This window comes from Ambystoma mexicanum, chromosome 3q (assembly GCF_040938575.1).
Source record: "Ambystoma mexicanum isolate Mex_15411 chromosome 3q, UKY_AmexF1_1, whole genome shotgun sequence".
NCBI lineage: Eukaryota > Metazoa > Chordata > Amphibia > Caudata > Ambystomatidae > Ambystoma > Ambystoma mexicanum.
Genome location: NC_090926.1, coordinates 1,238,513,344 through 1,238,585,432, shown reverse-complemented (window position 1 = coordinate 1,238,585,432; position 72,089 = coordinate 1,238,513,344).

The following is a 72,089-nucleotide window of genomic DNA, read 5'->3' as shown; positions in this document are numbered from 1 at the left end:
GAAGCATGCACCCTGCCTGGGAAGCATACACACCTGGCTGGTAAGCATGCACCCTGCCTGGGAAGCAGGCACACCTGCCTGGGAAGCATACACACCTGGCTGGGAAGCAAACACCCTACCTAGGAAGCATGCACACCTGCCTGGGAAGCATACACACCTGGATGGGAAGCATGCTTACCTGCCTGGGAAGCATACACACCTGCCTGGGAAGCATGCACACCTGCCTGGGAAGCATGCATACCTGGCTGGGAAGCATGACTACCTGTCTGGGAAGCATGCATACCTGGCTGGGAAGCATGCGTGTCTGGCTGGGAAGCATATATACCTGTCTGGGAAGTATGCCTACCTAGCTGGGAAGCATGCATACCTAGCTGGGAAGCATGCATACCTGGCTGGGAAGCATGCCTACCTGCCTGGGAAGCATGCACACCAGGCTGGGAAGCATGCATACCTGGCTGGGAAACATACATACATACCTGGTTGGGAAGCATACATACATAACTGACTGGGAAGCATGCACACCTGCCTGGGAAGCATGCATACCTAGCTCGGAAGCATGCATACCTGGCTGGGAAGCATGCATACCTAGCTCGGAAGCATTCATACCTGGCTGGGAAGCATGCATACCAGGCTGGGAAGCATAAAGACCTGGCTGGGAAGCATGCATACCAGGCTGGGAAGCATACATACCTGGCTGGGAAGCATGCATACCAGGCTGGGAAGCATGCATACCTGGCTGGGAAGCATGCATACCTGGCTGGGCATACCAGGGTGGGAAGCATGCATACCTGGCTGGGAAGCATGCAGACCAGGCTGGGAAGTATGCATACCAGGCTGGGAAGCATAGATACCTGGCTGGGAAGCATGCATACCTGGCTCGGAAGTATGCATACCTGGCTGGGAAGCATAGATACCTGGCTGGGAAGCATGCACACCAGGCTGGGAAGCATGCATACCTGGCTGGGAAGCATAGATATCAGGCTGGGAAGCATGCATACCTGGCTGGGAAGCATGCATACCAGGCTGGGAAGCATGCATACCTGGCTGGAAAGCATGCATACGTGGCTGGGAAGCATACATACCAGGCTGGGAAGCATGCACACCTGGCTGGGAAGCATGCATACCTGGCTGGGAAGCATACATACCTGGCTGGGAAGCATGCCTGGCTGGGAAGCATGCATACCTGGCTGGGAAGCATAGATACCAGGCTGGGAAGCATGCTCGCCTGGCTGGAGAGCATGCATACCTGGCTGGGGAGCATGCATACCTGGCTGGGAAGCATACATACCTGGCTATGTAGCATGCATACCTGGCTGGGAAGCATGCATACCTGGCTGGGAAGCATACATACCTGGCTGGGAAACATGCATACCTGGCTGGGAAGCATACATACCAGGCTGGGAAGCATGCATACCTGGCTGGGAAGCATGCATACCTGGCTGGGAAGCATGCATACCTGGTTGGGAAGCATACATGCCAGGCTGGGAAGCATGCATACCTGGCTGGGAAGCATACATACCTGGCTGAGAAGCATGCATACCTGGCTGGGAAGCATACATACCTGGCTGGGAAGCATGCATACCTGGCTGGGAAGCATGCATACCAGGCTGGGAAGCATTCATACCTGGCTGGGAAGCATGCACACCAGGCTGGGAAGCATACATACCTGGCTGGGAAGCATACATACCTGACTGGGAAGCATGCATACCAGGCTGGGAAGCATGCACACCTGGCTGGGAAGCATGCACACCTGGCTGGGAAGCATGCATACCAGGCTGGGAAACATGCATACCTGGCTGGGAAGCATGCATACCTGGCTGGGAAGCATACACACCTGGCTGGGAAGCATGCACCCTGCCTGGGAAGCAGGCACACCTGCCTGGGAAGCATACACACCTGGCTGGGAAGCAAACACCCTACCTGGGAAGCATGCACACCTGCCTGGAAAGCATACACACCTGGATGGGAAGCATGCTCACCTGCCTGGGAAGCATACACACCTGCCTGGGAAGCATGCACACCTGCCCGGGAAGCATGTATACCTGGCTGGGAAGCATGACTACCTGTCTGGGAAGCATGCATACCTGGCTGGGAAGCATGCATGTCTGGCTGGGAAGCGTACATACCTGTCTGGGAAGCATGCCTACCTGGCTGGGAAGCATGCATACCTGGCTGGGAAGCATGGCTACCTGCCTGGGAAGCATGCACATCAGGCTGGGAAGCATGCATACCTGGCTGGGAAACATACATACATACCTGGTTGGGAAGCATACATACATAACTGACTGGGAAGCATGCACACCTGCCTGGGAAGCATGCATACCTAGCTCGGAAGCATACATACCTGGCTGGGAAGCATGCATACCTGGCTGGGAAGCATACATACCTGGCTGGGACGCATGCATACCAGGCTGGGAAGCATACATACCTGACTGGGAAGCATGCATACCTGGCTGGGAAGCATGCATACCTGGCTGGGAAGCATGCATACCTGGCTGGGAAGTATGCATACCAGGCTGGGAAGCATACATACCTGGCTGGGAAGCATGCATACCTGGCTGGAAAGCATACATACCTGGCTGGGAAGCATGCATACCTGGCTGGGAAGCATACATACCTGGCTGGGAAGCATGCATACCTGGCGGGAAGCATGCATACCAGGCTGGGAAGCATACATACCTGGCTGGGAAGCATGCACACCAGGCTCGGAAGCATACATACCTGGCTGGGAAGCATACATACCTGGCTGGGAAGCATGCATACCAGGCTGGGAAGCATGCATACCTGGCTGGGAAGCATGCATACCAGGCTGGGAAACATGCATACCTGGCTGGGAAGCATGCATACCTGGCTGGGAAGCATACACACCTGGCTGGGATGCATGCACCCTGCCTGGGAAGCAGGTATACCTGCCTGGGAAGCATACACACCTGGCTTTGAAGCAAACACCCTACCTGGGAAGCATGCACACCTGCCTGGGAAGCATGCACACCTGCCTGGGAAGCATGCTCGCCTGCCTGGGAAGCATACACACCTGCCTGGGAAACATGCACACCTGCCTGGGAAGCATGCATACCTGGCTGGGAAGCATGCATGTCTGGCTGGGAAGCATACATACCTGTCTGGGAAGCATGCACACCTGCCTGGGAAGCATACACACCTGGATGGGAAGCATGCTCGCCTGCCTGGGAAGCATACACACCTGCCTGGGAAGCATGACTACCTGTGTGGGAAGCATGCATACCTGGCTGGGAAGCATGCATGTCTGGCTGGGAAGCATACATACCTATCTGGGAAGCATGCCTACCTGGCTGGGAACCATGCATACCTGGCTCGGAAGCATGCCTACCTGCCTGGGAAGCATGCACACCAGGCTGGGAAGCATGCATACCTGGCTGGGAAACATACATACATACCTGGTTGGGAAGCATACATACATAACTGACTGGGAAGCATGCACACCTGCCTGGGAAGCATGCATACCTAGCTCGGAAGCATGCATACCTGGCTGGGAAGCATGCATACCTAGCTCGGAAGCATTCATACCTGGCTGGGAAGCATGCATACCAGGCTGGGAAGCATAAAGACCTGGCTGGGAAGCATGCATACCAGGCTGGGAAGCATAGATACCTGGCTGGGAAGCATGCATACCTGGCTCGGAAGTATGCATACCTGGCTGGGAAGCATAGATACCTGGCTGGGAAGCATGCATACCAGGCTGGGAAGCATGCATACCTGGCTGGGAAGCATAGATATCAGGCTGGGAAGCATGCATACCTGGCTGGGAAGCATGCATACCAGGCTGGGAAGCATGCATACCTGGCTGGAAAGCATGCATACGTGGCTGGGAAGCATACATACCAGGCTGGGAAGCATGCACACCTGGCTGGGAAGCATGCATACCTGGCTGGGAAGCATACATACCTGGCTGGGAAGCATGCCTGGCTGGGAAGCATGCATACCTGGCTGGGAAGCATAGATACCAGGCTGGGAAGCATGCTCGCCTGGCTGGAGAGCATGCATACCTGGCTGGGGAGCATGCATACCTGGCTGGGAAGCATACATACCTGGCTATGAAGCATGCATACCTGGCTGGGAAGCATGCATACCTGGCTGGGAAGCATACATACCTGGCTGGGAAACATGCATACCTGGCTGGGAAGCATACATACCAGGCTGGGAAGCATGCATACCTGGCTGGGAAGCATGCATACCTGGCTGGGAAGCATGCATACCTGGTTGGGAAGCATACATGCCAGGCTGGGAAGCATGCATACCTGGCTGGGAAGCATACATACCTGGCTGAGAAGCATGCATACCTGGCTGGGAAGCATACATACCTGGCTGGGAAGCATGCATACCTGGCTGGGAAGCATGCATACCAGGCTGGGAAGCATACATACCTGGCTGGGAAGCATGCACACCAGGCTGGGAAGCATACATACCTGGATGGGAAGCATACATACCTGACTGGGAAGCATGCATACCAGGCTGGGAAGCATGCACACCTGGCTGGGAAGCATGCACACCTGGCTGGGAAGCATGCATACCAGGCTGGGAAACATGCATACCTGGCTGGGAAGCATGCATACCTGGCTGGGAAGCATACACACCTGGCTGGGAAGCATGCACCCTGCCTGGGAAGCAGGCACACCTGCCTGGGAAGCATACACACCTGGCTGGGAAGCAAACACCCTACCTGGGAAGCATGCACACCTGCCTGGGAAGCATACACACCTGGATGGGAAGCATGCTCACCTGCCTGGGAAGCATACACACCTGCCTGGGAAGCATGCACACCTGCCCGGGAAGCATGTATACCTGGCTGGGAAGCATGACTACCTGTCTGGGAAGCATGCATACCTGGCTGGGAAGCATGCATGTCTGGCTGGGAAGCATACATACCTGTCTGGGAAGCATGCCTACCTGGCTGGGAAGCATGCATACCTGGCTGGGAAGCATGCCTACCTGCCTGGGAAGCATGCACATCAGGCTGGGAAGCATGCATACCTGGCTGGGAAACATACATACATACCTGGTTGGGAAGCATACATACATAACTGACTGGGAAGCATGCACACCTGCCTGGGAAGCATGCATACCTAGCTCGGAAGCATACATACCTGGCTGGGAAGCATGCATACCTGGCTGGGAAGCATACATACCTGGCTGGGACGCATGCATACCAGGCTGGGAAGCATACATACCTGACTGGGAAGCATGCATACCTGTCTGGGAAGCATGCATACCTGGCTGGGAAGCATGCATACCTGGCTGGGAAGTATGCATACCAGGCTGGGAAGCATACATACCTGGCTGGGAAGCATGCATACCTGGCTGGAAAGCATACATACCTGGCTGGGAAGCATGCATACCTGGCTGGGAAGCATACATACCTGGCTGGGAAGCATGCATACCTGGCGGGAAGCATGCATACCAGGCTGGGAAGCATACATACCTGGCTGGGAAGCATGCACACCAGGCTCGGAAGCATACATACCTGGCTGGGAAGCATACATACCTGGCTGGGAAGCATGCATACCAGGCTGGGAAGCATGCATACCTGGCTGGGAAGCATGCATACCAGGCTGGGAAACATGCATACCTGGCTGGGAAGCATGCATACCTGGCTGGGAAGCATACACACCTGGCTGGGATGCATGCACCCTGCCTGGGAAGCAGGTATACCTGCCCGGGAAGCATACACACCTGGCTTTGAAGCAAACACCCTACCTGGGAAGCATGCACACCTGCCTGGGAAGCATGCACACCTGCCTGGGAAGCATGCTCGCCTGCCTGGGAAGCATACACACCTGCCTGGGAAACATGCACACCTGCCTGGGAAGCATGCATACCTGGCTGGGAAGCATGCATGTCTGGCTGGGAAGCATACATACCTGTCTGGGAAGCATGCACACCTGCCTGGGAAGCATACACACCTGGATGGGAAGCATGCTCGCCTGCCTGGGAAGCATACACACCTGCCTGGGAAGCATGACTACCTGTGTGGGAAGCATGCATACCTGGCTGGGAAGCATGCATGTCTGGCTGGGAAGCATACATACCTATCTGGGAAGCATGCCTACCTGGCTGGGAAGCATGCATACCTGGCTCGGAAGCATGCCTACCTGCCTGGGAAGCATGCACACCAGGCTGGGAAGCATGCATACCTGGCTGGGAAACATACATACATACCTGGTTGGGAAGCATACATACATAACTGACTGGGAAGCATGCACACCTGCCTGGGAAGCATGCATACCTAGCTCGGAAGCATGCATACCTGGCTGGGAAGCATGCATACCAGGCTGGGATGCATGCATACCAGGCTGGGAAGCATACATACCTGGCTGGGAAGCATGCATACCTGGCTGGGAAGCATACATACCTGGCTGGGAAGCATGCATACCTGGCTGGGAAGCATGCATACCAGGCTGGGAAGCATACATACCTGGCTGGGAAGCATGCATACCAGGCTGGGAAGTATGCATACCTGGCTGGGAAGCATGCATACCAGGCTGGGAAGCATGCATACCTGGCTGGGAAGCATGCATACCTGGCTGGGAAGCATGCATACCAGGCTGGGAAGCATGCATACCTGGCTGGGAAGCATGCATATCAGGCTGGGAAGCATGCATACCTGGCTGGGAAGCATGCATACCAGGCTGGGAAGCATGCATACCTGGCTGGGAAGCATGCATACCAGACTGGGGCGCATGCACACCTGGCTGGGAAGCATGCACACCAGGATGGGACGCATGCACACCTGGCTGGGAAGCATGCATACCTGGCTGGGAAGCATACATACCAGGCTGGGAAGCATGCATGTCTGGCTGGGAAGCATACATACCTGGCTTGGAAGCATGCATACCTGGCTGGGAAGCATACATACCAGGCTGGGAAGCATGCATACCTGGCTGGGAAGCATGCATACCAGGCTGGGAAGCATACATAACTGACTGGGAAGCATGCGCACCTGCCTGGGAAGCATGCATACCTAGCTCGGAAGCATACACACCTGGCTGGGAAGCATGCATCCTGCCTGGGAAGCAGGCACACCTGCCTGGGAAGCATACACACATGGCTGGGAAGCAAACACCCTACCTGGGAAGCATGCACACCTGCCTGGGAAGCATACACACCTGGATGGGAAGCATGCTCACCTGCCTGGGAAGCATACACACCTGCCTGGGAAGCATGCACACCTGCCTGGGAAGCATGTATACCTGGCTGGGAAGCATGACTACCTGTCTGGGAAGCATGCATACCTGGCTGGGAAGCATGCATGTCTGGCTGGGAAGCATACATACCTGTCTGGGAAGCATGCCTACCTGGCTGGGAAGCATGCATACCTGGCTGGGAAGCATGCCTACCAGCCTGGGAAGCATGCACACCAGGCTGGGAAGCATGCACACCTGGCTGGGAAACATACATACATACCTGGTTGGGAAGCATACATACATAACTGACTGGGAAGCATGCGCACCTGCCTGGGAAGCATGCATACATAGCTCGGAAGCATGCATACCTGGGTGGGAAGCATGCATACCAGGCTGGGAAGGAGGCATACCTGGCTGGGAAGCATGCATACCTGGCTGGGAAGCATGCATACCAGGCTGGGAAGCATGCATACCTTGCTGGGAAGCATGCATACCAGGCTGGGAAGCAGGCTGGGAAGCATACATATCTGGCTGGGAAGCATGCATACCTGGCTGGGAAGCATACATACCAGACTGGGAAGCATGCATACCTGGCTGGGAAGCATACATACCTGGCTGGGAAGCATACATACCTGGCTGGGAAGCATGAATACCTGGCTGGGAAGCATACATACCAGGCTGGGAAGCATGAATACCTGGCTGGGAAGCATACATACCAGGCTGGGAAGCATGCATACCTGGCTGGGAAGCATACATACCAGGCTGGGAAGCATACATACCTGGCTGGGAAGCATGCATACCTGGCTGGGAAGCATGCATACCAAGCTGGGAAGCATACATACCTGGCTGGGACGCATGCACACCAGGCTGGGAAGCATGCACACCTGGCTGGGAAGCATACATATCAGGCTGGGAAGAATGCATACCTGGCTGGAAAGCATGCATACGTGGCTGGGAAGCATACATACCGGGCTGGGAAGCATGCATACCTGGCTGGGAAGCATGCATACCGGGCTGGGAAGCATGCATACCTGGCTCGGAAGCATGCATACCTGGCTGGGAAGCATGCATACCTGGCTGGGAAGCATACATACCTGGCTGGGAAGCATGCATACCTGGCTGGGAAGCATACATACCTGGCTGGGAAGCATGCATACCTGGCTGGGAAGCATACACACCTGGCTGGGAAGCATGCACCCTGCCTGGGAAGCATGCACACCTGCCTGGGAAGCATGCACACCTGGCCGGGAAGCATGCACACCTGGCCGGGAAGCATGCACACCTGTCCAGGAAGCATACACACCTGGCTGGGAAGCATGCACACCTGCCTGGGAAGCATGCACCCCTGCCTGGGAAGCATGCATACCTGGCTGGGAAGCATGCCTACCTGGCTGGGAAGCATGCATACCTGGCTGGGGAGCATACATTCCTGGCTCGGAAGCATGCATACCTGGCTGGGGAGCATACATACCTGGCTGGGAAGCATGCACCCTGCCTGGGAAGCATACACACCTGGCTGGTAAGCATGCACCCTGCCTGGGAAGCAGGCACACCTGCCTGGGAAGCATACACACCTGGCTGGGAAGCAAACACCCTACCTAGGAAGCATGCACACCTGCCTGGGAAGCATACACACCTGGATGGGAAGCATGCTCACCTGCCTGGGAAGCATACACACCTGCCTGGGAAGCATGCACACCTGCCTGGGAAGCATGCATACCTGGCTGGGAAGCATGACTACCTGTCTGGGAAGCATGCATACCTGGCTGGGAAGCATGCGTGTCTGGCTGGGAAGCATACATACCTGTCTGGGAAGCATGCCTACCTAGCTGGGAAGCATGCATACCTAGCTGGGAAGCATGCATACCTGGCTGGGAAGCATGCCTACCTGCCTGGGAAGCATGCACACCAGGCTGGGAAGCATGCATACCTGGCTGGGAAACATACATACATACCTGGTTGGGAAGCATACATACATAACTGACTGGGAAGCATGCACACCTGCCTGGGAAGCATGCATACCTAGCTCGGAAGCATGCATACCTGGCTGGGAAGCATGCATACCTAGCTCGGAAGCATTCATACCTGGCTGGGAAGCATGCATACCAGGCTGGGAAGCATAAAGACCTGGCTGGGAAGCATGCATACCAGGCTGGGAAGCATACATACCTGGCTGGGAAGCATGCATACCAGGCTGGGAAGCATGCATACCTGGCTGGGAAGCATGCATACCTGGCTGGGCATACCAGGGTGGGAAGCATGCATACCTGGCTGGGAAGCATGCAGACCAGGCTGGGAAGTATGCATACCAGGCTGGGAAGCATAGATACCTGGCTGGGAAGCATGCATACCTGGCTCGGAAGTATGCATACCTGGCTGGGAAGCATGCACACCAGGCTGGGAAGCATGCATACCTGGCTGGGAAGCATAGATATCAGGCTGGGAAGCATGCATACCTGGCTGGGAAGCATGCATACCAGGCTGGGAAGCATGCATACCTGGCTGGAAAGCATGCATACGTGGCTGGGAAGCATACATACCAGGCTGGGAAGCATGCACACCTGCCTGGGAAGCATGCATACCTGGCTGGGAAGCATACATACCTGGCTGGGAAGCATGCCTGGCTGGGAAGCATGCATACCTGGCTGGGAAGCATAGATACCAGGCTGGGAAGCATGCTCGCCTGGCTGGAGAGCATGCATACCTGGCTGGGGAGCATGCATACCTGGCTGGGAGGCATACATACCTGGCTATGAAGCATGCATACCTGGCTGGGAAGCATGCATACCTGGCTGGGAAGCATGCATACCTGGCTGGGAAGCATGCATACCTGGCTGGGCATACCAGGGTGGGAAGCATGCATACCTGGCTGGGAAGCATGCAGACCAGGCTGGGAAGTATGCATACCAGGCTGGGAAGCATAGATACCTGGCTGGGAAGCATGCATACCTGGCTCGGAAGTATGCATACCTGGCTGGGAAGCATAGATACCTGGCTGGGAAGCATGCACACCAGGCTGGGAAGCATGCATACCTGGCTGGGAAGCATAGATATCAGGCTGGGAAGCATGCATACCTGGCTGGGAAGCATGCATACCAGGCTGGGAAGCATGCATACCTGGCTGGAAAGCATGCATACGTGGCTGGGAAGCATACATACCAGGCTGGGAAGCATGCACACCTGGCTGGGAAGCATGCATACCTGGCTGGGAAGCATACATACCTGGCTGGGAAGCATGCCTGGCTGGGAAGCATGCATACCTGGCTGGGAAGCATAGATACCAGGCTGGGAAGCATGCTCGCCTGGCTGGAGAGCATGCATACCTGGCTGGGAAACATGCATACCTGGCTGGGAAGCATACATACCAGGCTGGGAAGCATGCATACCTGGCTGGGAAGCATGCATACCTGGCTGGGAAGCATGCATACCTGGTTGGGAAGCATACATGCCAGGCTGGGAAGCATGCATACCTGGCTGGGAAGCATACATACCTGGCTGAGAAGCATGCATACCTGGCTGGGAAGCATACATACCTGGCTGGGAAGCATGCATACCTGGCTGGGAAGCATGCATACCAGGCTGGGAAGCATACATACCTGGCTGGGAAGCATGCACACCAGGCTGGGAAGCATACATACCTGGCTGGGAAGCATACATACCTGACTGGGAAGCATGCATACCAGGCTGGGAAGCATGCACACCTGGCTGGGAAGCATGCACACCTGGCTGGGAAGCATGCATACCAGGCTGGGAAACATACATACCTGGCTGGGAAGCATGCATACCTGGCTGGGAAGCATACACACCTGGCTGGGAAGCATGCACCCTGCCTGGGAAGCAGGCACACCTGCCTGGGAAGCATACACACCTGGCTGGGAAGCAAACACCCTACCTGGGAAGCATGCACACCTGCCTGGAAAGCATACACACCTGGATGGGAAGCATGCTCACCTGCCTGGGAAGCATACACACCTGCCTGGGAAGCATGCACACCTGCCCGGGAAGCATGTATACCTGGCTGGGAAGCATGACTACCTGTCTGGGAAGCATGCATACCTGGCTGGGAAGCATGCATGTCTGGCTGGGAAGCATACATACCTGTCTGGGAAGCATGCCTACCTGGCTGGGAAGCATGCATACCTGGCTGGGAAGCATGCCTACCTGCCTGGGAAGCATGCACATCAGGCTGGGAAGCATGCATACCTGGCTGGGAAACATACATACATACCTGGTTGGGAAGCATACATACATAACTGACTGGGAAGCATGCACACCTGCCTGGGAAGCATGCATACCTAGCTCGGAAGCATACATACCTGGCTGGGAAGCATGCATACCTGGCTGGGAAGCATACATACCTGGCTGGGACGCATGCATACCAGGCTGGGAAGCATACATACCTGACTGGGAAGCATGCATACCTGGCTGGGAAGCATGCATACCTGGCTGGGAAGCATGCATACCTGGCTGGGAAGTATGCATACCAGGCTGGGAAGCATACATACCTGGCTGGGAAGCATGCATACCTGGCTGGAAAGCATACATACCTGGCTGGGAAGCATGCATACCTGGCTGGGAAGCATGCATACCTGGCTGGGAAGCATGCATACCTGGCGGGAAGCATGCATACCAGGCTGGGAAGCATACATACCTGGCTGGGAAGCATGCACACCAGGCTCGGAAGCATACATACCTGGCTGGGAAGCATACATACCTGGCTGGGAAGCATGCATACCAGGCTGGGAAGCATGCATACCTGGCTGGGAAGCATGCATACCAGGCTGGGAAACATGCATACCTGGCTGGGAAGCATGCATACCTGGCTGGGAAGCATACACACCTGGCTGGGATGCATGCACCCTGCCTGGGAAGCAGGTATACCTGCCTGGGAAGCATACACACCTGGCTTTGAAGCAAACACCCTACCTGGGAAGCATGCACACCTGCCTGGGAAGCATGCACACCTGCCTGGGAAGCATGCTCGCCTGCCTGGGAAGCATACACACCTGCCTGGGAAACATGCACACCTGCCTGGGAAGCATGCATACCTGGCTGGGAAGCATGCATGTCTGGCTGGGAAGCATACATACCTGTCTGGGAAGCATGCACACCTGCCTGGGAAGCATACACACCTGGATGGGAAGCATGCTCGCCTGCCTGGGAAGCATACACACCTGCCTGGGAAGCATGACTACCTGTGTGGGAAGCATGCATACCTGGCTGGGAAGCATGCATGTCTGGCTGGGAAGCATACATACCTATCTGGGAAGCATACATACCAGGCTGGGAAGCATGCATGTCTGGCTGGGAAGCATACATACCTGGCTTGGAAGCATGCATACCTGGCTGGGAAGCATACATACCAGGCTGGGAAGCATGCATACCTGGCTGGGAAGCATACATACCAGGCTGGGAAGCATGCATACCTGGCTGGGAAGCATGCATACCAGGCTGGGATGCATGCATACCAGGCTGGGAAGCATACATACCTGGCTGGGAAGCATGCATACCTGGCTGGGAGGCATACATACCTGGCTGGGAAGCATGCATACCTGGCTGGGAAGCATGCATACCAGGCTGGGAAGCATACATACCTGGCTGGGAAGCATGCATACCAGGCTGGGAAGTATGCATACCTGGCTGGGAAGCATGCATACCAGGCTGGGAAGCATGCATACCTGGCTGGGAAGCATGCATACCAGGCTGGGAAGCATGCATACCTGGCTGGGAAGCATGCATACCTGGCTGGGAAGCATGCATACCAGGCTGGGAAGCATGCATACTTGGCTGGGAAGCATGCATATCAGGCTGGGAAGCATGCATACCTGGCTGGGAAGCATGCATACCAGGCTGGGAAGCATGCATACCTGGCTGGGAAGCATGCATACCAGACTGGGGCGCATGCACACCTGGCTGGGAAGCATGCACACCAGGATGGGACGCATGCACACCTGGCTGGGAAGCATGCATACCTGGCTGGGAAGCATGCATACCAAGCTGGGAAGCATACATACCTGGCTGGGAAGCATGCATACCTGGCTGGGAAGCATACATGCCTGGCTGGGAAGCATGCATGCCTGGCTGGGAAGTATGCATACCAGGCTGGGAAGCATAGATACCTGGCTGGGAAGCATGCATACCTGGCTGGGAAGTATGCATACCAGGCTGGGAAGCATAGATACCTAGCTGGGAAGCATGCACACCAGGCTGGGAAGCATGCATACCTGGCTGGGAAGCATACATATCAGGCTGGGAAGCATGCATATCTGGCTGGGAAGCATGAATACCAGGCTGGGAAGCATGCATACCAGGCTGGGAAGCATACATACCTGGCTGGAAAGCATGCATACGTGGCTGGGAAGCATACATACCAGGCTGGTAAGCATGCATACCTGCTGGGAAGCATGCATACCTGGCTGGGAAGCATACATACCTGGCTGGGAAGCATGCATACCTGGCTGGGAAGCATGCATACCTGGCTGGGAAGCATAGATACCAGGCTGGGAAGCATACATGCCTGGCTGGGAAGCATGCATGCCTGGCTGGGAAGTATGCATACCAGGCTGGGAAGCATAGATACCTGGCTGGGAAGCATGCATACCTGGCTGGGAAGTATGCATACCAGGCTGGGAAGCATAGATACCTAGCTGGGAAGCATGCACACCAGGCTGGGAAGCATGCATACCTGGCTGGGAAGCATACATATCAGGCTGGGAAGCATGTATACCTGGCTGGGAAGCATGAATACCAGGCTGGGAAGCATGCATACCAGGCTGGGAAGCATACATACCTGGCTAGAAAGCATGCATACGTGGCTGGGAAGCATACATACCAGGCTGGGAAGCATGCATACCTGCTGGGAAGCATGCATACCTGGCTGGGAAGCATACATACCTGGCTGGGAAGCATGCATACCTGGCTGGGAAGCATGCATACCTGGCAGGGAAGCATGCATACCAGGCTGGGAAGCATGCATACCTGGCTGGGAAGCATGCATATCAGGCTGGGAAGCATGCATACCTGGCTGGGAAGCATGCATACCTGGCTGGGAAGCATGCATACCAGGCTGGGAAGCATGCATACCTGGCTGGGAAGCATGCATACCAGGCTGGGAAGCATACATACCTGGCTGGGAAGCATGCACACCAGACTGGGAAGCATGCATACCTGGCTGGGAAGCATGCACACCAGGATGGGACGCATGCACACCTGGCTGGGAAGCATGCATACCTGGCTGGGAAGCATACATACCAGGCTGGGAAGCATGCATACCTGGCTGGGAAGCATGCATATCAGGCTGGGAAGCATGCATACCTGGCTGGGAAGCATGCATACCAGGCTGGGAAGCATGCATACCTGGCTGGGAAGCATGCATACCAGACTGGGGCGCATGCACACCTGGCTGGGAAGCATGCACACCAGGATGGGACGCATGCACACCTGGCTGGGAAGCATGCATACCTGGCTGGGAAGCATACATACCAGGCTGGGAAGCATGCATACCAGGCTGGGAAGCATACATACCTGGCTGGAAAGCATGCATACGTGGCTGGGAAGCATACATACCAGGCTGGTAAGCATGCATACCTGCTGGGAAGCATGCATACCTGGCTGGGAAGCATACATACCTGGCTGGGAAGCATGCATACCTGGCTGGGAAGCATGCATACCTGGCTGGGAAGCATAGATACCAGGCTGGGAAGCATACATGCCTGGCTGGGAAGCATGCATGCCTGGCTGGGAAGTATGCATACCAGGCTGGGAAGCATAGATACCTGGCTGGGAAGCATGCATACCTGGCTGGGAAGTATGCATACCAGGCTGGGAAGCATAGATACCTAGCTGGGAAGCATGCACACCAGGCTGGGAAGCATGCATACCTGGCTGGGAAGCATACATATCAGGCTGGGAAGCATGTATACCTGGCTGGGAAGCATGAATACCAGGCTGGGAAGCATGCATACCAGGCTGGGAAGCATACATACCTGGCTAGAAAGCATGCATACGTGGCTGGGAAGCATACATACCAGGCTGGGAAGCATGCATACCTGCTGGGAAGCATGCATACCTGGCTGGGAAGCATACATACCTGGCTGGGAAGCATGCATACCTGGCTGGGAAGCATGCATACCTGGCAGGGAAGCATGCATACCAGGCTGGGAAGCATGCATACCTGGCTGGGAAGCATGCATATCAGGCTGGGAAGCATGCATACCTGGCTGGGAAGCATGCATACCTGGCTGGGAAGCATGCATACCAGGCTGGGAAGCATGCATACCTGGCTGGGAAGCATGCATACCAGGCTGGGAAGCATACATACCTGGCTGGGAAGCATGCACACCAGACTGGGAAGCATGCATACCTGGCTGGGAAGCATGCACACCAGGATGGGACGCATGCACACCTGGCTGGGAAGCATGCATACCTGGCTGGGAAGCATACATACCAGGCTGGGAAGCATGCATACCTGGCTGGGAAGCATGCATATCAGGCTGGGAAGCATGCATACCTGGCTGGGAAGCATGCATACCAGGCTGGGAAGCATGCATACCTGGCTGGGAAGCATGCATACCAGACTGGGGCGCATGCACACCTGGCTGGGAAGCATGCACACCAGGATGGGACGCATGCACACCTGGCTGGGAAGCATGCATACCTGGCTGGGAAGCATACATACCAGGCTGGGAAGCATGCATGTCTGGCTGGGAAGCATACATACCTGGCTTGGAAGCATGCATACCTGGCTGGGAAGCATACATACCAGGCTGGGAAGCATGCATACCTGGCTGGGAAGCATGCATACCAGGCTGGGAAGCATACATAACTGACTGGGAAGCATGCGCACCTGCCTGGGAAGCATGCATACCTAGCTCGGAAGCATACACACCTGGCTGGGAAGCATGCATCCTGCCTGGGAAGCAGGCACACCTGCCTGGGAAGCATACACACATGGCTGGGAAGCAAACACCCTACCTGGGAAGCATGCACACCTGCCTGGGAAGCATACACACCTGGATGGGAAGCATGCTCACCTGCCTGGGAAGCATACACACCTGCCTGGGAAGCATGCACACCTGCCTGGGAAGCATGTATACCTGGCTGGGAAGCATGACTACCTGTCTGGGAAGCATGCATACCTGGCTGGGAAGCATGCATGTCTGGCTGGGAAGCATACATACCTGTCTGGGAAGCATGCCTACCTGGCTGGGAAGCATGCATACCTGGCTGGGAAGCATGCCTACCAGCCTGGGAAGCATGCACACCAGGCTGGGAAGCATGCACACCTGGCTGGGAAACATACATACATACCTGGTTGGGAAGCATACATACATAACTGACTGGGAAGCATGCGCACCTGCCTGGGAAGCATGCATACATAGCTCGGAAGCATGCATACCTGGGTGGGAAGCATGCATACCAGGCTGGGAAGGAGGCATACCTGGCTGGGAAGCATGCATACCTGGCTGGGAAGCATGCATACCAGGCTGGGAAGCATGCATACCTGGCTGGGAAGCATGCATACCAGGCTGGGAAGCAGGCTGGGAAGCATACATATCTGGCTGGGAAGCATGCATACCTGGCTGGGAAGCATACATACCAGACTGGGAAGCATGCATACCTGGCTGGGAAGCATACATACCTGGCTGGGAAGCATACATACCTGGCTGGGAAGCATGAATACCTGGCTGGGAAGCATACATACCAGGCTGGGAAGCATGAATACCTGGCTGGGAAGCATACATACCAGGCTGGGAAGCATGCATACCTGGCTGGGAAGCATACATACCAGGCTGGGAAGCATACATACCTGGCTGGGAAGCATGCATACCTGGCTGGGAAGCATGCATACCAAGCTGGGAAGCATACATACCTGGCTGGGACGCATGCACACCAGGCTGGGAAGCATGCACACCTGGCTGGGAAGCATACATATCAGGCTGGGAAGAATGCATACCTGGCTGGAAAGCATGCATACGTGGCTGGGAAGCATACATACCGGGCTGGGAAGCATGCATACCTGGCTGGGAAGCATGCATACCGGGCTGGGAAGCATGCATACCTGGCTCGGAAGCATGCATACCTGGCTGGGAAGCATGCATACCTGGCTGGGAAGCATACATACCTGGCAGGGAAGCATGCATACCTGGCTGGGAAGCATACATACCTGGCTGGGAAGCATGCATACCTGGCTGGGAAGCATACACACCTGGCTGGGAAGCATGCACCCTGCCTGGGAAGCATGCACACCTGCCTGGGAAGCATGCACACCTGGCCGGGAAGCATGCACACCTGGCCGGGAAGCATGCACACCTGTCCAGGAAGCATACACACCTGGCTGGGAAGCATGCACACCTGCCTGGGAAGCATGCACACCTGCCTGGGAAGCATGCATACCTGGCTGGGAAGCATGCCTACCTGGCTGGGAAGCATGCATACCTGGCTGGGGAGCATACATTCCTGGCTCGGAAGCATGCATACCTGGCTGGGGAGCATACATACCTGACTGGGAAGCATGCACCCTGCCTGGGAAGCATACACACCTGGCTGGTAAGCATGCACCCTGCCTGGGAAGCAGGCACACCTGCCTGGGAAGCATACACACCTGGCTGGGAAGCAAACACCCTACCTAGGAAGCATGCACACCTGCCTGGGAAGCATACACACCTGGATGGGAAGCATGCTCACCTGCCTGGGAAGCATACACACCTGCCTGGGAAGCATGCACACCTGCCTGGGAAGCATGCATACCTGGCTGGGAAGCATGACTACCTGTCTGGGAAGCATGCATACCTGGCTGGGAAGCATGCGTGTCTGGCTGGGAAGCATACATACCTGTCTGGGAAGCATGCCTACCTAGCTGGGAAGCATGCATACCTAGCTGGGAAGCATGCATACCTGGCTGGGAAGCATGCCTACCTGCCTGGGAAGCATGCACACCAGGCTGGGAAGCATGCATACCTGGCTGGGAAACATACATACATACCTGGTTGGGAAGCATACATACATAACTGACTGGGAAGCATGCACACCTGCCTGGGAAGCATGCATACCTAGCTCGGAAGCATGCATACCTGGCTGGGAAGCATGCATACCTAGCTCGGAAGCATTCATACCTGGCTGGGAAGCATGCATACCAGGCTGGGAAGCATAAAGACCTGGCTGGGAAGCATGCATACCAGGCTGGGAAGCATACATACCTGGCTGGGAAGCATGCATACCAGGCTGGGAAGCATACATACCTGGCTGGGAAGCATGCACACCAGACTGGGAAGCATGCATACCTGGCTGGGAAGCATGCACACCAGGATGGGACGCATGCACACCTGGCTGGGAAGCATGCATACCTGGCTGGGAAGCATACATACCAGGCTGGGAAGCATGCATACCTGGCTGGGAAGCATGCATATCAGGCTGGGAAGCATGCATACCTGGCTGGGAAGCATGCATACCAGGCTGGGAAGCATGCATACCTGGCTGGGAAGCATGCATACCAGACTGGGGCGCATGCACACCTGGCTGGGAAGCATGCACACCAGGATGGGACGCATGCACACCTGGCTGGGAAGCATGCATACCTGGCTGGGAAGCATACATACCAGGCTGGGAAGCATGCATACCAGGCTGGGAAGCATACATACCTGGCTGGAAAGCATGCATACGTGGCTGGGAAGCATACATACCAGGCTGGTAAGCATGCATACCTGCTGGGAAGCATGCATACCTGGCTGGGAAGCATACATACCTGGCTGGGAAGCATGCATACCTGGCTGGGAAGCATGCATACCTGGCTGGGAAGCATAGATACCAGGCTGGGAAGCATACATGCCTGGCTGGGAAGCATGCATGCCTGGCTGGGAAGTATGCATACCAGGCTGGGAAGCATAGATACCTGGCTGGGAAGCATGCATACCTGGCTGGGAAGTATGCATACCAGGCTGGGAAGCATAGATACCTAGCTGGGAAGCATGCACACCAGGCTGGGAAGCATGCATACCTGGCTGGGAAGCATACATATCAGGCTGGGAAGCATGTATACCTGGCTGGGAAGCATGAATACCAGGCTGGGAAGCATGCATACCAGGCTGGGAAGCATACATACCTGGCTAGAAAGCATGCATACGTGGCTGGGAAGCATACATACCAGGCTGGGAAGCATGCATACCTGCTGGGAAGCATGCATACCTGGCTGGGAAGCATACATACCTGGCTGGGAAGCATGCATACCTGGCTGGGAAGCATGCATACCTGGCAGGGAAGCATGCATACCAGGCTGGGAAGCATGCATACCTGGCTGGGAAGCATGCATATCAGGCTGGGAAGCATGCATACCTGGCTGGGAAGCATGCATACCTGGCTGGGAAGCATGCATACCAGGCTGGGAAGCATGCATACCTGGCTGGGAAGCATGCATACCAGGCTGGGAAGCATACATACCTGGCTGGGAAGCATGCACACCAGACTGGGAAGCATGCATACCTGGCTGGGAAGCATGCACACCAGGATGGGACGCATGCACACCTGGCTGGGAAGCATGCATACCTGGCTGGGAAGCATACATACCAGGCTGGGAAGCATGCATACCTGGCTGGGAAGCATGCATATCAGGCTGGGAAGCATGCATACCTGGCTGGGAAGCATGCATACCAGGCTGGGAAGCATGCATACCTGGCTGGGAAGCATGCATACCAGACTGGGGCGCATGCACACCTGGCTGGGAAGCATGCACACCAGGATGGGACGCATGCACACCTGGCTGGGAAGCATGCATACCTGGCTGGGAAGCATACATACCAGGCTGGGAAGCATGCATGTCTGGCTGGGAAGCATACATACCTGGCTTGGAAGCATGCATACCTGGCTGGGAAGCATACATACCAGGCTGGGAAGCATGCATACCTGGCTGGGAAGCATGCATACCAGGCTGGGAAGCATACATAACTGACTGGGAAGCATGCGCACCTGCCTGGGAAGCATGCATACCTAGCTCGGAAGCATACACACCTGGCTGGGAAGCATGCATCCTGCCTGGGAAGCAGGCACACCTGCCTGGGAAGCATACACACATGGCTGGGAAGCAAACACCCTACCTGGGAAGCATGCACACCTGCCTGGGAAGCATACACACCTGGATGGGAAGCATGCTCACCTGCCTGGGAAGCATACACACCTGCCTGGGAAGCATGCACACCTGCCTGGGAAGCATGTATACCTGGCTGGGAAGCATGACTACCTGTCTGGGAAGCATGCATACCTGGCTGGGAAGCATGCATGTCTGGCTGGGAAGCATACATACCTGTCTGGGAAGCATGCCTACCTGGCTGGGAAGCATGCATACCTGGCTGGGAAGCATGCCTACCAGCCTGGGAAGCATGCACACCAGGCTGGGAAGCATGCACACCTGGCTGGGAAACATACATACATACCTGGTTGGGAAGCATACATACATAACTGACTGGGAAGCATGCGCACCTGCCTGGGAAGCATGCATACATAGCTCGGAAGCATGCATACCTGGGTGGGAAGCATGCATACCAGGCTGGGAAGGAGGCATACCTGGCTGGGAAGCATGCATACCTGGCTGGGAAGCATGCATACCAGGCTGGGAAGCATGCATACCTGGCTGGGAAGCATGCATACCAGGCTGGGAAGCAGGCTGGGAAGCATACATATCTGGCTGGGAAGCATGCATACCTGGCTGGGAAGCATACATACCAGACTGGGAAGCATGCATACCTGGCTGGGAAGCATACATACCTGGCTGGGAAGCATACATACCTGGCTGGGAAGCATGAATACCTGGCTGGGAAGCATACATACCAGGCTGGGAAGCATGAATACCTGGCTGGGAAGCATACATACCAGGCTGGGAAGCATGCATACCTGGCTGGGAAGCATACATACCAGGCTGGGAAGCATACATACCTGGCTGGGAAGCATGCATACCTGGCTGGGAAGCATGCATACCAAGCTGGGAAGCATACATACCTGGCTGGGACGCATGCACACCAGGCTGGGAAGCATGCACACCTGGCTGGGAAGCATACATATCAGGCTGGGAAGAATGCATACCTGGCTGGAAAGCATGCATACGTGGCTGGGAAGCATACATACCGGGCTGGGAAGCATGCATACCTGGCTGGGAAGCATGCATACCGGGCTGGGAAGCATGCATACCTGGCTCGGAAGCATGCATACCTGGCTGGGAAGCATGCATACCTGGCTGGGAAGCATACATACCTGGCAGGGAAGCATGCATACCTGGCTGGGAAGCATACATACCTGGCTGGGAAGCATGCATACCTGGCTGGGAAGCATACACACCTGGCTGGGAAGCATGCACCCTGCCTGGGAAGCATGCACACCTGCCTGGGAAGCATGCACACCTGGCCGGGAAGCATGCACACCTGGCCGGGAAGCATGCACACCTGTCCAGGAAGCATACACACCTGGCTGGGAAGCATGCACACCTGCCTGGGAAGCATGCACACCTGCCTGGGAAGCATGCATACCTGGCTGGGAAGCATGCCTACCTGGCTGGGAAGCATGCATACCTGGCTGGGGAGCATACATTCCTGGCTCGGAAGCATGCATACCTGGCTGGGGAGCATACATACCTGACTGGGAAGCATGCACCCTGCCTGGGAAGCATACACACCTGGCTGGTAAGCATGCACCCTGCCTGGGAAGCAGGCACACCTGCCTGGGAAGCATACACACCTGGCTGGGAAGCAAACACCCTACCTAGGAAGCATGCACACCTGCCTGGGAAGCATACACACCTGGATGGGAAGCATGCTCACCTGCCTGGGAAGCATACACACCTGCCTGGGAAGCATGCACACCTGCCTGGGAAGCATGCATACCTGGCTGGGAAGCATGACTACCTGTCTGGGAAGCATGCATACCTGGCTGGGAAGCATGCGTGTCTGGCTGGGAAGCATACATACCTGTCTGGGAAGCATGCCTACCTAGCTGGGAAGCATGCATACCTAGCTGGGAAGCATGCATACCTGGCTGGGAAGCATGCCTACCTGCCTGGGAAGCATGCACACCAGGCTGGGAAGCATGCATACCTGGCTGGGAAACATACATACATACCTGGTTGGGAAGCATACATACATAACTGACTGGGAAGCATGCACACCTGCCTGGGAAGCATGCATACCTAGCTCGGAAGCATGCATACCTGGCTGGGAAGCATGCATACCTAGCTCGGAAGCATTCATACCTGGCTGGGAAGCATGCATACCAGGCTGGGAAGCATAAAGACCTGGCTGGGAAGCATGCATACCAGGCTGGGAAGCATACATACCTGGCTGGGAAGCATGCATACCAGGCTGGGAAGCATGCATACCTGGCTGGGAAGCATGCATACCTGGCTGGGCATACCAGGGTGGGAAGCATGCATACCTGGCTGGGAAGCATGCAGACCAGGCTGGGAAGTATGCATACCAGGCTGGGAAGCATAGATACCTGGCTGGGAAGCATACATACCTGGCTCGGAAGTATGCATACCTGGCTGGGAAGCATAGATACCTGGCTGGGAAGCATGCACACCAGGCTGGGAAGCATGCATACCTGGCTGGGAAGCATAGATATCAGGCTGGGAAGCATGCATACCTGGCTGGGAAGCATGCATACCAGGCTGGGAAGCATGCATACCTGGCTGGAAAGCATGCATACGTGGCTGGGAAGCATACATACCAGGCTGGGAAGCATGCACACCTGGCTGGGAAGCATGCATACCTGGCTGGGAAGCATACATACCTGGCTGGGAAGCATGCCTGGCTGGGAAGCATGCATACCTGGCTGGGAAGCATAGATACCAGGCTGGGAAGCATGCTCGCCTGGCTGGAGAGCATGCATACCTGGCTGGGGAGCATGCATACCTGGCTGGGAAGCATACATACCTGGCTATGAAGCATGCATACCTGGCTGGGAAGCATGCATACCTGGCTGGGAAGCATACATACCTGGCTGGGAAACATGCATACCTGGCTGGGAAGCATACATACCAGGCTGGGAAGCATGCATACCTGGCTGGGAAGCATGCATACCTGGCTGGGAAGCATGCATACCTGGTTGGGAAGCATACATGCCAGGCTGGGAAGCATGCATACCTGGCTGGGAAGCATACATACCTGGCTGAGAAGCATGCATACCTGGCTGGGAAGCATACATACCTGGCTGGGAAGCATGCATACCTGGCTGGGAAGCATGCATACCAGGCTGGGAAGCATACATACCTGGCTGGGAAGCATGCACACCAGGTTGGGAAGCATACATACCTGGCTGGGAAGCATACATACCTGACTGGGAAGCATGCATACCAGGCTGGGAAGCATGCACACCTGGCTGGGAAGCATGCACACCTGGCTGGGAAGCATGCATACCAGGCTGGGAAACATGCATACCAGGCTGGGAAGCATAAATACCTGGCTGGGAAGCATGCATACCAGGCTGGGAAGCATACATACCTGGCTGGGAAGCATGCATACCAGGCTGGGAAGCATGCATACCTGGCTGGGAAGCATGCATACCTGGCTGGGCATACCAGGGTGGGAAGCATGCATACCTGGCTGGGAAGCATGCAGACCAGGCTGGGAAGTATGCATACCAGGCTGGGAAGCATAGATACCTGGCTGGGAAGCATGCATACCTGGCTCGGAAGTATGCATACCTGGCTGGGAAGCATAGATACCTGGCTGGGAAGCATGCACACCAGGCTGGGAAGCATGCATACCTGGCTGGGAAGCATAGATATCAGGCTGGGAAGCATGCATACCTGGCTGGGAAGCATGCATGCCAGGCTGGGAAGCATGCATACCTGGCTGGAAAGCATGCATACGTGGCTGGGAAGCATACATACCAGGCTGGGAAGCATGCACACCTGGCTGGGAAGCATGCATACCTGGCTGGGAAGCATACATACCTGGCTGGGAAGCATGCCTGGCTGGGAAGCATGCATACCTGGCTGGGAAGCATAGATACCAGGCTGGGAAGCATGCTCGCCTGGCTGGAGAGCATGCATACCTGGCTGGGGAGCATGCATACCTGGCTGGGAAGCATACATACCTGGCTATGAAGCATGCATACCTGGCTGGGAAGCATGCATACCTGGCTGGGAAGCATACATACCTGGCTGGGAAACATGCATACCTGGCTGGGAAGCATACATACCAGGCTGGGAAGCATGCATACCTGGCTGGGAAGCATGCATACCTGGCTGGGAAGCATGCATACCTGGTTGGGAAGCATACATGCCAGGCTGGGAAGCATGCATACCTGGCTGGGAAGCATACATACCTGGCTGAGAAGCATGCATACCTGGCTGGGAAGCATACATACCTGGCTGGGAAGCATGCATACCTGGCTGGGAAGCATGCATACCAGGCTGGGAAGCATACATACCTGGCTGGGAAGCATGCACACCAGGCTGGGAAGCATACATACCTGGCTGGGAAGCATACATACCTGACTGGGAAGCATGCATACCAGGCTGGGAAGCATGCACACCTGGCTGGGAAGCATGCACACCTGGCTGGGAAGCATGCATACCAGGCTGGGAAACATGCATACCTGGCTGGGAAGCATGCATACCTGGCTGGGAAGCATACACACCTGGCTGGGAAGCATGCACCCTGCCTGGGAAGCAGGCACACCTGCCTGGGAAGCATACACACCTGGCTGGGAAGCAAACACCCTACCTGGGAAGCATGCACACCTGCCTGGAAAGCATACACACCTGGATGGGAAGCATGCTCACCTGCCTGGGAAGCATACACACCTGCCTGGGAAGCATGCACACCTGCCCGGGAAGCATGTATACCTGGCTGGGAAGCATGACTACCTGTCTGGGAAGCATGCATACCTGGCTGGGAAGCATGCATGTCTGGCTGGGAAGCATACATACCTGTCTGGGAAGCATGCCTACCTGGCTGGGAAGCATGCATACCTGGCTGGGAAGCATGCCTACCTGCCTGGGAAGCATGCACATCAGGCTGGGAAGCATGCATACCTGGCTGGGAAACATACATACATACCTGGTTGGGAAGCATACATACATAACTGACTGGGAAGCATGCACTCCTGCCTGGGAAGCATGCATACCTAGCTCGGAAGCATACATACCTGGCTGGGAAGCATGCACACCAGGCTGGGAAGCATGCATACCTGGCTGGGAAGCATAGATATCAGGCTGGGAAGCATGCATACCTGGCTGGGAAGCATGCATACCAGGCTGGGAAGCATGCATACCTGGCTGGAAAGCATGCATACGTGGCTGGGAAGCATACATACCAGGCTGGGAAGCATGCACACCTGGCTGGGAAGCATGCATACCTGGCTGGGAAGCATACATACCTGGCTGGGAAGCATGCCTGGCTGGGAAGCATGCATACCTGGCTGGGAAGCATAGATACCAGGCTGGGAAGCATGCTCGCCTGGCTGGAGAGCATGCATACCTGGCTGGGGAGCATGCATACCTGGCTGGGAAGCATACATACCTGGCTATGAAGCATGCATACCTGGCTGGGAAGCATGCATACCTGGCTGGGAAGCATACATACCTGGCTGGGAAACATGCATACCTGGCTGGGAAGCATACATACCAGGCTGGGAAGCATGCATACCTGGCTGGGAAGCATGCATACCTGGCTGGGAAGCATGCATACCTGGTTGGGAAGCATACATGCCAGGCTGGGAAGCATGCATACCTGGCTGGGAAGCATACATACCTGGCTGAGAAGCATGCATACCTGGCTGGGAAGCATACATACCTGGCTGGGAAGCATGCATACCTGGCTGGGAAGCATGCATACCAGGCTGGGAAGCATACATACCTGGCTGGGAAGCATGCACACCAGGTTGGGAAGCATACATACCTGGCTGGGAAGCATACATACCTGACTGGGAAGCATGCATACCAGGCTGGGAAGCATGCACACCTGGCTGGGAAGCATGCACACCTGGCTGGGAAGCATGCATACCAGGCTGGGAAACATGCATACCAGGCTGGGAAGCATAAATACCTGGCTGGGAAGCATGCATACCAGGCTGGGAAGCATACATACCTGGCTGGGAAGCATGCATACCAGGCTGGGAAGCATGCATACCTGGCTGGGAAGCATGCATACCTGGCTGGGCATACCAGGGTGGGAAGCATGCATACCTGGCTGGGAAGCATGCAGACCAGGCTGGGAAGTATGCATACCAGGCTGGGAAGCATAGATACCTGGCTGGGAAGCATGCATACCTGGCTCGGAAGTATGCATACCTGGCTGGGAAGCATAGATACCTGGCTGGGAAGCATGCACACCAGGCTGGGAAGCATGCATACCTGGCTGGGAAGCATAGATATCAGGCTGGGAAGCATGCATACCTGGCTGGGAAGCATGCATGCCAGGCTGGGAAGCATGCATACCTGGCTGGAAAGCATGCATACATGGCTGGGAAGCATACATACCAGGCTGGGAAGCATGCACACCTGGCTGGGAAGCATGCATACCTGGCTGGGAAGCATACATACCTGGCTGGGAAGCATGCCTGGCTGGGAAGCATGCATACCTGGCTGGGAAGCATAGATACCAGGCTGGGAAGCATGCTCGCCTGGCTGGAGAGCATGCATACCTGGCTGGGGAGCATGCATACCTGGCTGGGAAGCATACATACCTGGCTATGAAGCATGCATACCTGGCTGGGAAGCATGCATACCTGGCTGGGAAGCATACATACCTGGCTGGGAAACATGCATACCTGGCTGGGAAGCATACATACCAGGCTGGGAAGCATGCATACCTGGCTGGGAAGCATGCATACCTGGCTGGGAAGCATGCATACCTGGTTGGGAAGCATACATGCCAGGCTGGGAAGCATGCATACCTGGCTGGGAAGCATACATACCTGGCTGAGAAGCATGCATACCTGGCTGGGAAGCATACATACCTGGCTGGGAAGCATGCATACCTGGCTGGGAAGCATGCATACCAGGCTGGGAAGCATACATACCTGGCTGGGAAGCATGCACACCAGGCTGGGAAGCATACATACCTGGCTGGGAAGCATACATACCTGACTGGGAAGCATGCATACCAGGCTGGGAAGCATGCACACCTGGCTGGGAAGCATGCACACCTGGCTGGGAAGCATGCATACCAGGCTGGGAAACATGCATACCTGGCTGGGAAGCATGCATACCTGGCTGGGAAGCATACACACCTGGCTGGGAAGCATGCACCCTGCCTGGGAAGCAGGCACACCTGCCTGGGAAGCATACACACCTGGCTGGGAAGCAAACACCCTACCTGGGAAGCATGCACACCTGCCTGGAAAGCATACACACCTGGATGGGAAGCATGCTCACCTGCCTGGGAAGCATACACACCTGCCTGGGAAGCATGCACACCTGCCCGGGAAGCATGTATACCTGGCTGGGAAGCATGACTACCTGTCTGGGAAGCATGCATACCTGGCTGGGAAGCATGCATGTCTGGCTGGGAAGCATACATACCTGTCTGGGAAGCATGCCTACCTGGCTGGGAAGCATGCATACCTGGCTGGGAAGCATGCCTACCTGCCTGGGAAGCATGCACATCAGGCTGGGAAGCATGCATACCTGGCTGGGAAACATACATACATACCTGGTTGGGAAGCATACATACATAACTGACTGGGAAGCATGCACTCCTGCCTGGGAAGCATGCATACCTAGCTCGGAAGCATACATACCTGGCTGGGAAGCATGCATACCTGGCTGGGAAGCATACATACCTGGCTGGGACGCATGCATACCAGGCTGGGAAGCATACATACCTGACTGGGAAGCATGCATACCTGGCTGGGAAGCATGCATACCTGGCTGGGAAGTATGCATACCAGGCTGGGAAGCATACATACCTGGCTGGGAAGCATGCATACCTGGCTGGAAAGCATACATACCTGGCTGGGAAGCATGCATACCTGGCTGGGAAGCATGCATACCTGGCTGGGAAGCATGCATACCTGGCGGGAAGCATGCATACCAGGCTGGGAAGCATACATACCTGGCTGGGAAGCATGCACACCAGGCTCGGAAGCATACATACCTGGCTGGGAAGCATACATACCTGGCTGGGAAGCATGCATACCAGGCTGGGAAGCATGCATACCTGGCTGGGAAGCATGCATACCAGGCTGGGAAACATGCATACCTGGCTGGGAAACATGCATACCTGGCTGGGAAGCATACACACCTGGCTGGGATGCATGCACCCTGCCTGGGAAGCAGGTATACCTGCCTGGGAAGCATACACACCTGGCTTTGAAGCAAACACCCTACCTGGGAAGCATGCACACCTGCCTGGGAAGCATGCACACCTGCCTGGGAAGCATGCTCGCCTGCCTGGGAAGCATACACACCTGCCTGGGAAACATGCACACCTGCCTGGGAAGCATGCATACCTGGCTGGGAAGCATGCATGTCTGGCTGGGAAGCATACATACCTGTCTGGGAAGCATGCACACCTGCCTGGGAAGCATACACACCTGGATGGGAAGCATGCTCGCCTGCCTGGGAAGCATACACACCTGCCTGGGAAGCATGACTACCTGTGTGGGAAGCATGCATACCTGGCTGGGAAGCATGCATGTCTGGCTGGGAAGCATACATACCTGGCTGGGAAGCATACATACCAGGCTGGGAAGCATGCATACCTGGCTGGGAAGCATGCATACCTGGCTGGGAAGCATACATACCAGGCTGGGAAGCATGCATACCTGGCTGGGAAGCATGCATACCAGGCTGGGATGCATGCATACCAGGCTGGGAAGCATACATACCTGGCTGGGAAGCATGCATACCTGGCTGGGAAGCATACATACCTGGCTGGGAAGCATGCATACCTGGCTGGGAAGCATGTATACCAGGCTGGGAAGCATGCATACCTGGCTGGGAAGCATGCATACCAGGCTGGGAAGCATGCATACCTGGCTGGGAGGCATGCATACCAGGCTGGGAAGCATGCATACCTGGCTGGGAAGCATGCATACCTGGCTGGGAAGCATGCATACCAGGCTGGGAAGCATGCATACCTGGCTGGGAAGCATGCATATCAGGCTGGGAAGCATGCATACCTGGCTGGGAAGCATGCATACCTGGCTGGGAAGCATGCATACCTGGCTGGGAAGCATGCATACCAGACTGGGGCGCATGCACACCTGGCTGGGAAGCATGCACACCAGGATGGGACGCATGCACACCTGGCTGGGAAGCATGCATACCTGGCTGGGAAGCATACATACCAGGCTGGGAAGCATGCATGTCTGGCTGGGAAGCATACATACCTGGCTTGGAAGCATGCATACCTGGCTGGGATGTATACATACCAGGCTGGGAAGCATGCATACCTGGCTGGGAAGCATACATACCAGGCTGGGAAGCATGCATACCTGGCTGGGAAGCATACATAGAGGCTGGGAAGCATGCATACCTGGCTGGGAAGCATACATACCAGGCTGGGAAGCATACATACCTGGCTGGGAAGCATGCATACCTGGCTGGGAAGTATGCATACCAGGCTGGGAAGCATACATACCTGGCTGGGAAGCATGCACACCAGGCGGGGAAGCATGCCTACCTGGCTGGGAAGCATACATATTAGGCTGGGAAGCATGCACACCTGGCTGGGAAGCATGCATACCGGGCTGGGAAGCATGCATACCAGGCTGGGAAGCATACATACCTGGCTGGAAAGCATGCATACGTGGCTGGGAAGCATACATACCTGGCTGGAAAGCATGCATACGTGGCTGGGAAGCATACATACCGGGCTGGGAAGCATGCATACCTGGCTGGGAAGCATGCATACCGGGCTGGGAAGCATGCATACCTGGCTCGGAAGCATGCATACCTGGCTGGGAAGCATGCATACCTGGCTGGGAAGCATACATACCAGGCTGGGAAGCATGCATACCAAGCTGGGAAGCATACATACCTGGCTGGGAAGCATGCATACCTGGCTGGGAAGCATACATGCCTGGCTGGGAAGCATGCATGCCTGGCTGGGAAGTATGCATACCAGGCTGGGAAGCATAGATACCTGGCTGGGAAGCATGCATACCTGGCTGGGAAGTATGCATACCAGGCTGGGAAGCATAGATACCTAGCTGGGAAGCATGCTCACCAGGCTGGGAAGCATGCATACCTGGCTGGGAAGCATACATATCAGGCTGGGAAGCATGCATATCTGGCTGGGAAGCATGAATACCAGGCTGGGAAGCATGCATACCAGGCTGGGAAGCATACATACCTGGCTGGAAAGCATGCATACGTGGCTGGGAAGCATACATACCAGGCTGGTAAGCATGCATACCTGCTGGGAAGCATGCATACCTGGCTGGGAAGCATACATACCTGGCTGGGAAGCATGCATACCTGGCTGGGAAGCATGCATACCTGGCTGGGAAGCATAGATACCAGGCTGGGAAGCATACATGCCTGGCTGGGAAGCATGCATGCCTGGCTGGGAAGTATGCATACCAGGCTTGGGAAGCATAGATACCTGGCTGGGAAGCATGCATACCTGGCTGGGAAGTATGCATACCAGGCTGGGAAGCATAGATACCTAGCTGGGAAGCATGCACACCAGGCTGGGAAGCATGCATACCTGGCTGGGAAGCATACATATCAGGCTGGGAAGCATGTATACCTGGCTGGGAAGCATGAATACCAGGCTGGGAAGCATGCATACCAGGCTGGGAAGCATACATACCTGGCTAGAAAGCATGCATACGTGGCTGGGAAGCATACATACCAGGCTGGGAAGCATGCATACCTGCTGGGAAGCATGCATATGAAGGTACGCATACATATGTAATGTTGTGCTCACACTTGGAGTTTGTACTAATCATCATATGCGTTAAAAGAATGTACTTTTTGCTAAAAGAAGAGGCCTTCTCTTTTATACGGTGGCGTTTAATGGCCATATATGAATAGCAATTGCAAACTAGAAAGAGACCTGCTGACCTGGCAAGAACTTGTTTTTAACAGAAGAATTGTGTTTGGTCACTGTATGTCGAAGCATGTTGAGCCTGCTAAAACTATCTGCAGATTACGGGTGGGGAAGGAATGAGTAAGCACAGCCTCGTGCACAGAGATACACAGAGGGGCACGAGAGAGAGCGAATAACAGATAACAGGAAACCACAATAGCAGATGTTGAACTGTTGACCTTGATGCAAAGTCATGACTGGGAGGAACCGCCTTGTGGTGGACATAATCTATGTGCAGCAATGTATGACAATGTAAAACAGATGGGTATAAAAGGACCACGATGTGACACCGGGTCCTTTGATGTGGACCACATATCCAAAGTAGAAATAGAATTAGTAAAAGACGGGTCAGACCCGCACAGTTTGAGGCTATACGACTATGGAGGGTAGAAGCAATGCGCAGGCGCAATGCTCAGAATAAACAAAAAGCAAAGGAGCAGAAGAGAACGGTAAATCAAAAATTACATGATCTAGAGATAAAAGAGAAGGGTGAGAGGCTAGATCAGTTGGATAGACATATGATGATTAAGAACAGTGGGGGTATGTATCCTGCCGTGCCGGTGCCTCGATATGAAGATGTGATAGGGCTAGAAGCAGAACAAACAACGACTGAATTATTGTTTCCAGGAGCTACAGCTCCACCGGCAGACAGTGAGGGTGAAAGGGTGGAATTCCCAATGAAGTATGGAGACCCAGATAGGTTGATAGACCATAGGAGAACGACTACTGTAGAAAAGGATAGAGATGGAGACTTGCAAATCCTTATGACCGGGCTGTATGGCACACCCCTCAATGACAGCCTACGGGACCAATTGGGGCGTTTGACACCTTTGGAATTTAGGACAGTGGCCACTAAACTATATACCTTTTATGAGGGTAACTGTAAATTGAGAGGACAGAGTACTGCGGATCTGCCCTCAGCATATCAGGACGCTGTCGCGTTACTACCAGTGACTGCGTCCAGTGTTCAGTTATGGGGATGTATGTCCGACATAATAGCGGAAGTCATAAGGGGCGGTGTTGAATGGGAGAAGGAAAAGAGGGCATGGGAAAGAGAGGTGAGGGAAAGAGAGGCTAAACTCAAAGATGCAGACCAGGCGGGCCAAAACGTAGCTAATCGTATGATAGCATCCATACACTCGCAGTCCATGTCCACCCTGGTGAGTCTGATGGAGGGCCTTGGCTGGCCTATACAAGTAAACGTAATTAAATATCTTCTTATTAGGGTGGATGATATAGAAGAGGAAAAGGAGCCTAGATATGTGTCCCAGTGGAATAGGATTAGGACGGAATTGGATAAGAAACTGCTATCTAATATAAGAGTGGATGATTCAGGGGCGGAAGAATGGAGGATGGCTAAGGTGGAGAAACTATTAAAAGATTATAGAAAAATAAAAAAGAGAAAGCTCTTAGTCATCAATCCTCTGTTTCGCCACCAGCGCAGGCCCCTGTGAGTGAACAAACAAATACGGAAAAGTTACTATTAATGCCAATGAGAGAGTGCCAACCCACCATAGAGGCAGCCACTGGTAACATGATGCGCACCTATGTGTATGTCCCTTTATCCCGAATTGAATTAATGCATATCACCAAGTCCATCCCCGACCCCCGTATAGACCCGGCAGGATTCTACAAAGAAGTAGGAAAGTTATTCAGACCAGGGTTATTTACCGTAGAGGATGTAGATAACATATTGTTAGCCATTGTCCCAGAAGAAATATGGACCCCCTTTCGTGCCAAAGACAATGAAACAATAAAATGGAAAGATGTAATGGATGCGAGCAAAAATAGAAAACTGCATGAGGAATATCCTGAACCCCTAAGGGGGCATGGCATGGCAGTCCTGAGGGCTCTAGAAAAGGTGTTACCCCCATTTGATGTGAATGTGGAGAAACTGTCCGCTGTGATACAGGGTGCAAGTGAGGAGGTAGCACAGTACTTTCTGCGTTATGAAGCAGCATTCAAAGCGCACAGTGGGCTAGAGATAGGGTCTGAAACGGGCCAACGGTACTTTGCCACAAACTTTGTAGAGGGGCTCCACGGGCCAATTCAGGAGAACATTAGGAGGGCAGAAAGTACATGGATGACTAGAAACCCCCGGGATCTCCTCGAAATGGCCAGGTATTATGAAAGAGGGGAAAGAGTAAAGGGACAACAAAAGGCACGACAAGAGAAGGATTTAAAAACCAAAGTGTTGATGCAACAGTTGCATCAAGGGCCCCAAGGCAGGTATAACTACAATAATAACGGCCCGTCACAGGGCTATAGCAGCAACATGATAGGGGGCCAAGGGACAGGAAGAGGTACAGTGCAAGGAGGTGCGCTATATGGGAGGAGTGATGGGCTACCCCAAGATGTATGTGCCTTCTGCAAGAGACCCGGACACTGGAAATCCCAGTGTCCCCAGAGTGGTGGGAGAGGAAGGGGCGTACGGCCCCCTTCACAGACAACATTTGCCCCAGGAAATAGGACTGGTGGGTACGGCAACCAAGACAATAGAATGTTTAAACCCCCTCAACCCAATGCCTTTGACGGACAAGCAAGAGGGGATGTTCCCTGGCCGGCCCCGCCTCCCCCCAATCTACTGTATCAGCCACAACAAACGACACAAGTACAAGGTGTATGCCAGGGTGAAGAATGTGGAGAAGGGGTATACTATAACGTTGATTTTCAGGATAACACAAGCGATATGTCCTGAGGATGCCGGAATGAGATAGCGGGAGTGGTGCAGGTTCCTATAGACCAAAGGGGGCCTTATGCCTCTATTAGGATCGGCCCCCACCGAAACTTGAGATGTCTGGTAGACACGGGAGCTGGAAACAGGCACACCTGATTATACTAAGAGATTTTGCCTTTTTGTTGATGAACAGGAAGGTTGCGCTGTGTCAGTCTTGACACAGGAACAAGGGGGTAAACAGAGACCATGTGCATATTTTTCTAGCACTCTGGACTCAGTAGCTCGAGGCCTACCCCCATGCATGAGAGCAGTAGCTGCAGCAGCGACAGCCCTAAAACAAAGTGCAGGTATCATCCTAGGGAGTGAAGTAACAGTAAAGGTTCCACATACGGTAGATGTTCTTCTGAATAGAGTGCATACACAGCATTTGACTACAGCTAGACTCACACAGTATGAGATGATCCTGTTTGCCAGTAATGTAAAAATTGAACGGTGTAACACTTTGAATCCAGCGACACTGCTTCCTTTGCCCACCTCACCTGATGACATTAGGCATGATTGTGTGATCCAAATGGAAGAACACACTAAGGGTAGAGCAGACCTGCAAGACACCCCGCTGGTTGATAATGAGGGTATATTATTCTGTGATGGTTCCTGTTTCAAACTGCCAAATGGGGAGACAACAGCAGGGTATGCAGTAACTACAGGGGAACAGTTGATTGAGAGTGGGAAAGTGTGTGAGAAATCGGCGCAGGCGGCAGAATTGATTGCGCTAACTAGAGCATTAGTGTTAAGCAGCGGCATGAAAGTGACAATTTATACTGATTCAGCCTACGCGCACGGGGTGGTTTCCAGTTTTGGTAAACTCTGGGGAGAGCGTGGCTTCTTAACCTCTCAAGGTGATACTATTAAACATGCCCGATTGATTGCTGAATTATTGCAAGCCCTTACGCTGCCCAAAATGGTGGCCGTAGTGAAGTGCTCAGCGCATAAAAAAACACTGGATTATGTCACGCAGGGAAATTCTTTGGCTGACCAGATGGCTAAACTAGCTGCCACAAGGGACACTCGGTGGGAAGCCCGACAGCTCATAGTGGGGAGGGATGTGACTATGGAAGGGACGAAGGAGCGCGTAAAGGAAATCCAAGCAGATGCAACCATTGAAGAAAGACTATCTTGGCACAAGGATGATCAATATGAGGAGACGGTAGATGGGCTATGGGCACATACCAAAACGAACACCTGGGTACTACCTGACGCATACTTACCTGTGATAGTGAGCGTGGCTCATGGTCCAACCCACGTTAACGCAAGAACTATGGAAGAAGTTTTAAGTACTGTGTGGTACAACAAAAGATTGGGAATGTATTGTCGCCAATGGGCAAAACAATGTGAAATATGTGTTTTATATAATGTGGGGAAAGGTGTACCGGCCCCGGCGGGCCACAGTAAGTTACCCACCTGCCCTTTTGAGGTGGTGTATATGGACTTTATACAGCTGGAGCCTGTAAATAAACATTCCTACTGTTTGGTGATGACATGTGGGTTCTCAGGATGGGTGGAAGCATATCCCCTGCGGGACAATAGTGCCACCTCCACAGCACAATGCAGATTGAAACACTGGATGCCCTTGACTGAAATGGCCGGATGCATTGTCTATTGCATTATTGAGTATGCGTACTATGCCTAAGCGTACACATGGTTTATCTCCTTTCGAAATTGTTATGGGGCGTCCACCAAGTATTGGGACCCCCATATCACCTAAGAGATTGTCTGAGCAAGCATGGCCTGCATTACAACAGTACTGTATTGGGTTAACTAATAGACTGATTTCTATTAATGCACAGGTGAACGCAGTAGCTCCATCTCCTCTGATAGGAGAAGGTCACGACGTGCAGCCCGGTGACTGGGTTGTTATAAAAGCCTTCGATCACACCAGCGGACTGCAACCCAGATGGAGGGGCCCGTTTCAGGTTCTCCTCGCAACACAAACTGCGGTAAAAGTTGATGGCAAATCGCACTGGTACCACGTGGATCCAGAAAAGGGAACCAACCAACCCCAGGTTGCAACAGTACTGCCAGATGCCACTAGTAGGTGTGCCCATCGCCTCCGATCCCGTGACGTGTATGTGCCAAGCAACGTGTAAGGACACTGTTTTGAACTTTGATCATTAGGGAGATGAACATTTGGACTCTCTTGTTGGTTTTAGCAGAATTGTGCCTTACTGAAGACGACGGGCTTGTAGCCTGAAGGGCCTTCGGCGTTCCCCTCCTGGGACAGGCACTGCGAGACGTGGGACAGATCGGATGAAGGTTTTCAGTGAGACCTACCACTATTAGAGTAATAAGGACACTGGTGCTTTAAATAGGGGATATTGCTATATCGCTAGGTTGCAACTGATATACGCTGTATACTGAGCCATATACTGAACTATGTCTACACCCGTGTATGCTGGTTTAGTCCCTGAACGGATAAGTGTATGCTCCTCAAACACAGAAGGTAAGAGGAAAATACCAGTTTGTACCACAAGAGGCAAAATTTTGTTTTCTGTATGCACGATAGTAGTACTAATAGCATTTGCCATAATATTCTGGTATCTGGAACATCCATCTAGATATGAATTAAAGAACCTGTTGCCCGAGTCAAATGAAACAGGGAGAACAGATTGGGTCAAGAGCAGGAATCGAGATGCCTATGACCAACACGACCCGGAAGACTATGCTAAAAATGAATACGTGAAGATAATAAACACAACATATGGGGTAGTGAATAAAACTGATTGCTGGATCTGCACCCACATGCCCCGACATAGCAGTGAAGGCATCCCAGTGTACGCATCGCCAGTTACTGAGGATGCCGGGTGTACATTAATTTACATGAGAATAGTGTCAGCACAGCAATATATGATACCGAATACCGCTTGTTATGTTAGAGGAGAGAACAAAACCCTTCTAAAGGAAAAGATACGCTATAAAATCAAAACTGAGGGAATCGGGCTTGCACCTGCTATGGTACAGATAGTAAGAGAACCTCCTCCCCCTATCACCATCACACAAGAGTTTAGGCCAAAGAATATATGTTTTAAGAGGAGCGCAAGAGGTAATCAAAGAATGATCTCGGGGTGCAGTCAAATGGTGAATCTAAATAACTACACAAAGGGATTGTTACAGATTGAAGGACATGCCTACGTCTGTAACAAGAGGGCTTATTTGTGGTTAGCCAAAGATTTTGTTGGGGTATGTTACATAGCCAGAATAATGCCGGCTGTGATGGTATATGCCCCGTCTACTCTGCATAAAGAAATACACAGCAGAAATAAACGAGCAGTAAACCCAAAAATTCCTACGTATCAACCTACAGGATGGGAAACGTTTATAGATCTGATGGGGGTCCTGGTTCCTCCAGCGGGCATCTTTATGAACAGTCAAGAAATCCAAAAGCTAAACAGGGCCCTTGAGTTCGTAATCGAAGAATCTGCAGACCTAATGGAAAACATCACTTATGAAATGAAAGCAATTCGGCTAGTGGCTCTCCAAAATAGGTATGTCTTAGACATACTCACTGCAGAAAGGGGCGGAGTCTGTTTTTTGGTGGGATCCCAATGCTGTGTTTACATACCAGAAGGGAGTACAGGAATCCTGGATGGAGTAAACAAACTGCATAAAGTGGCGGATAGCATCCACCAGGAGGAAGGGTCAGGAGATAGCTGGTGGATGAAGCTCCTGAAAGAAATTGGATGGCAACTTCTTACGCCTATACTGGTTCTAGCGGCAATAGTTGTAGGTATTTGTCTCTGCATCCAATGTTTCCCGGTATGTGTGTCGTGCTGTGTTTCCATGTGTTCTTCCAGCATAACGCGCCTAAATCCAATGGATAAAAGCCATGTACAACAGGAATTTTTTGACATGGGAGGCCTGGAGAAGATTATGGTACATACAGTATGTGATGATGTTGCTTTCCTGCCATCTGCTTATGCTAGGAAGGTTTAGATTGATGCTCAAGTGTGAGCAAAGGGTGGATTGAAGGTACGCATACATATGTAATGTTGTGCTCACACTTGGAGTTTGTACTAATCATCATATGCGTTAAAAGAATGTACTTTTTGCTAAAAGAAGAGGCCTTCTCTTTTATACGGTGGCGTTTAATGGCCATATATGAATAGCAATTGCAAACTAGAAAGAGACCTGCTGACCTGGCAAGAACTTGTTTTTAACAGAAGAATTGTGTTTGGTCACTGTATGTCGAAGCATGTTGAGCCTGCTAAAACTATCTGCAGATTACGGGTGGGGAAGGAATGAGTAAGCACAGCCTCGTGCACAGAGATACACAGAGGGGCACGAGAGAGAGCGAATAACAGATAACAGGAAACCACAATAGCAGATGTTGAACTGTTGACCTTGATGCAAAGTCATGACTGGGAGGAACCGCCTTGTGGTGGACATAATCTATGTGCAGCAATGTATGACAATGTAAAACAGATGGGTATAAAAGGACCACGATGTGCAGGGCAAAGCGCGGCACTTTGACGACTTGCTTTGCGAGACGTTTGAACTTGCTGCCCATTCGCGAATGCTTGTGCATTAATAAAGTAATGTTAACTTGGCTCTTTTCTGTCTGAGTTATTGCAGGGTCCCTTTTGTACTGGTTTTGGCGACGGCGAGAAATCGCACCCACACATACCTGGCTGGGAAGCATACATACCTGGCTGGGAAGCATGCATACCTGGCTGGGAAGCATGCATACCTGGCAGGGAAGCATGCATACCAGGCTGGGAAGCATGCATACCTGGCTGGGAAGCATGCATATCAGGCTGGGAAGCATGCATACCTGGCTGGGAAGCATGCATACCTGGCTGGGAAGCATGCATACCAGGCTGGGAAGCATGCATACCTGGCTGGGAACATACCTGGCTGGGAAGCATGCATACCAGGCTGGGAAGCATGCATACCTGGCTGGGAAGCATGCATACCAGGCTGGGAAGCATACATACCTGGCTGGGAAGCATGCACACCAGACTGGGAAGCATGCATACCTGGCTGGGAAGCATGCACACCAGGATGGGACGCATGCACACCTGGCTGGGAAGCATGCATACCTGGCTGGGAAGCATACATACCAGGCTGGGAAGCATGCATGTCTGGCTGGGAAGCATACATACTGTGGGTGCGATTTCTCGCCGTCGCCAAAACCAGTACAAAAGGGACCCTATGAAAACTCAAACAGAAAAGAGTTGAGTAAACATTGCTTTATTAACACACAAGCATTCGCGAATGGGCAGCAAGTTCAACCGTCTCGCAAAGCAAGTCGTCAAAGTGCCGCCCTTTGCCCTGCACATCGTGGTCCTTTTATACCCATCTGTTTTACATTGTCATACATTGCTGCACATAGATTATGTCCACCACAAGGCGGTTCCTCCCAGTCATGACTTTGCATCAAGGTCAACAGTTCAACATCTGCTATTGTGGTTTCCTGTTATCTGTTATTCGCTCTCTCTCGTGCCCCTCTGTGTATCTCTGTGCACGAGGCTGTGCTTACTCATTCCTTCCCCACCCGTAATCTGCAGATAGTTTTAGCAGGCTCAACATGCTTCGACATACAGTGACCAAACACAATTCTTCTGTTAAAAACAAGTTCTTGCCAGGTCAGCAGGTCTTAAACGCCGCTGTATAAAGAGAATGCCTCTTCTTTTAACAAAGGGTACATTCTTTTAACGCATATGATGATTAGTACAAACTCCAAGTGTGAGCACAACATTACATATGTATGCGTACCTTCAATCCACCCTTTGCTCACACTTGAGCATCAATCTAAACAGTCCTAGCATAAGCAGATGGCAGGAAAGCAACATCATCACATACTGTATGTACCATAATCTTCTCCAGGCCTCCCATGTCAAAAAATTCCTGTTGTACATGGCTTTTATCCATTGGATTTAGGCGCGTTATGCTGGAAGAACACATGGAAACACAGCACGACACACATACCGGGAAACATTGGATGCAGAGACAAATACCTACAACTATTGCCGCTAGAACCAGTATAGGCGTAAGAAGTTGCCATCCAATTTCTTTCAGGAGCTTCATCCACCAGCTATCTCCTGACCCTTCCTCCTGGTGGATGCTATCCGCCACTTTATGCAGTTTGTTTACTCCATCCAGGATTCCTGTACTCCCTTCTGGTATGTAAACACAGCATTGGGATCCCACCAAAAAACAGACTCCGCCCCTTTCTGCAGTGAGTATGTCTAAGACATACCTATTTTGGAGAGCCACTAGCCGAATTGCTTTCATTTCATAAGTGATGTTTTCCATTAGGTCTGCAGATTCTTCGATTACGAACTCAAGGGCCCTGCTTAGCTTTTGGATTTCTTGACTGTTCATAAAGATGCCCGCTGGAGGAACCAGGACCCCCATCAGATCTATAAACGTTTCCCATCCTGTAGGTTGGAATTTGGGTTTACTGCTCGTTTATTTCTGCTGTGTATTTCTTTATGCAGAGTAGACGGGGCATATACCATCACAGCCGGCATTATTCTGGCTATGTAACATACCCCAACAAAATCTTTGGCTAACCACAAATAAGCCCTCTTGTTACAGACGTAGGCATGTCCTTCAATCTGTAACAATCCCTTTGTGTAGTTATTTAGATTCACCATTTGACTGCACCCCGAGATCATTCTTTGATTACCTCTTGCGCTCCTCTTAAAACATATATTCTTTGGCCTAAACTCTTGTGTGATGGTGATAGGGGGAGGAGGTTCTCTTACTATCTGTACCATAGCAGGTGCAAGCCCGATTCCCTCAGTTTTGATTTTATAGCGTATCTTTTCCTTTAGAAGGGTTTTGTTCTCTCCTCTAACATAACAAGCGGTATTTGGTATCATGTATTGCTGTGCTGACACTATTCTCATGTAAATTAATGTACACCCGGCATCCTCAGTAACTGGCGATGCGTACACTGGGATGCCTTCACTGCTATGTCGGGGCATGTGGGTGCAGATCCAGCAATCAGTTTTATTCACTACCCCATATGTTGTGTTTATTATCTTCACGTATTCATTTTTAGCATAGTCTTCCGGGTCGTGTTGGTCATAGGCATCTCGATTCCTGCTCTTGACCCAATCTGTTCTCCCTGTTTCATTTGACTCGGGCAACAGGTTCTTTAATTCATATCTAGATGGATGTTCCAGATACCAGAATATTATGGCAAATGCTATTAGTACTACTATCGTGCATACAGAAAACAAAATTTTGCCTCTTGTGGTACAAACTGGTATTTTCCTCTTACCTTCTGTGTTTGAGGAGCATACACTTATCCGTTCAGGGACTAAACCAGCATACACGGGTGTAGACATAGTTCAGTATATGGCTCAGTATACAGCGTATATCAGTTGCAACCTAGCGATATAGCAATATCCCCTTATTTAAAGCACCAGTGTCCTTATTACTCTAGTAGTGGTAGGTCTCACTGAAAACCTTCATCCGATCTGTCCCACGTCTCGTAGTGCCTGTCCCAGGAGGGGAACGCCGAAGGCCCTTCAGGCTACAAGCCCGTCGTCTTCAGTAAGGCACAATTCTGCTAAAACCAACAAGAGAGTCCAAATGTTCATCTCCCTAATGATCAAAGTTCAAAACAGTGTCCTTACACGTTGCTTGGCACATACACGTCACGGGATCGGAGGCGATGGGCACACCTACTAGTGGCATCTGGCAGTACTGTTGCAACCTGGGGTTGGTTGGTTCCCTTTTCTGGATCCACGTGGTACCAGTGCGATTTGCCATCAACTTTTACCGCAGTTTGTGTTGCGAGGAGAACCTGAAACGGGCCCCTCCATCTGGGTTGCAGTCCGCTGGTGCGATCGAAGGCTTTTATAACAACCCAGTCACCGGGCTGCACGTCGTGACCTTCTCCTATCAGAGGAGATGGAGCTACTGCGTTCACCTGTGCATTAATAGAAATCAGTCTATTAGTTAACCCAATACAGTACTGTTGTAATGCAGGCCATGCTTGCTCAGACAATCTCTTAGGTGATTTGGGGGTCCCAATACTTGGTGGACGCCCCATAACAATTTCGAAAGGAGATAAACCATGTGTACGCTTAGGCATAGTACGCATACTCAATAATGCAATAGACAATGCATCCGGCCATTTCAGTCAAGGGCATCCAGTGTTTCAATATGCATTGTGCTGTGGAGGTGGCACTATTGTCCCGCAGGGGATATGCTTCCACCCATCCTGAGAACCCACATTTCATCACCAAACAGTAGGAATGTTTATTTACAGGCTCCAGCTGTATAAAGTCCATATACACCACCTCAAAAGGGCAGGTGGGTAACTTACTGTGGCCTGCCGGGGCTGGTACACCTTTCCCCACATTATATAAAACACATATTTCACATTGTTTTGCCCATTGGCGACAATACATTCCCAATCTTTTGTTGTACCACACAGTACTTAAAACTTCTTCCATAGTTCTTGCGTTAACGTGGGTTGGACCATGAGCCACGCTCACTATCACAGGTAAGTATGCATCAGGTAGTACCCAGGTGTTCGTTTTGGTATGTGCCCATAGCCCATCTACCGTCTCCTCATATTGATCATCCTTGTGCCAAGATAGTCTTTCTTCAATGGTTGCATCTGCTTGGATTTCCTTTACGCGCTCCTTCGTCCCTTCCATAGTCACATCCCTCCCCACTATGAGCTGTCGGGCTTCCCACCGAGTGTCCCTTGTGGCAGCTAGTTTAGCCATCTGGTCAGCCAAAGAATTTCCCTGCGTGACATAATCCAGTGTTTTTTTATGCGCTGAGCACTTCACTACGGCCACCATTTTGGGCAGCGTAAGGGCTTGCAATAATTCAGCAATCAATCGGGCATGTTTAATAGTATCACCTTGGGAGGTTAAAAACCCACGCTCTCCCCAGAGTTTACCAAAACTGGAAACCACCCCATGAGCGTAGGCTGAATCAGTATAAATTGTCACTTTCATACCGCTGCTTAACACTAATGCTCTCGTTAGCGCAATTAATTCTGCTGCCTGGGCCGATTTTTCACACACTTTCCCACTCTCAATCAACTGTTCCCCTGTAGTTACTGCATACCCTGCTGTTGTCTCCCCATTTGGCAGTTTGAAACAGGAACCATCACAGAATAATATACCCTCATTATCAACCAGCGGGGTGTCTTGCAGGTCTGCTCTACCCTTAGTGTGTTCTTCCATTTGAATCACACAATCATGCCTAATGTCATCAGGTGAGGTGGGCAAAGGAAGCAGTGTCGCTGGATTCAAAGTGTTACACCGTTCAATTTTTACATTACTGGCAAACAGGATCATCTCATACTGTGTGAGTCTAGCTGTAGTCAAATGCTGTGTATGCACTCTATTCAGAAGAACATCTACCGTATGTGGAACTTTTACTGTTACTTCACTCCCTAGGATGATACCTGCACTTTGTTTTAGGGCTGTCGCTGCTGCAGCTACTGCTCTCATGCATGGGGGTAGGCCTCGAGCTACTGAGTCCAGAGTGCTAGAAAAATATGCACATGGTCTCTGTTTACCCCCTTGTTCCTGTGTCAAGACTGACACAGCGCAACCTTCCTGTTCATCAACAAAAAGGCAAAATCTCTTAGTATAATCAGGTGTGCCTGTTTCCAGCTCCCGTGTCTACCAGACATCTCAAGTTTCGGTGGGGGCCGATCCTAATAGAGGCATAAGGCCCCCTTTGGTCTATAGGAACCTGCACCACTCCCGCTATCTCATTCCGGCATCCTCAGGACATATCGCTTGTGTTATCCTGAAAATCATTGTTATAGTATACCCCTTCTCCACATTCTTCACCCTGGCATACACCTTGTACTTGTGTCGTTTGTTGTGGCTGATACAGTAGATTGGGGGGAGGCGGGGCCGGCCAGGGAACATCCCCTCTTGCTTGTCCGTCAAAGGCATTGGGTTGAGGGGGTTTAAACATTCTATTGTCTTGGTTGCCGTACCCACCAGTCCTATTTCCTGGGGCAAATGTTGTCTGTGAAGGGGGCCGTACGCCCCTTCCTCTCCCACCACTCTGGGGACACTGGGATTTCCAGTGTCCGGGTCTCTTGCAGAAGGCACATACATCTTGGGGTAGCCCATCACTCCTCCCATATAGCGCACCTCCTTGCACTGTACCTCTTCCTGTCCCTTGGCCCCCTATCATGTTGCTGCTATAGCCCTGTGACGGGCCGTTATTATTGTAGTTATACCTGCCTTGGGGCCCTTGATGCAACTGTTGCATCAACACTTTGGTTTTTAAATCCTTCTCTTGTCGTGCCTTTTGTTGTCCCTTCACTCTTTCCCCTCTTTCGTAATACCTAGCCATTTCGAGGAGATCCCGGGGGTTCCTAGTCATCCATGTACTTTCTGCCCTCCTAATGTTCTCCTGAATTGGCCCGTGGAGCCCCTCTACAAAGTTTGTGGCAAAGTACCGTTGGCCCGTTTCAGACCCTATCTCTAGCCCACTGTGCGCTTTGAATGCTGCTTCATAACGCAGAAAGTACTGTGCTACCTCCTCACTTGCACCCTGTATCACAGCGGACAGTTTCTCCACATTCACATCAAATGGGGGTAACACCTTTTCTAGAGCCCTCAGGACTGCCATGCCATGCCCCCTTAGGGGTTCAGGATATTCCTCATGCAGTTTTCTATTTTTGCTCGCATCCATTACATCTTTCCATTTTATTGTTTCATTGTCTTTGGCACGAAAGGGGGTCCATATTTCTTCTGGGACAATGGCTAACAATATGTTATCTACATCCTCTACGGTAAATAACCCTGGTCTGAATAACTTTCCTACTTCTTTGTAGAATCCTGCCGGGTCTATACGGGGGTCGGGGATGGACTTGGTGATATGCATTAATTCAATTCGGGATAAAGGGACATACACATAGGTGCGCATCATGTTACCAGTGGCTGCCTCTATGGTGGGTTGGCACTCTCTCATTGGCATTAATAGTGACTTTTCTGTATTTGTTTGTTCACTCACAAGGGCCTGCACTGGTGATGAAGCAGAGGACTGGTGACTAAGAGTTTTCTCTTTTATTTTTTTATAATCTTTTAATAGTTTCTCCACCTTAGCCATCCTCCATTCTTCCGCCCCTGAATCATCCACTCTTATATTAGATAGCAGTTTCTTATCCAATTCCGTCCTAATCCTATTCCACTGGGACACATATCTAGGCTCCTTTTCCTCTTCTATATCATCCACCCTAATAAGAAGATATTTAATTACGTTTACTTGTATAGGCCAGCCAAGGCCCTCCATCAGACTCACCAGGGTGGACATGGACTGCGAGTGTATGGATGCTATCATACGATTAGCTACGTTTTGGCCCGCCTGGTCTGCATCTTTGAGTTTAGCCTCTCTTTCCCTCACCTCTCTTTCCCATGCCCTCTTTTCCTTCTCCCATTCAACACTGCCCCTTATGACTTCCTCTATTATGTCTGACATACATCCCCATAACTGAACACTGGACGCAGTCACTGGTAGTAACGCGACAGCGTCCTGATATGCTGAGGGCAGATCCGCAGTACTCTGTCCTCTCAATTTACAGTTACCCTCATGAAAGGTATATAGTTTAGTGGCCACTGTCCTAAATTCCAAAGGTGTCAAACGCCCCAATTGGTCCCGTAGGCTGTCATTGAGGGGTGTGCCATACAGCCCGGTCATAAGGATTTGCAAGTCTCCATCTCTATCCTTTTCTACAGTAGTCGTTCTCCTATGGTCTATCAACCTATCTGGGTCCCCATACTTCATTGGGAATTCCACCCTTTCACCCTCACTGTCTGCCGGTGGAGCTGTAGCTCCTGGAAACAATAATTCAGTCGTTGTTTGTTCTGCTTCTAGCCCTATCACATCTTCATATCGAGGCACCGGCACGGCAGGATACATACCCCCACTGTTCTTAATCATCATATGTCTATCCAACTGATCTAGCCTCTCACCCTTCTCTTTTATCTCTAGATCATGTAATTTTTGATTTACCGTTCTCTTCTGCTCCTTTGCTTTTTGTTTATTCTGAGCATTGCGCCTGCGCATTGCTTCTACCCTCCATAGTCGTATAGCCTCAAACTGTGCGGGTCTAACCCGTCTTTTTACTAACTCTATTTCTACTTTGGATATGCGGTCCACATCAAAGGACCCGGTGTCTGGCCATTTATGCTCAATCAAATCTTTTGTGTATTCGGACCATTCTTTTAAGAACAATGTTGAATTCAATCCATGTTTAATCAACATATCAAATGCAGGGGTTCCTTCAAGAGGGGCATAGTGTCTCTTGCCTATACCACTCTTGCTGGAAGCCGCTTGACCCATTTTGTTGGTATACCGCAATTGCCTAAAACACTCACCTTTCCCAAATATGCACCTATTGGCTAACAATAATAATACATCCTCCTGGCGTATCTAACATATCATATCATCATTTCAATATTACTTCTTCATAGACGGACTTACTACCGTCCTCTTCACAAACCCTGAATCATTATTTCCTTATTCCATCATGCATCCGTCCATACCACTTATCTTAAGGGTCCCGCCAGAGTGTTCCGGACCCGAAGGGCGACAGCCTGCTGTTCCACCGCCGACGGAGCCGGAAAAACAAGGATGACGCGTTGGTTGCAATCAAAGGTGCGGATTCAGTTGTTGGGGCCCCGTGATCAATTCCTTCTCCGGTTCCGCCGCGGCGTTCCTCACCCAGTGACGGACTGTCGCTCCTTCGCGTCCCACTTCTGACACCAAAATTGTGGGTGCGATTTCTCGCCGTCGCCAAAACCAGTACAAAAGGGACCCTATGAAAACTCAAACAGAAAAGAGTTGAGTAAACATTGCTTTATTAACACACAAGCATTCGCGAATGGGCAGCAAGTTCAACCGTCTCGCAAAGCAAGTCGTCAAAGTGCCGCCCTTTGCCCTGCACATCGTGGTCCTTTTATACCCATCTGTTTTACATTGTCATACATTGCTGCACATAGATTATGTCCACCACAAGGCGGTTCCTCCCAGTCATGACTTTGCATCAAGGTCAACAGTTCAACATCTGCTATTGTGGTTTCCTGTTATCTGTTATTCGCTCTCTCTCGTGCCCCTCTGTGTATCTCTGTGCACGAGGCTGTGCTTACTCATTCCTTCCCCACCCGTAATCTGCAGATAGTTTTAGCAGGCTCAACATGCTTCGACATACAGTGACCAAACACAATTCTTCTGTTAAAAACAAGTTCTTGCCAGGTCAGCAGGTCTTAAACGCCGCTGTATAAAGAGAATGCCTCTTCTTTTAACAAAGGGTACATTCTTTTAACGCATATGATGATTAGTACAAACTCCAAGTGTGAGCACAACATTACATATGTATGCGTACCTTCAATACCTGGCTTGGAAGCATGCATACCTGGCTGGGAAGCATACATACCAGGCTGGGAAGCATGCATACCTGGCTGGGAAGCATACATACCAGGCTGGAAAGCATGCATACCTGGCTGGGAAGCATACATACCAGGCTGGGAAGCATGCATACCAGGCTGGGAAGCATACATATCTGGCTGGGAAGCATGCATACCTGGCTGGGAAGCATACATACCAGGCTGGGAAGCATGCATACCTGGCTGGGAAGCATACATACCAGGCTGGGAAGCATGCATACCTGGCTGGGAAGCATACATACCAGGCTGGGAAGCATGCATACCTGGCTGGGAAGCAGACATAGAGGCTGGGAAGCATGCATACCTGGCTGGGAAGCATACATACCAGGCTGGGAAGCATACATACCTGGCTGGGAAGCATGCATACCTGGCTGGGAAGTATGCATACCAGGCTGGGAAGCATACATACCTGGCTGGGAAGCATGCACACCAGGCTGGGAAGCATGCCTACCTGGCTGGGAAGCATACATATTAGGCTGGGAAGCATGCACACCTGGCTGGGAAGCATGCATACCGGGCTGGGAAGCATGCATACCAGGCTGGGAAGCATACATACCTGGCTGGAAAGCATGCATACGTGGCTGGGAAGCATACATATCTGGCTGGAAAGCATGCATACGTGGCTGGGAAGCATACATACCAGGCTGGGAAGCATGCATACCTGGCTGGGAAGCATGCATACCGGGCTGGGAAGCATGCATACCTGGCTCGGAAGCATGCATACCTGGCTGGGAAGCATGCATACCTGGCTGGGAAGCATACATACCAGGCTGGGAAGCATGCATACCAAGCTGGGAAGCAAACATACCTGGCTGGGAAGCATGCATACCTGGCTGGGAAGCATACATGCCTGGCTGGGAAGCATGCATGCCTGGCTGGGAAGTATGCATACCAGGCTGGGAAGCATAGATACCTGGCTGGGAAGCATGCATACCTGGCTGGGAAGTATGCATACCAGGCTGGGAAGCATAGATACCTAGCTGGGAAGAATGCACACCAGGCTGGGAAGCATGCATACCTGGCTGGGAAGCATACATATCAGGCTGGGAAGCATGCATACCTGGCTGGGAAGCATGTATATCAGGCTGGGAAGCATGCATACCAGGCTGGGAAGCATACATACCTGGCTGGAAAGCATGCATACGTGGCTGGGAAGCATACATACCAGGCTGGGAAGCATGCATACCTGCTGGGAAGCATGCATACCTGGCTGGGAAGCATGCATACCTGGCTGGGAAGCATGCATACCTGGCTGGGAAGCATAGATACCAGGCTGGGAAGCATGCTCGCCTGGCTGGGGAGCATGCATACCTGGCTGGGGAGCATGCATACCTGGCTGGGAAGCATGCATACCTGGCTATGAAGCATGCATACCTGGCTGGGAAGCATGCATACCTGGCTGGGAAGCATGCATACCTGGCTGGGAAACATGCATACCTGGCTGGGAAGCATACATACCAGGCTGGGAGGCATGCATACCTGGCTGGGAAGCATGCATACCTGGCTGGGAAGCATGCATACCTGGTTGGGAAGCATACATACCAGGCTGGGAAGCATGCATACCTGGCTGGGAAGCATACATACCTGGCTGGGAAGCATGCATACCTGGCTGGGAAGCATACATTCCAGGCTGGGAAGCATACATACCTGGCTGGGAAGCATACATACCTGCCTGGGAAGCATGCATACCTGGCTGGGAAGCATGCATACCTGGCTGGGAAGCATACATACCTGGCGGGAAGCATGCATACCTGGCTGGAAAGCATGCATACCAGGCTGGGAAGCATACATACCTGGCTGAGAAGCATGCACCCTGCCTGGGAAGCATGCACACCTGGCTGGGAAGCATACACACCTGGCTGGGAAGCATGCACCCTGCCTGGGAAGCATGCACACCTGGCTGAGAAGCATGCATTCCTGGTTGGGAAGCATACATACCAGGCTGGGAAGCATGCATACCTGACTGGGAAGCATACATACCTGGCTGGGAAGCATACATACCAGGCTGGGAAGCATGCATACCTGGCTGGGAAGCATACATAGAGGCTGGGAAGCATGCATACCTGGCTGGGAAGCATACATACCAGGCTGGGAAGCATACATACCTGGCTGGGAAGCATGCATACCTGGCTGGGAAGTATGCATACCAGGCTGGGAAGCATACATACCTGGCTGGGAAGCATGCACACCAGGCTGGGAAGCATGCCTACCTGGCTGGGAAGCATACATATTAGGCTGGGAAGCATGCACACCTGGCTGGGAAGCATGCATACCTGGCTGGGAAGCATACATATCAGGCTGGGAAGCATGCATACCTGGCTGGGAAGCATGAATACCATGCTGGGAAGCATGCATACCAGGCTGGGAAGCATACATACCTGGCTGGAAAGCATGCATACGTGGCTGGGAAGCATACATACCAGGCTGGGAAGCATGCATACCTGCTGGGAAGCATGCATACCTGGCTGGGAAGCATACATACCTGGCTGGGAAGCATGCATACCTGGCTGGGAAGCATGCATACCTGGCTGGGAAGCATAGATACCAGGCTGGGAAGCATGCTCGCCTGGCTGGGGAGCATGCATAGCTGGCTGGGGAGCATGCATACCTGGCTGGGAAGCATACATACCTGGCTATGAAGCATGCATACCTGGCTGGGAAGCATGCATACCTGGATGGGAAGCATGCATACCTGGCTGGGAAACATGCATACCTGGCTGGGAAGCATACATACCAGGCTGGGAGGCATGCATACCTGGCTGGGAAGCATGCATACCTGGCTGGGAAGCATGCATACCTGGTTGGGAAGCATACATACCAGGCTGGGAAGCATGCATACCTGGCTGGGAAGCATACATACCTGGCTGGGAAGCATGCATACCTGGCTGGGAAGCATACATACCAGGCTGGGAAGCATACATACCTGGCTGGGAAGCATACATACCTGCCTGGGAAGCATGCATACCTGGCTGGGAAGCATGCATACCTGGCTGGGAAGCATACATACCTGGCGGGGAAGCATGCATACCTGGCTGGAAAGCATGCATACCAGGCTGGGAAGCATACATACCTGGCTGAGAAGCATGCACCCTGCCTGGGAAGCATGCACACCTGGCTGGGAAGCATACACACCTGGCTGGGAAGCATGCACCCTGCCTGGGAAGCATGCACACCTGGCTGAGATGCATACACACCAGGCTGGGAAGCATGCATACCTGACTGGGAAGCATGCATACCTGACTGGGAAGCATACATACCTGGCTGGGAAGCATACATACCAGGCTGGGGAGCATGCATACCTGGCTGGGAAGCATACATAGAGGCTGGGAAGCATGCATACCTGGCTGGGAAGCATACATACCAGGCTGGGAAGCATACATACCTGGCTGGGAAGCATGCATACCTGGCTGGGAAGTATGCATACCAGGCTGGGAAGCATACATACCTGGCTGGGAAGCATGCACACCAGGCTGGGAAGCATGCCTACCTGGCTGGGAAGCATACATATTAGGCTGGGAAGCATGCACACCTGGCTGGGAAGCATGCATACCGGGCTGGGAAGCATGCATACCAGGCTGGGAAGCATACATACCTGGCTGGAAAGCATGCATACGTGGCTGGGAAGCATACATATCTGGCTGGAAAGCATGCATACGTGGCTGGGAAGCATACATACCGGGCTGGGAAGCATGCATACCTGGCTGGGAAGCATGCATACCGGGCTGGGAAGCATGCATACCTGGCTCGGAAGCATGCATACCTGGCTGGGAAGCATGCATACCTGGCTGGGAAGCATACATACCAGGCTGGGAAGCATGCATACCAAGCTGGGAAGCATACATACCTGGCTGGGAAGTATGCATACCTGGCTGGGAAGCATACATGCCTGGCTGGGAAGCATGCATGCCTGGCTGGGAAGTATGCATACCAGGCTGGGAAGCATAGATACCTAGCTGGGAAGCATGCACACCAGGCTGGGAAGCATGCATACCTGGCTGGGAAGCATACATATCAGGCTGGGAAGCATGCATACCTGGCTGGGAAGCATGAATACCAGGCTGGGAAGCATGCATACCAGGCTGGGAAGCATACATACCTGGCTGGGAAGCATGAATACCAGGCTGGGAAGCATGCATACCTGGCTGGGAAGCATGCGCACCTGCCTGGGAAGCATGCATACCTAGCTCGGAAGCATACACACCTGGCTGGGAAGCATGCATCCTGCCTGGGAAGCAGGCACACCTGCCTGGGAAGCATACACACATGGCTGGGAAGCAAACACCCTACCTGGGAAGCATGCACACCTGCCTGGGAAGCATACACACCTGGATGGGAAGCATGCTCACCTGCCTGGGAAGCATACACACCTGCCTGGGAAGCATGCACACCTGCCTGGGAAGCATGTATACCTGGCTGGGAAGCATGACTACCTGTCTGGGAAGCATGCATACCTGGCTGGGAAGCATGCATGTCTGGCTGGGAAGCATACATACCTGTCTGGGAAGCATGCCTACCTGGCTGGGAAGCATGCATACCTGGCTGGGAAGCATGCCTACCAGCCTGGGAAGCATGCACACCAGGCTGGGAAGCATGCACACCTGGCTGGGAAACATACATACATACCTGGTTGGGAAGCATACATACATAACTGACTGGGAAGCATGCGCACCTGCCTGGGAAGCATGCATACATAGCTCGGAAGCATGCATACCTGGGTGGGAAGCATGCATACCAGGCTGGGAAGGAGGCATACCTGGCTGGGAAGCATGCATACCTGGCTGGGAAGCATGCATACCAGGCTGGGAAGCATGCATACCTGGCTGGGAAGCATGCATACCAGGCTGGGAAGCAGGCTGGGAAGCATACATATCTGGCTGGGAAGCATGCATACCTGGCTGGGAAGCATACATACCAGACTGGGAAGCATGCATACCTGGCTGGGAAGCATACATACCTGGCTGGGAAGCATACATACCTGGCTGGGAAGCATGAATACCTGGCTGGGAAGCATACATACCAGGCTGGGAAGCATGAATACCTGGCTGGGAAGCATACATACCAGGCTGGGAAGCATGCATACCTGGCTGGGAAGCATACATACCAGGCTGGGAAGCATACATACCTGGCTGGGAAGCATGCATACCTGGCTGGGAAGCATGCATACCAAGCTGGGAAGCATACATACCTGGCTGGGACGCATGCACACCAGGCTGGGAAGCATGCACACCTGGCTGGGAAGCATACATATCAGGCTGGGAAGAATGCATACCTGGCTGGAAAGCATGCATACGTGGCTGGGAAGCATACATACCGGGCTGGGAAGCATGCATACCTGGCTGGGAAGCATGCATACCGGGCTGGGAAGCATGCATACCTGGCTCGGAAGCATGCATACCTGGCTGGGAAGCATGCATACCTGGCTGGGAAGCATACATACCTGGCTGGGAAGCATGCATACCTGGCTGGGAAGCATACATACCTGGCTGGGAAGCATGCATACCTGGCTGGGAAGCATACACACCTGGCTGGGAAGCATGCACCCTGCCTGGGAAGCATGCACACCTGCCTGGGAAGCATGCACACCTGGCCGGGAAGCATGCACACCTGGCCGGGAAGCATGCACACCTGTCCAGGAAGCATACACACCTGGCTGGGAAGCATGCACACCTGCCTGGGAAGCATGCACCCCTGCCTGGGAAGCATGCATACCTGGCTGGGAAGCATGCCTACCTGGCTGGGAAGCATGCATACCTGGCTGGGGAGCATACATTCCTGGCTCGGAAGCATGCATACCTGGCTGGGGAGCATACATACCTGGCTGGGAAGCATGCACCCTGCCTGGGAAGCATACACACCTGGCTGGTAAGCATGCACCCTGCCTGGGAAGCAGGCACACCTGCCTGGGAAGCATACACACCTGGCTGGGAAGCAAACACCCTACCTAGGAAGCATGCACACCTGCCTGGGAAGCATACACACCTGGATGGGAAGCATGCTCACCTGCCTGGGAAGCATACACACCTGCCTGGGAAGCATGCACACCTGCCTGGGAAGCATGCATACCTGGCTGGGAAGCATGACTACCTGTCTGGGAAGCATGCATACCTGGCTGGGAAGCATGCGTGTCTGGCTGGGAAGCATACATACCTGTCTGGGAAGCATGCCTACCTAGCTGGGAAGCATGCATACCTAGCTGGGAAGCATGCATACCTGGCTGGGAAGCATGCCTACCTGCCTGGGAAGCATGCACACCAGGCTGGGAAGCATGCATACCTGGCTGGGAAACATACATACATACCTGGTTGGGAAGCATACATACATAACTGACTGGGAAGCATGCACACCTGCCTGGGAAGCATGCATACCTAGCTCGGAAGCATGCATACCTGGCTGGGAAACATACATACATACCTGGTTGGGAAGCATACATACATAACTGACTGGGAAGCATGCACACCTGCCTGGGAAGCATGCATACCTAGCTCGGAAGCATGCATACCTGGCTGGGAAGCATGCATACCTAGCTCGGAAGCATTCATACCTGGCTGGGAAGCATGCATACCAGGCTGGGAAGCATAAAGACCTGGCTGGGAAGCATGCATACCAGGCTGGGAAGCATACATACCTGGCTGGGAAGCATGCATACCAGGCTGGGAAGCATGCATACCTGGCTGGGAAGCATGCATACCTGGCTGGGCATACCAGGGTGGGAAGCATGCATACCTGGCTGGGAAGCATGCAGACCAGGCTGGGAAGTATGCATACCAGGCTGGGAAGCATAGATACCTGGCTGGGAAGCATGCATACCTGGCTCGGAAGTATGCATACCTGGCTGGGAAGCATAGATACCTGGCTGGGAAGCATGCACACCAGGCTGGGAAGCATGCATACCTGGCTGGGAAGCATAGATATCAGGCTGGGAAGCATGCATACCTGGCTGGGAAGCATGCATACCAGGCTGGGAAGCATGCATACCTGGCTGGAAAGCATGCATACGTGGCTGGGAAGCATACATACCAGGCTGGGAAGCATGCACACCTGCCTGGGAAGCATGCATACCTGGCTGGGAAGCATACATACCTGGCTGGGAAGCATGCCTGGCTGGGAAGCATGCATACCTGGCTGGGAAGCATAGATACCAGGCTGGGAAGCATGCTCGCCTGGCTGGAGAGCATGCATACCTGGCTGGGGAGCATGCATACCTGGCTGGGAAGCATACATACCTGGCTATGAAGCATGCATACCTGGCTGGGAAGCATGCATACCTGGCTGGGAAGCATGCATACCTGGCTGGGAAGCATGCATACCTGGCTGGGCATACCAGGGTGGGAAGCATGCATACCTGGCTGGGAAGCATGCAGACCAGGCTGGGAAGTATGCATACCAGGCTGGGAAGCATATATACCTGGCTGGGAAGCATGCACACCTGGCTCGGAAGTATGCATACCTGGCTGGGAAGCATAGATACCTGGCTGGGAAGCATGCACACCAGGCTGGGAAGCATGCATACCTGGCTGGGAAGCATAGATATCAGGCTGGGAAGCATGCATACCTGGCTGGGAAGCATGCATACCAGGCTGGGAAGCATGCATACCTGGCTGGAAAGCATGCATACGTGGCTGGGAAGCATACATACCAGGCTGGGAAGCATGCACACCTGGCTGGGAAGCATGCATACCTGGCTGGGAAGCATACATACCTGGCTGGGAAGCATGCCTGGCTGGGAAGCATGCATACCTGGCTGGGAAGCATAGATACCAGGCTGGGAAGCATGCTCGCCTGGCTGGAGAGCATGCATACCTGGCTGGGAAACATGCATACCTGGCTGGGAAGCATACATACCAGGCTGGGAAGCATGCATACCTGGCTGGGAAGCATGCATACCTGGCTGGGAAGCATGCATACCTGGTTGGGAAGCATACATGCCAGGCTGGGAAGCATGCATACCTGGCTGGGAAGCATACATACCTGGCTGAGAAGCATGCATACCTGGCTGGGAAGCATACATACCTGGCTGGGAAGCATGCATACCTGGCTGGGAAGCATGCATACCAGGCTGGGAAGCATACATACCTGGCTGGGAAGCATGCACACCAGGCTGGGAAGCATACATACCTGGCTGGGAAGCATACATACCTGACTGGGAAGCATGCATACCAGGCTGGGAAGCATGCACACCTGGCTGGGAAGCATGCACACCTGGCTGGGAAGCATGCATACCAGGCTGGGAAACATACATACCTGGCTGGGAAGCATGCATACCTGGCTGGGAAGCATACACACCTGGCTGGGAAGCATGCACCCTGCCTGGGAAGCAGGCACACCTGCCTGGGAAGCATACACACCTGGCTGGGAAGCAAACACCCTACCTGGGAAGCATGCACACCTGCCTGGAAAGCATACACACCTGGATGGGAAGCATGCTCACCTGCCTGGGAAGCATACACACCTGCCTGGGAAGCATGCACACCTGCCCGGGAAGCATGTATACCTGGCTGGGAAGCATGACTACCTGTCTGGGAAGCATGCATACCTGGCTGGGAAGCATGCATGTCTGGCTGGGAAGCATACATACCTGTCTGGGAAGCATGCCTACCTGGCTGGGAAGCATGCATACCTGGCTGGGAAGCATGCCTACCTGCCTGGGAAGCATGCACATCAGGCTGGGAAGCATGCATACCTGGCTGGGAAACATACATACATACCTGGTTGGGAAGCATACATACATAACTGACTGGGAAGCATGCACACCTGCCTGGGAAGCATGCATACCTAGCTCGGAAGCATACATACCTGGCTGGGAAGCATGCATACCTGGCTGGGAAGCATACATACCTGGCTGGGACGCATGCATACCAGGCTGGGAAGCATACATACCTGACTGGGAAGCATGCATACCTGGCTGGGAAGCATGCATACCTGGCTGGGAAGCATGCATACCTGGCTGGGAAGTATGCATACCAGGCTGGGAAGCATACATACCTGGCTGGGAAGCATGCATACCTGGCTGGAAAGCATACATACCTGGCTGGGAAGCATGCATACCTGGCTGGGAAGCATGCATACCTGGCTGGGAAGCATGCATACCTGGCGGGAAGCATGCATACCAGGCTGGGAAGCATACATACCTGGCTGGGAAGCATGCACACCAGGCTCGGAAGCATACATACCTGGCTGGGAAGCATACATACCTGGCTGGGAAGCATGCATACCAGGCTGGGAAGCATGCATACCTGGCTGGGAAGCATGCATACCAGGCTGGGAAACATGCATACCTGGCTGGGAAGCATGCATACCTGGCTGGGAAGCATACACACCTGGCTGGGATGCATGCACCCTGCCTGGGAAGCAGGTATACCTGCCTGGGAAGCATACACACCTGGCTTTGAAGCAAACACCCTACCTGGGAAGCATGCACACCTGCCTGGGAAGCATGCACACCTGCCTGGGAAGCATGCTCGCCTGCCTGGGAAGCATACACACCTGCCTGGGAAACATGCACACCTGCCTGGGAAGCATGCATACCTGGCTGGGAAGCATGCATGTCTGGCTGGGAAGCATACATACCTGTCTGGGAAGCATGCACACCTGCCTGGGAAGCATACACACCTGGATGGGAAGCATGCTCGCCTGCCTGGGAAGCATACACACCTGCCTGGGAAGCATGACTACCTGTGTGGGAAGCATGCATACCTGGCTGGGAAGCATGCATGTCTGGCTGGGAAGCATACATACCTATCTGGGAAGCATACATACCAGGCTGGGAAGCATGCATGTCTGGCTGGGAAGCATACATACCTGGCTTGGAAGCATGCATACCTGGCTGGGAAGCATACATACCAGGCTGGGAAGCATGCATACCTGGCTGGGAAGCATACATACCAGGCTGGGAAGCATGCATACCTGGCTGGGAAGCATGCATACCAGGCTGGGATGCATGCATACCAGGCTGGGAAGCATACATACCTGGCTGGGAAGCATGCATACCTGGCTGGGAGGCATACATACCTGGCTGGGAAGCATGCATACCTGGCTGGGAAGCATGCATACCAGGCTGGGAAGCATACATACCTGGCTGGGAAGCATGCATACCAGGCTGGGAAGTATGCATACCTGGCTGGGAAGCATGCATACCAGGCTGGGAAGCATGCATACCTGGCTGGGAAGCATGCATACCAGGCTGGGAAGCATGCATACCTGGCTGGGAAGCATGCATACCTGGCTGGGAAGCATGCATACCAGGCTGGGAAGCATGCATACCTGGCTGGGAAGCATGCATATCAGGCTGGGAAGCATGCATACCTGGCTGGGAAGCATGCATACCAGGCTGGGAAGCTTGCATACCTGGCTGGGAAGCATGCATACCAGACTGGGGCGCATGCACACCTGGCTGGGAAGCATGCACACCAGGATGGGACGCATGCACACCTGGCTGGGAAGCATGCATACCTGGCTGGGAAGCATGCATACCAAGCTGGGAAGCATACATACCTGGCTGGGAAGCATGCATACCTGGCTGGGAAGCATACATGCCTGGCTGGGAAGCATGCATGCCTTTGCTGGGAAGTATGCATACCAGGCTGGGAAGCATAGATACCTGGCTGGGAAGCATGCATACCTGGCTGGGAAGTATGCATACCAGGCTGGGAAGCATAGATACCTAGCTGGGAAGCATGCACACCAGGCTGGGAAGCATGCATACCTGGCTGGGAAGCATACATATCAGGCTGGGAAGCATGCATATCTGGCTGGGAAGCATGAATACCAGGCTGGGAAGCATGCATACCAGGCTGGGAAGCATACATACCTGGCTGGAAAGCATGCATACGTGGCTGGGAAGCATACATACCAGGCTGGTAAGCATGCATACCTGCTGGGAAGCATGCATACCTGGCTGGGAAGCATACATACCTGGCTGGGAAGCATGCATACCTGGCTGGGAAGCATGCATACCTGGCTGGGAAGCATAGATACCAGGCTGGGAAGCATACATGCCTGGCTGGGAAGCATGCATGCCTGGCTGGGAAGTATGCATACCAGGCTGGGAAGCATAGATACCTGGCTGGGAAGCATGCATACCTGGCTGGGAAGTATGCATACCAGGCTGGGAAGCATAGATACCTAGCTGGGAAGCATGCACACCAGGCTGGGAAGCATGCATACCTGGCTGGGAAGCATACATATCAGGCTGGGAAGCATGTATACCTGGCTGGGAAGCATGAATACCAGGCTGGGAAGCATGCATACCAGGCTGGGAAGCATACATACCTGGCTAGAAAGCATGCATACGTGGCTGGGAAGCATACATACCAGGCTGGGAAGCATGCATACCTGCTGGGAAGCATGCATACCTGGCTGGGAAGCATACATACCTGGCTGGGAAGCATGCATACCTGGCTGGGAAGCATGCATACCTGGCAGGGAAGCATGCATACCAGGCTGGGAAGCATGCATACCTGGCTGGGAAGCATGCATATCAGGCTGGGAAGCATGCATACCTGGCTGGGAAGCATGCATACCTGGCTGGGAAGCATGCATGCCAGGCTGGGAAGCATGCATACCTGGCTGGGAAGCATGCATACCTGGCTGGGAAGCATACATACCTGGCTGGGAAGCATGCACACCAGACTGGGAAGCATGCATACCTGGCTGGGAAGCATGCACACCAGGATGGGACGCATGCACACCTGGCTGGGAAGCATGCATACCTGGCTGGGAAGCATACATACCAGGCTGGGAAGCATGCATACCTGGCTGGGAAGCATGCATATCAGGCTGGGAAGCATGCATACCTGGCTGGGAAGCATGCATACCAGGCTGGGAAGCATGCATACCTGGCTGGGAAGCATGCATACCAGACTGGGGCGCATGCACACCTGGCTGGGAAGCATGCACACCAGGATGGGACGCATGCACACCTGGCTGGGAAGCATGCATACCTGGCTGGGAAGCATACATACCAGGCTGGGAAGCATGCATACCAGGCTGGGAAGCATACATACCTGGCTGGAAAGCATGCATACGTGGCTGGGAAGCATACATACCAGGCTGGTAAGCATGCATACCTGCTGGGAAGCATGCATACCTGGCTGGGAAGCATACATACCTGGCTGGGAAGCATGCATACCTGGCTGGGAAGCATGCATACCTGGCTGGGAAGCATAGATACCAGGCTGGGAAGCATACATGCCTGGCTGGGAAGCATGCATGCCTGGCTGGGAAGTATGCATACCAGGCTGGGAAGCATAGATACCTGGCTGGGAAGCATGCATACCTGGCTGGGAAGTATGCATACCAGGCTGGGAAGCATAGATACCTAGCTGGGAAGCATGCACACCAGGCTGGGAAGCATGCATACCTGGCTGGGAAGCATACATATCAGGCTGGGAAGCATGTATACCTGGCTGGGAAGCATGAATACCAGGCTGGGAAGCATGCATACCAGGCTGGGAAGCATACATACCTGGCTAGAAAGCATGCATACGTGGCTGGGAAGCATACATACCAGGCTGGGAAGCATGCATACCTGCTGGGAAGCATGCATACCTGGCTGGGAAGCATACATACCTGGCTGGGAAGCATGCATACCTGGCTGGGAAGCATGCATACCTGGCAGGGAAGCATGCATACCAGGCTGGGAAGAATGCATACCTGGCTGGGAAGCATGCATATCAGGCTGGGAAGCATGCATACCTGGCTGGGAAGCATGCATACCTGGCTGGGAAGCATGCATACCAGGCTGGGAAGCATGCATACCTGGCTGGGAAGCATGCATACCAGGCTGGGAAGCATACATACCTGGCTGGGAAGCATGCACACCAGACTGGGAAGCATGCATACCTGGCTGGGAAGCATGCACACCAGGATGGGACGCATGCACACCTGGCTGGGAAGCATGCATACCTGGCTGGGAAGCATACATACCAGGCTGGGAAGCATGCATACCTGGCTGGGAAGCATGCATATCAGGCTGGGAAGCATGCATACCTGGCTGGGAAGCATGCATACCAGGCTGGGAAGCATGCATACCTGGCTGGGAAGCATGCATACCAGACTGGGGCGCATGCACACCTGGCTGGGAAGCATGCACACCAGGATGGGACGCATGCACACCTGGCTGGGAAGCATGCATACCTGGCTGGGAAGCATACATACCAGGCTGGGAAGCATGCATGTCTGGCTGGGAAGCATACATACCTGGCTTGGAAGCATGCATACCTGGCTGGGAAGCATACATACCAGGCTGGGAAGCATGCATACCTGGCTGGGAAGCATGCATACCAGGCTGGGAAGCATACATAACTGACTGGGAAGCATGCGCACCTGCCTGGGAAGCATGCATACCTAGCTCGGAAGCATACACACCTGGCTGGGAAGCATGCATCCTGCCTGGGAAGCAGGCACACCTGCCTGGGAAGCATACACACATGGCTGGGAAGCAAACACCCTACCTGGGAAGCATGCACACCTGCCTGGGAAGCATACACACCTGGATGGGAAGCATGCTCACCTGCCTGGGAAGCATACACACCTGCCTGGGAAGCATGCACACCTGCCTGGGAAGCATGTATACCTGGCTGGGAAGCATGACTACCTGTCTGGGAAGCATGCATACCTGGCTGGGAAGCATGCATGTCTGGCTGGGAAGCATACATACCTGTCTGGGAAGCATGCCTACCTGGCTGGGAAGCATGCATACCTGGCTGGGAAGCATGCCTACCAGCCTGGGAAGCATGCACACCAGGCTGGGAAGCATGCACACCTGGCTGGGAAACATACATACATACCTGGTTGGGAAGCATACATACATAACTGACTGGGAAGCATGCGCACCTGCCTGGGAAGCATGCATACATAGCTCGGAAGCATGCATACCTGGGTGGGAAGCATGCATACCAGGCTGGGAAGGAGGCATACCTGGCTGGGAAGCATGCATACCTGGCTGGGAAGCATGCATACCAGGCTGGGAAGCATGCATACCTGGCTGGGAAGCATGCATACCAGGCTGGGAAGCAGGCTGGGAAGCATACATATCTGGCTGGGAAGCATGCATACCTGGCTGGGAAGCATACATACCAGACTGGGAAGCATGCATACCTGGCTGGGAAGCATACATACCTGGCTGGGAAGCATGAATACCTGGCTGGGAAGCATACATACCAGGCTGGGAAGCATGAATACCTGGCTGGGAAGCATACATACCAGGCTGGGAAGCATGCATACCTGGCTGGGAAGCATACATACCAGGCTGGGAAGCATACATACCTGGCTGGGAAGCATGCATACCTGGCTGGGAAGCATGCATACCAAGCTGGGAAGCATACATACCTGGCTGGGACGCATGCACACCAGGCTGGGAAGCATGCACACCTGGCTGGGAAGCATACATATCAGGCTGGGAAGAATGCATACCTGGCTGGAAAGCATGCATACGTGGCTGGGAAGCATACATACCGGGCTGGGAAGCATGCATACCTGGCTGGGAAGCATGCATACCGGGCTGGGAAGCATGCATACCTGGCTCGGAAGCATGCATACCTGGCTGGGAAGCATGCATACCTGGCTGGGAAGCATACATACCTGGCTGGGAAGCATGCATACCTGGCTGGGAAGCATACATACCTGGCTGGGAAGCATGCATACCTGGCTGGGAAGCATACACACCTGGCTGGGAAGCATGCACCCTGCCTGGGAAGCATGCACACCTGCCTGGGAAGCATGCACACCTGGCCGGGAAGCATGCACACCTGGCCGGGAAGCATGCACACCTGTCCAGGAAGCATACACACCTGGCTGGGAAGCATGCACACCTGCCTGGGAAGCATGCACACCTGCCTGGGAAGCATGCATACCTGGCTGGGAAGCATGCCTACCTGGCTGGGAAGCATGCATACCTGGCTGGGGAGCATACATTCCTGGCTCGGAAGCATGCATACCTGGCTGGGGAGCATACATACCTGACTGGGAAGCATGCACCCTGCCTGGGAAGCATACACACCTGGCTGGTAAGCATGCACCCTGCCTGGGAAGCAGGCACACCTGCCTGGGAAGCATACACACCTGGCTGGGAAGCAAACACCCTACCTAGGAAGCATGCACACCTGCCTGGGAAGCATACACACCTGGATGGGAAGCATGCTCACCTGCCTGGGAAGCATACACACCTGCCTGGGAAGCATGCACACCTGCCTGGGAAGCATGCATACCTGGCTGGGAAGCATGACTACCTGTCTGGGAAGCATGCATACCTGGCTGGGAAGCATGCGTGTCTGGCTGGGAAGCATACATACCTGTCTGGGAAGCATGCCTACCTAGCTGGGAAGCATGCATACCTAGCTGGGAAGCATGCATACCTGGCTGGGAAGCATGCCTACCTGCCTGGGAAGCATGCACACCAGGCTGGGAAGCATGCATACCTGGCTGGGAAACATACATACATACCTGGTTGGGAAGCATACATACATAACTGACTGGGAAGCATGCACACCTGCCTGGGAAGCATGCATACCTAGCTCGGAAGCATGCATACCTGGCTGGGAAGCATGCATACCTAGCTCGGAAGCATTCATACCTGGCTGGGAAGCATGCATACCAGGCTGGGAAGCATAAAGACCTGGCTGGGAAGCATGCATACCAGGCTGGGAAGCATACATACCTGGCTGGGAAGCATGCATACCAGGCTGGGAAGCATGCATACCTGGCTGGGAAGCATGCATACCTGGCTGGGCATACCAGGGTGGGAAGCATGCATACCTGGCTGGGAAGCATGCAGACCAGGCTGGGAAGTATGCATACCAGGCTGGGAAGCATAGATACCTGGCTGGGAAGCATGCATACCTGGCTCGGAAGTATGCATACCTGGCTGGGAAGCATAGATACCTGGCTGGGAAGCATGCACACCAGGCTGGGAAGCATGCATACCTGGCTGGGAAGCATAGATATCAGGCTGGGAAGCATGCATACCTGGCTGGGAAGCATGCATACCAGGCTGGGAAGCATGCATACCTGGCTGGAAAGCATGCATACGTGGCTGGGAAGCATACATACCAGGCTGGGAAGCATGCACACCTGGCTGGGAAGCATGCATACCTGGCTGGGAAGCATACATACCTGGCTGGGAAGCATGCCTGGCTGGGAAGCATGCATACCTGGCTGGGAAGCATAGATACCAGGCTGGGAAGCATGCTCGCCTGGCTGGACAGCATGCATACCTGGCTGGGGAGCATGCATACCTGGCTGGGAACCATACATACCTGGCTATGAAGCATGCATACCTGGCTGGGAAGCATGCATACCTGGCTGGGAAGCATACATACCTGGCTGGGAAACATGCATACCTGGCTGGGAAGCATACATACCAGGCTGGGAAGCATGCATACCTGGCTGGGAAGCATGCATACCTGGCTGGGAAGCATGCATACCTGGTTGGGAAGCATACATGCCAGGCTGGGAAGCATGCATACCTGGCTGGGAAGCATACATACCTGGCTGAGAAGCATGCATACCTGGCTGGGAAGCATACATACCTGGCTGGGAAGCATGCATACCTGGCTGGGAAGCATGCATACCAGGCTGGGAAGCATACATACCTGGCTGGGAAGCATGCACACCAGGTTGGGAAGCATACATACCTGGCTGGGAAGCATGCATACCAGGCTGGGAAGCATGCACACCTGGCTGGGAAGCATGCACACCTGGCTGGGAAGCATGCATACCAGGCTGGGAAACATGCATACCAGGCTGGGAAGCATAAATACCTGGCTGGGAAGCATGCATACCAGGCTGGGAAGCATACATACCTGGCTGGGAAGCATGCATACCAGGCTGGGAAGCATGCATACCTGGCTGGGAAGCATGCATACCTGGCTGGGCATACCAGGGTGGGAAGCATGCATACCTGGCTGGGAAGCATGCAGACCAGGCTGGGAAGTATGCATACCAGGCTGGGAAGCATAGATACCTGGCTGGGAAGCATGCATACCTGGCTCGGAAGTATGCATACCTGGCTGGGAAGCATAGATACCTGGCTGGGAAGCATGCACACCAGGCTGGGAAGCATGCATACCTGGCTGGGAAGCATAGATATCAGGCTGGGAAGCATGCATACCTGGCTGGGAAGCATGCATACCAGGCTGGGAAGCATGCATACCTGGCTGGAAAGCATGCATACGTGGCTGGGAAGCATACATACCAGGCTGGGAAGCATGCACACCTGGCTGGGAAGCATGCATACCTGGCTGGGAAGCATACATACCTGGCTGGGAAGCATGCCTGGCTGGGAAGCATGCATACCTGGCTGGGAAGCATAGATACCAGGCTGGGAAGCATGCTCGCCTGGCTGGAGAGCATGCATACCTGGCTGGGGAGCATGCATACCTGGCTGGGAAGCATACATACCTGGCTATGAAGCATGCATACCTGGCTGGGAAGCATGCATACCTGGCTGGGAAGCATACATACCTGGCTGGGAAACATGCATACCTGGCTGGGAAGCATACATACCAGGCTGGGAAGCATGCATACCTGGCTGGGAAGCATGCATACCTGGCTGGGAAGCATGCATACCTGGTTGGGAAGCATACATGCCAGGCTGGGAAGCATGCATACCTGGCTGGGAAGCATACATACCTGGCTGAGAAGCATGCATACCTGGCTGGGAAGCATACATACCTGGCTGGGAAGCATGCATACCTGGCTGGGAAGCATGCATACCAGGCCGGGAAGCATACATACCTGGCTGGGAAGCATGCACACCAGGCTGGGAAGCATACATACCTGGCTGGGAAGCATACATACCTGACTGGGAAGCATGCATACCAGGCTGGGAAGCATGCACACCTGGCTGGGAAGCATGCACACCTGGCTGGGAAGCATGCATACCAGGCTGGGAAACATGCATACCTGGCTGGGAAGCATGCATACCTGGCTGGGAAGCATACACACCTGGCTGGGAAGCATGCACCCTGCCTGGGAAGCAGGCACACCTGCCTGGGAAGCATACACACCTGGCTGGGAAGCAAACACCCTACCTGGGAAGCATGCACACCTGCCTGGAAAGCATACACACCTGGATGGGAAGCATGCTCACCTGCCTGGGAAGCATACACACCTGCCTGGGAAGCATGCACACCTGCCCGGGAAGCATGTATACCTGGCTGGGAAGCATGACTACCTGTCTGGGAAGCATGCATACCTGGCTGGGAAGCATGCATGTCTGGCTGGGAAGCATACATACCTGTCTGGGAAGCATGCCTACCTGGCTGGGAAGCATGCATACCTGGCTGGGAAGCATGCCTACCTGCCTGGGAAGCATGCACATCAGGCTGGGAAGCATGCATACCTGGCTGGGAAACATACATACATACCTGGTTGGGAAGCATACATACATAACTGACTGGGAAGCATGCACTCCTGCCTGGGAAGCATGCATACCTAGCTCGGAAGCATACATACCTGGCTGGGAAGCATGCATACCTGGCTGGGAAGCATACATACCTGGCTGGGACGCATGCATACCAGGCTGGGAAGCATACATACCTGACTGGGAAGCATGCATACCTGGCTGGGAAGTATGCATACCAGGCTGGGAAGCATACATACCTGGCTGGGAAGCATGCATACCTGGCTGGAAAGCATACATACCTGGCTGGGAAGCATGCATACCTGGCTGGGAAGCATGCATACCTGGCTGGGAAGCATGCATACCTGGCGGGAAGCATGCATACCAGGCTGGGAAGCATGCATACCTGGCTGGGAAGCATGCACACCAGGCTCGGAAGCATACATACCTGGCTGGGAAGCATACATACCTGGCTGGGAAGCATGCATACCAGGCTGGGAAGCATGCATACCTGGCTGGGAAGCATGCATACCAGGCTGGGAAACATGCATACCTGGCTGGGAAGCATGCATACCTGGCTGGGAAGCATACACACCTGGCTGGGATGCATGCACCCTGCCTGGGAAGCAGGTATACCTGCCTGGGAAGCATACACACCTGGCTTTGAAGCAAACACCCTACCTGGGAAGCATGCACACCTGCCTGGGAAGCATGCACACCTGCCTGGGAAGCATGCTCGCCTGCCTGGGAAGCATACACACCTGCCTGGGAAACATGCACACCTGCCTGGGAAGCATGCATACCTGGCTGGGAAGCATGCATGTCTGGCTGGGAAGCATACATACCTGTCTGGGAAGCATGCACACCTGCCTGGGAAGCATACACACCTGGATGGGAAGCATGCTCGCCTGCCTGGGAAGCATACACACCTGCCTGGGAAGCATGACTACCTGTGTGGGAAGCATGCATACCTGGCTGGGAAGCATGCATGTCTGGCTGGGAAGCATACATACCTGGCTGGGAAGCATACATACCAGGCTGGGAAGCATGCATACCTGGCTGGGAAGCATGCATACCTGGCTGGGAAGCATACATACCAGGCTGGGAAGCATGCATACCTGGCTGGGAAGCATGCATACCAGGCTGGGATGCATGCATACCAGGCTGGGAAGCATACATACCTGGCTGGGAAGCATGCATACCTGGCTGGGAAGCATACATACCTGGCTGGGAAGCATGCATACCTGGCTGGGAAGCATGCATACCAGGCTGGGAAGCATGCATACCTGGCTGGGAAGCATGCATACCAGGCTGGGAAGCATGCATACCTGGCTGGGAGGCATGCATACCAGGCTGGGAAGCATGCATATCTGGCTGGGAAGCATGCATACCAGGCTGGGAAGCATGCATACCTGGCTGGGAAGCATGCATATCAGGCTGGGAAGCATGCATACCTGGCTGGGAAGCATGCATACCAGGCTGGGAAGCATGCATACCTGGCTGGGAAGCATGCATACCAGACTGGGGCGCATGCACACCTGGCTGGGAAGCATGCACACCAGGATGGGACGCATGCACACCTGACTGGGAAGCATGCATACCTGGCTGGGAAGCATACATACCAGGCTGGGAAGCATGCATGTCTGGCTGGGAAGCATACATACCTGGCTTGGAAGCATGCATACCTGGCTGGGAAGTATACATACCAGGCTGGGAAGCATGCATACCTGGCTGGGAAGCATACATACCAGGCTGGGAAGCATGCATACCTGGCTGGGAAGCATACATAGAGGCTGGGAAGCATGCATACCTGGCTGGGAAGCATACATACCAGGCTGGGAAGCATACATACCTGGCTGGGAAGCATGCATACCTGGCTGGGAAGTATGCATACCAGGCTGGGAAGCATACATACCTGGCTGGGAAGCATGCACACCAGGCGGGGAAGCATGCCTACCTGGCTGGGAAGCATACATATTAGGCTGGGAAGCATGCACACCTGGCTGGTAAGCATGCATACCGGGCTGGGAAGCATGCATACCAGGCTGGGAAGCATACATACCTGGCTGGAAAGCATGCATACGTGGCTGGGAAGCATACATACCTGGCTGGAAAGCATGCATACGTGGCTGGGAAGCATACATACCGGGCTGGGAAGCATGCATACCTGGCTGGGAAGCATGCATACCGGGCTGGGAAGCATGCATACCTGGCTCGGAAGCATGCATACCTGGCTGGGAAGCATGCATACCTGGCTGGGAAGCATACATACCAGGCTGGGAAGCATGCATACCAAGCTGGGAAGCATACATACCTGGCTGGGAAGCATGCATACCTGGCTGGGAAGCATACATGCCTGGCTGGGAAGCATGCATGCCTGGCTGGGAAGTATGCATACCAGGCTGGGAAGCATAGATACCTGGCTGGGAAGCATGCATACCTGGCTGGGAAGTATGCATACCAGGCTGGGAAGCATAGATACCTAGCTGGGAAGCATGCACACCAGGCTGGGAAGCATGCATACCTGGCTGGGAAGCATACATATCAGGCTGGGAAGCATGCATATCTGGCTGGGAAGCATGAATACCAGGCTGGGAAGCATGCATACCAGGCTGGGAAGCATACATACCTGGCTGGAAAGCATGCATACGTGGCTGGGAAGCATACATACCAGGCTGGTAAGCATGCATACCTGCTGGGAAGCATGCATACCTGGCTGGGAAGCATACATACCTGGCTGGGAAGCATGCATACCTGGCTGGGAAGCATGCATACCTGGCTGGGAAGCATAGATACCAGGCTGGGAAGCATACATGCCTGGCTGGGAAGCATGCATGCCTGGCTGGGAAGTATGCATACCAGGCTTGGGAAGCATAGATACCTGGCTGGGAAGCATGCATACCTGGCTGGGAAGTATGCATACCAGGCTGGGAAGCATAGATACCTAGCTGGGAAGCATGCACACCAGGCTGGGAAGCATGCATACCTGGCTGGGAAGCATACATATCAGGCTGGGAAGCATGTATACCTGGCTGGGAAGCATGAATACCAGGCTGGGAAGCATGCATACCAGGCTGGGAAGCATACATACCTGGCTAGAAAGCATGCATACGTGGCTGGGAAGCATACATACCAGGCTGGGAAGCATGCATACCTGCTGGGAAGCATGCATACCTGGCTGGGAAGCATACATACCTACCTGGGAAGCATGCATACCTGGCTGGGAAGCATGCATACCTGGCAGGGAAGCATGCATACCAGGCTGGGAAGCATGCATACCTGGCTGGGAAGCATGCATATCAGGCTGGGAAGCATGCATACCTGGCTGGGAAGCATGCATACCTGGCTGGGAAGCATGCATACCAGGCTGGGAAGCATGCATACCTGGCTGGGAAGCATGCATACCAGGCTGGGAAGCATACATACCTGGCTGGGAAGCATGCACACCAGACTGGGAAGCATGCATACCTGGCTGGGAAGCATGCACACCAGGATGGGACGCATGCACACCTGGCTGGGAAGCATGCATACCTGGCTGGGAAGCATACATACCAGGCTGGGAAGCATGCATGTCTGGCTGGGAAGCATACATACCTGGCTTGGAAGCATGCATACCTGGCTGGGAAGCATACATACCAGGCTGGGAAGCATGCATACCTGGCTGGGAAGCATACATACCAGGCTGGAAAGCATGCATACCTGGCTGGGAAGCATACATACCAGGCTGGGAAGCATGCATACCAGGCTGGGAAGCATACATATCTGGCTGGGAAGCATGCATACCTGGCTGGGAAGCATACATACCAGGCTGGGAAGCATGCATACCTGGCTGGGAAGCATACATACCAGGCTGGGAAGCATGCATGTCTGGCTGGGAAGCATACATACCTGGCTTGGAAGCATGCATACCTGGCTGGGAAGCATACATACCAGGCTGGGAAGCATGCATACCTGGCTGGGAAGCATACATACCAGGCTGGAAAGCATGCATACCTGGCTGGGAAGCATACATACCAGGCTGGAAAGCATGCATACCTGGCTGGGAAGCATACATACCAGGCTGGGAAGCATGCATACCAGGCTGGGAAGCATACATATCTGGCTGGGAAGCATGCATACCTGGCTGGGAAGCATACATACCAGGCTGGGAAGCATACATACCTGGCTGGGAAGCATGCATACCTGGCTGGGAAGCATACATACCTGGCTGGGACGCATGCATACCAGGCTGGGAAGCATACATACCTGACTGGGAAGCATGCATACCTGGCTGGGAAGTATGCATACCAGGCTGGGAAGCATACATACCTGGCTGGGAAGCATGCATACCTGGCTGGAAAGCATACATACCTGGCTGGGAAGCATGCATACCTGGCTGGGAAGCATGCATACCTGGCTGGGAAGCATGCATACCTGGCGGGAAGCATGCATACCAGGCTGGGAAGCATGCATACCTGGCTGGGAAGCATGCACACCAGGCTCGGAAGCATACATACCTGGCTGGGAAGCATACATACCTGGCTGGGAAGCATGCATACCAGGCTGGGAAGCATGCATACCTGGCTGGGAAGCATGCATACCAGGCTGGGAAACATGCATACCTGGCTGGGAAGCATGCATACCTGGCTGGGAAGCATACACACCTGGCTGGGATGCATGCACCCTGCCTGGGAAGCAGGTATACCTGCCTGGGAAGCATACACACCTGGCTTTGAAGCAAACACCCTACCTGGGAAGCATGCACACCTGCCTGGGAAGCATGCACACCTGCCTGGGAAGCATGCTCGCCTGCCTGGGAAGCATACACACCTGCCTGGGAAACATGCACACCTGCCTGGGAAGCATGCATACCTGGCTGGGAAGCATGCATGTCTGGCTGGGAAGCATACATACCTGTCTGGGAAGCATGCACACCTGCCTGGGAAGCATACACACCTGGATGGGAAGCATGCTCGCCTGCCTGGGAAGCATACACACCTGCCTGGGAAGCATGACTACCTGTGTGGGAAGCATGCATACCTGGCTGGGAAGCATGCATGTCTGGCTGGGAAGCATACATACCTGGCTGGGAAGCATACATACCAGGCTGGGAAGCATGCATACCTGGCTGGGAAGCATGCATACCTGGCTGGGAAGCATACATACCAGGCTGGGAAGCATGCATACCTGGCTGGGAAGCATGCATACCAGGCTGGGATGCATGCATACCAGGCTGGGAAGCATACATACCTGGCTGGGAAGCATGCATACCTGGCTGGGAAGCATACATACCTGGCTGGGAAGCATGCATACCTGGCTGGGAAGCATGCATACCAGGCTGGGAAGCATGCATACCTGGCTGGGAAGCATGCATACCAGGCTGGGAAGCATGCATACCTGGCTGGGAGGCATGCATACCAGGCTGGGAAGCATGCATATCTGGCTGGGAAGCATGCATACCAGGCTGGGAAGCATGCATACCTGGCTGGGAAGCATGCATATCAGGCTGGGAAGCATGCATACCTGGCTGGGAAGCATGCATACCAGGCTGGGAAGCATGCATACCTGGCTGGGAAGCATGCATACCAGACTGGGGCGCATGCACACCTGGCTGGGAAGCATGCACACCAGGATGGGACGCATGCACACCTGGCTGGGAAGCATGCATACCTGGCTGGGAAGCATACATACCAGGCTGGGAAGCATGCATGTCTGGCTGGGAAGCATACATACCTGGCTTGGAAGCATGCATACCTGGCTGGGAAGTATACATACCAGGCTGGGAAGCATGCATACCTGGCTGGGAAGCATACATACCAGGCTGGGAAGCATGCATACCTGGCTGGGAAGCATACATAGAGGCTGGGAAGCATGCATACCTGGCTGGGAAGCATACATACCAGGCTGGGAAGCATACATACCTGGCTGGGAAGCATGCATACCTGGCTGGGAAGTATGCATACCAGGCTGGGAAGCATACATACCTGGCTGGGAAGCATGCACACCAGGCGGGGAAGCATGCCTACCTGGCTGGGAAGCATACATATTAGGCTGGGAAGCATGCACACCTGGCTGGTAAGCATGCATACCGGGCTGGGAAGCATGCATACCAGGCTGGGAAGCATACATACCTGGCTGGAAAGCATGCATACGTGGCTGGGAAGCATACATACCTGGCTGGAAAGCATGCATACGTGGCTGGGAAGCATACATACCGGGCTGGGAAGCATGCATACCTGGCTGGGAAGCATGCATACCGGGCTGGGAAGCATGCATACCTGGCTCGGAAGCATGCATACCTGGCTGGGAAGCATGCATACCTGGCTGGGAAGCATACATACCAGGCTGGGAAGCATGCATACCAAGCTGGGAAGCATACATACCTGGCTGGGAAGCATGCATACCTGGCTGGGAAGCATACATGCCTGGCTGGGAAGCATGCATGCCTGGCTGGGAAGT